The following is a 70,693-nucleotide window of genomic DNA, read 5'->3' as shown; positions in this document are numbered from 1 at the left end:
AGATTAGCAGGCACAGCCCCGGAGAGTGAGAATCTCTGATTCCAATAAAGGAGTACAAAGACCAAAAAACTCACGTTGGAACTCAATCCCCAATGAGAGCAAAGCCCTCCACTCATGGATTATCCATTCACAGATTAACGAATAATGGGTCATTGTGGGAGGGGGACTGCTGGCTTTATAAGAAGAGGGAGAGAGACCTGAGCTGGCACGTGAGCACACTCGGCCCCCTGGCCATGTGACGCCCTGCTCTGCCTCGGTCTCTGCAGAGTCCCCACCAGCCAGAAGGCCCTCATCAGTTGCCACCCCTCAACCATGGACTTCTCAACTTCTAGAACTGCAAGAAATAAACTCTTTTTCTTTATAAATTATCCAGTTTAAAATATTCTATTATAGGCAACAGAAAACGAACAAAGACAATGAGCACTCTCTCTGTCCACTCTGCAGCACAAGTAGGTTTCATTGTCCAGTGGTCCCTTGTCTCAAGGAGCTCACTCTACAGACAGGAGCCAGACAGGCAAACCAAGGGGTATCATATAGCTGGAGACATGTCACACATCAACTATCACACAGAACAAAGTTCAGCCTCACTAGGTATATCATTCAAGAATACTTTCAGCTCCAAGTAAGAGATTTACTGTGGCTTAAATAATCTGGGTTACTTACCTCAGCCATTCCCTCATGCTTGTCAGTTTATGATGGCATAAAGGCTGCCTTAGCTCCAGGCATCACATTTACATTGAAAGCAGGAAGGAAAAAGGACATGGATCATCAACTAAAATTTCCCCATCTATTGGGAAAAATAAAAGACTTCCCAGAAGTCCCAATGCATTCTGGTTACAGCTTGTGTTAGTACATTTTGCGTTGCTATAAAGCAAAAACCTGAGGCTAGGTAATTTATAAAGAAAAGAGGTCTATTTGGCTCACTGTTCTGAAGGCTGTACAAGAAGCATCATGCCAGCATCTACTTCTAGTGAGGGCTTTAAGGAGCTTCCAATTAAGGAGGAAGGTGAAGGGGGGGGGGAGGCGTATCTCATGGTGAAAGCAGAAACAAGAGCAAGAGAGGGAGGAGGTGGTGCCAGGCTCTTCTAAACAGTCAGCTCTCCTGTGAGCTAACAGAGGGAATTTACTGATTACTGCGGGGAGGGCACCAAGCCAGTCGTGAGGGATTCGCCCCTGTGACTCAAATGTCTCCCACCAGGCCCCACATCCAACATTGGGGATCAAATCTCAGCCTGAGATTTGGAGGGGCCAAATGTCCAAACCATATGACAGCTCATTGGTCAGAACTATGTCCCATGGCACAGCCAAAGTGGCGGAGGTTGTGAGCGTGGGTATCTCACCTGAGGCTGAGCCTACCAACAAAATCAGAACTCCATTAGCAAAAAGGGGGTTAGATATTCAGTAAATGAAAATGAGAGGTGTTTCTTGCTTATCAGACTGGCCCAGATTTAAAAAGTGGATAATATCTAGTGTTGGGAAGACGGAGGAAAGTGAATGTTTTCATAATTTGTTGGTAGAAGTGTACAACCCTCACTTGGCAATATAATACAAATCAAGACTTTTTTTAATGTTAATACACTTTAACTCAGCAATTCCACTTCTAGAAAGTTACTCTAAGGATATAAGTGCACAAAGATAAAATGTTGTTAAATTAGGAAACTATCCAAATATTTCACAATAGGGAATCAGTAAAATAAAAGAAGATAGCTCCACAGAATGCAATACAATATAACCTTTTTTTTTTGGTTAGGAATTATATACAAATACAAGATTAGATTAAAAGTGTGTATCAATGTTAAATGTACTGAAGGCAACAACTTTATCATGGTTATATAAGAGAATGTCCCAATTCTCAAAAACTATATCCTGCTGTTGGTAGGAACGTAAATTAGTACAGCCAGTATGGAAAACAATATGGAGGTTCCTCAAGAAATTAAAAATAGAGCTACCATATGGTTCAGCAATCCCACTTCTGGGTAGACATCCAAAGGAAAAGAAATTGGTATTTTGAAGCGGCACCTGCATTCCCACGCTCACTGCAGCACTATTCACAACAGCCCAGATATGGAATCAGCCTAAGTGTCCATTGACAGCTGAATGGATAAAGAAATTGTGTGTACACACACACACACACACACACACACACACACACACACACACATAATGGAATACTAGCCAGTCTTTAAAATGAAGGAAATCCTGTCACTGTGACAGCACGGATGAACCTGGAAGACATTACGCTAAGTTAAGAAGCCAGGCACAAAAAGACAAATACCGCATCATCTCTCTGATATGTGGAAGTCACAGAAGCAGAGAGTGGAATAATGGTTACCAGGGGCGGGGTGGGGTGTGGGGAAGTGGGGAAATGCCGGTCAAAGGTACCGTTTCAGTGAGACAGGAGGAATAAGTTCTGGAGATGTATTGTACAGCATGGCAACTATACTTAATAATGCACTGTATACTTAAAAATTGCTAAGATACTAGATTGTGAATGTTCTCACCACAAAAAAATAAGTATGTGAGGTTATGGATATGTTAATTACCTTGATTTAATCATTTCACATATCTCAAAACTTTGCATTGTACACCATAAATATACACAATTTTTGTCTATTAAACCTATAAAGCTAAAAAGTAACAAAAAAGACAATAATCTCTATAAAACAAAAATTTGCAAGTCCTGAGGGGCTACATATTTCATGCATCATTTTTTTCTTTTTTTCCCCTCAAAATTCACATCATTTTAATACAATAAAATCTGAATACAATTTTTTAAATAACTGTATCCTGAAGGATTTAAGGGTAAAGGGTCATGATATATATATAATTTACTCTCAAAAAGTCCAAGGAAAAATGCGAATATATAAACATGGATCCTGAAAGAGAACATTTGCAGATGATAAAACAAATGGAGGGAAATGTTAACTATAGGTGAATCCAGGTAAAGATATACAGTCATACTTTTCACTATCTTTATTTTTGTTACTTTTCTGTAAGATTGAAATAATTTCCAAATAAAAAGTTTTTTAAAGTATTAGGGTCTGGGCTGGGCACGGTGGCTCACATCTGTAATCCTAGCACGCTGGGAGGCCGAGGCGGCCAGAATGTTTGAGCTCAGGAGTTTGAAACCAGCCTGAGCAAGAGAGAGACCCTGTCTCTACTAAAAATAGAAATAAACTATATAGACAACTAAAAATATATATAGAAAGAATTAGCCAGGCATGGTGGTGCACGCCTGTAGTCCCAGCTACTTGGGAGGCTGAGGCAGGAGGATCGCTTGAGCCCAGGAGTCTGAGGTTGCTGTGAGCTAGGCTGATGCCACGGCACTCTAGCCTGGGCAACAGAGTGAGACTCTGTCTCAAATAAATAAATAAATAAATAAAAAGTAAACCTAACCAAAAAAAGAAAAAAATAATGAAGTATTAGGGTCTGGGATTTCCATTGAAATACATCAAAAAATAAGATAGATTAATGGATAAATTCAGGAATGATAAATGGATGGATATGATAAAATGTTATACTTGTTTGAAATTTTTCATAATAAAATGTTGTAGGGCAGAGGGTAGAACTAGATAAATTTATGTGGCCTGTCAAGGCAAAATGTTACCAAGTCAGAAAACTGCTGGCCAGGCTTTACGCCCACCTTCCTGGGCCTGCAGTCTCCTCGTATTTCCTCCAAAAGCATGAGTTCAGCTGAACTCGAGATTCTCTCCACTGCCCCTTAGTCCTGCAAGGTGCCAGGCAGACAAAGGAGAGGTCACGTAGCTGACATGATGACAACTCTTTCTATTAGGGTTACAGTATACAAATTCTCAGGTTAACTTTTTGAAAATGAGCTATCTATAATATTTTTGAATGAATATAAGATTATTTTCATAAAATAACTACCATATTTTGACGCCATCTCAGCAACAGCACCTTCATCCCATTTAGTTATAACCACCACAAAAAGCTCTGATGTTCTAAACTCAAAATAGAGGTCTTCAATACTTCAGGATATTTTCCTCAAGTCCCTGCAGTTACAAGGCCATTTAGAGAAGCAAAACTCTTTGTAATGATAAAATATTCCCTAATGAATGAACCATTTAAAATTGGTCCCTACTCAAAGTTTACTCCCTGCTGAACCCCAAAGCATCATTTCCCACATACGGTTCCAGTGGCCAGTCTCTCTCTCTCTCTCTCTCTTTTTTTAGCTCAGCTTTTCTTCCAAGAGCCAGTCTCTCAATGCCAATTATTTGGACAGTGAAATTGTGAGTCTTGCACATGATGCAGGATTTCACAAAAAAAAAAAAAAAGTGATGTTCATGCCCCATTCAATTCCCACCCAAAGCCACTGGCACACGAGGTTACAGAGTTATGAACCAGTCCACAGTGGAAGAAAAAAAATATCAGTGCTGATGACTCAATAGGCACTTCAAAATAGAATGGTTTGAAAACAGCAATAAATTTAAAACTTGAGGCCGGACATGGTGGCTCACACCTGTAATCCTAGCACTCTGGGAAGCTGAGGCAGGAGGATTGCTTGAGCTTAGGAGTTCAAGACAAGGCTGAGCAAGAGCGAGACCCCGTCTCTACTAAAGATAGAAAAATGAGCTAGGCGTGGTGTGCACACCTGAGAGTTTGAGGTTGCTGTGAGGGAGGCTGACGCCACAGCACTCTAGCCTGGGCAACAGAGTGAGGCTCTGTCTCAAAAAAAAAAAAAAAGCCAACTTGTATTAATATTAAAAGTGAAGAGTGCACTTCAGCCCAAAATGTAGAGTAACAAAATCATAAAAATGGCTTACTTTTTTCTGTGAGATGCCCCACAAAAATATCCAGAATGAGGAATAAATGATGAATGGGATAATTACTTTACCTCTTTTGGCCAATTAGCTTGAGGACAGCTACATCCAAAAAGATACACATAAAAATGAAAATATAGACACCAAAAAAAGAGTATGATTTGACTATCAATGGATTAAATAGGCCTTTGACTAGAAAGGATGCACCCTAAATATTTTTAGACCCTCTTTCTGACTCAACTGTGACTCAGATGTAAAATGAATGATGCTATATCTCAAATCATATAATTTTCCAGAAAAATTATGCAAAAAAGTCAACACTCATTCATTCCTGAGTCATTCTAAAAACTAGCACATGGTTGCAAACACGTTCTAAATTTTGTTAAAAGTAAGATAAAATAAACTTATTTTCATAATGTTTGTTTTTATCACCCAAAATAAAGTCTCAATCAAGCCTCTTGTAAGGACTTTTCACTGTTTATGAAACACTGGTTCCTGTTTCATGTGGATTCATTTCTTTATACATCTTTTTACTTTCTACTATGAAAATTCAGACATTCAGAGGCATTCAAAGAAATAGAGAGAATATGCAAGACTCTCTTATACTCATTATTACCTAAATTTAATAATGTCAACCACTTGCCATATTTGCACCATCTGTTTTGCTTTCTGGAAGTATTTAAGGGTAATCCCAGACATCATGACATGTTGCCACTTAATACTCTAATGCAGCTCTAAAAAATAAGGGCATTTTCCTATATAACCACAATCCATTATCACATTTAATAAAATTATAATTATTCGATAATATCATCTAATATCCAGTCCATATTAAAATTTCCTCGATTAAAAAAAAAAAGCTCTTTCCCAGCAGTAGTCTGGAGCTGATCAGACTCATCTCAGACCTCTCGGGCTCACTCGGTGCTGCTTCTCCTTACGTTTCTTGTCTGTTGCAGGTGAGATCTCAAGGTGTGCTGTCCAATAAAGTAGACGCTAGCCACATACAAATTTAAACTAATTTAACTAAAGGGAAAATTCAGTTCCTCAGTCATGTGAACCAGATGTTGAGTACTCAGTAGGCACTTGTGGCTACTGGCCACTGAGTCAGACAGCACGGACCGAGAGCGCTGCCACCGTCTCAGAAGGTTCTGTTGGACAGCGCCGCTTCAAACACTTGTTTTTAGGTAAACAGTTTTGGCGAGACTTCATAACCAATGACATGTACTTTCTATCACATAGTTCAGAAAAGTGATCTCACTTTAATCGTCTGTTCCTGGCACTAGTGTGTGAACTATGTCCACATGGTGAGACTCTCCTAGATTTTTATAACCAAAGTGTAAAATTGGTACATGTGAGATAAAATTAGTAAAGCCCACGCTACTCTCAGCCCAAGTGGCCAACTAACTCACATTGCCAAGGAAGCTGTGAGGCTCCATCTCTTTGGATACCGCTTTGCGCTCAGGCAAGTCACCCAAACTGGTGCCGCATAACTAAATTTTTAGTCCACACCAAGTAGAAAATGAGCAATTGGCAACTGCAGCCCCTGGACAAGCCACAGCCGACTGCGATGGGGACAGCAATGGGAGGTAAGCAGGAAGGTGACAGGAGCAGCACCGAGTCTCAGAAAGGCCTCAGACTGGTGTGCAGAGCAGAATGCACAACAGAGGAAGGAAAGCCCCAAGATGCAAGGGGACATCCCGATAGTGACAGCAAAGACCAGGTGAGAAGCACTGGAGGGGCAGCACTGAGAATAAAAAAAAGGCAGGACACGGCCTAAGAAATTTGATGAAATCCTCCAAAAGATTAAAAGGAAAGTGAGAGTAATGGGCAATGGGCAGAGGGCAGAATCACACGGTGGCGAGGCAGCAGACAAGTGAAGCCCAAGGCCTGAAGGACTGGGGAGGAAGCACACCGGGGCGTTCATAACAGAGCGAGGGGAGGCGGAGGACACATAGTTCCAGGGAGGGATGTTTTAATTATTACAGAACATTTTGAAATATGGAAAATTGTAGATAATAACATGACATATTTGGGGGCCTTTTAAACTTTACTCTTTGCACCTAAAATAATCGCACACATCCTACTCACCAAAACCCCTCTTACCAAGTATTCTCCAAAGATAGTCTCCTATAAATAAAAATTAAAAGAACTTAGAATTGCTGTGTTTGTTGCTCAGAGAATTAAGGTGATTATGTGCAGACTCAATTACCTACCCTGTCAGGCCTATCACTCCCTTTTGATAATATGCATTTTATAATGCCGGGTTTACTGTCTTGAAATGAAATGCATAAATAATAAACCTGCCAGCACTCAAAATTTCAAAATAATTAATATTACATAATGTCCATAGCTGAGCGCAGTGGTTCACACCTACAGTCCCAGCTACTCCTGCTACTCTGGAGGCTGAGGTGGGAGGATCACTTGAACCCAGGAGTTGAAGACTGGAGTGTGCTATCATCACACCTGTGAATAGCCACTGTACTCCAACCTGGGCATGTGGTGAGACCCTGTCTCTAAAAAAATAAGAATAAAAGAAAGAAATATGTATATAAGATGGCCTAGCTGTGATATAAGAAAAGAAATAAATATATAATATGTACAGGCACACACCAGAGATATTGTGGGTTTGATTCCATACCACTGCAATAAAGCAAGTCACACACATTTTTTGGTTTCCCAGAGCACATAAAAGTTAAATTTACACTATACTATAGTTTATTAAGTGTGCAATAGCATTATGTCTAAAAAAATGTGTATACCTTAAATTAAAAACACGTTATTGATAAAAAATGCTAATGTTCACCTGAACCTTTAGTGAGTTCTAGTCGTTTGCTGGTGGAGAGTCTTGCCTCAGTGTTGAAGCCTTGCTCCAGATTAAGCTTTGGCTTAAGGGAATGTTGTGGCGAGGTGGATCTTCTATTCAAACCACTAAATCTTTCTCCATCTCAGCAATAAGGTTGTTTCACTTTCTTATCATTCTTATGTTCACTGGAGTAGCATTTTTAATTTCCTTGAAAAACTCTTCCTTTGCATTCACAACTTGGCTAGCACTTAGCGTAAGAGGCCTAGCTTTCTTTGACTTTCAACAAACCTTCCTCTCTAAGCGTAATCATTTCCAGCTTTTGATTTAAAGTGAGAGATGTGCAAGTCTTCCTTTTACTTGAACACTTAGTGGATATCGTAGGGTTATTAATTGGCCTAATTTCAATATTGCTGTTTCTCAGAGAGTAGAGCCCCAAGGAGAGGGAGAGAGATTGTTAGGTCTGATGGAGGGTACACAGGTGGCAAAAAAAGTGGCTAAAAGCAGAGAGCAGGAACTGAACTATGGCTAGGAACTGTTCCCTAGTGGGAACATACATAGCAAAAAGTTCCTAGTAACCTTTAACTGACCTAGAGCTCATTACCATCTAATTAGCATAACATGGGTGGCCCCAATTCTTCCCATGGGGGAAGAATTCTGGGGAATATGCATGCACAGAAAGGGAAACTGTTACATAACCAACCTGTTATAGTAATACGGTACTAACCTGTCAATCACTCCCAAAGGCAGAAAACAGCAACCAATCCTGCCAGGAGAAAGGAGCTCATAAAAGGCAGCGTGTGCTCAGACTTGTGGAGACGGACCCATTCCACTCTCTCTGGAACCTATTTTCATTTTGTGTAGCTTCCTTCTGTGCTTTCATTCTTTCTTTTATGCAGTAAACTGTATGAAATTGCTCTGTGTCTGTGATCAGTCTGTCATTGGCTCAACTCAGTACGGTACTCATTCTTGACACTGGGAATCGGGGGACCAGGAAACATCCACACAGATGAACCTACCCAAATGGTTAGGAATGGCTGGTTGATGGAGCAGTCAGAACACACACATTTATTAAGTTCACCACCTTATATGGGTGCAGTTTGTGGCTCCCCAAAACAATTATACTAGTAACATCAAAGATCACTGATCACAGATCAGCATGACAGACATAATAATAATGAAAAAGTCTGAAATATTATGAGAATCACCAAAACGTGGACACATAGATACAAAGTAAGCATGTGCTATTGGAAAAAATAGCACTAATAGACTTGCTGGATGCAGGTTTGCCACAAACCTTCAATTTGTAAAAGACACAATAAATTGAAGCACAATAAAAGAGGGTATGCCTGTCTTCCAATATGTAAATGAGGCACAACTTACCACTGAAAGAAATGATGTAGCCAGATATTTGCACCTGTATGTAAAATCCCCATGACTGCCGTAGCACAAATATTGACTGATTTAGGTATCGCTCTGACAACTCAATTACCAAAAGCAGCATTGTTGTGGGGAATCTAATTTTCTGAAATGGCTAATAATGCCCAGAGTCTGGACAAATCAATTTAGCTCCATTCTGGGAAAATCCAGGGTACATTTATGGTAGTTGTTGTATTATTCACCAATATTCCCAGTTCTCCTTTTCCCAGACTCTAATAGGACTGAACTCCCCAGATCCCTAGAAGTTAGACATGGCCATGTGACTTGTTTTCACCAATGAAATGTGTATAAGTGAAGTTTGTCACCATAGGGCTGGAGCATTTAATGTTGATGAAAAACTCTGCTTCAAGTAATGGAGCCTCCAACAGCCTGGGTCAAGAGAGACCATGATGAGTTGAGCAGAGTACTCCCTCTGTCTTCATTGACATGTAGCATGATGAGAAACAAACTTTTATGTTAAGCCACTGAGATTTGGGGGTTATTTGTTACTGAAGCGTAACCTTGCCGGATATACTATTAAGTGTTCCCAAAATAGAGTTTATGTTTTTATGCAAAATGGAATTAAGTCCCAGGCTCTGATCATTATAAACAAACTTTTTGCCTGCATAAATGTCCAGGACCACTGGAAAGTCATGAAGGATGTGGGGCAATTCTTTGTTACTCTAGCCTATCTTCATCCCTGTCTGCCTCAGCCCAGCAAGACTGGTAGCATGCCCTTAACCATTATGGCAACTCAAACATCAACCCCACAAATTTCCAAAACACTCCCTTAGGAAGTAGCACTGCCCCACCGAGAACATCTGGCCTTCAGGGACCAGGTAGATCATGAAACTAGTGAAGTAAGCTGGACCAAAACTGAGATCCAGGAAGCAGCTGGGCTTCTAAAGGAGTAGCCATTGCTCCAACAATTCGTTGCCATCAGGGAAAATACTCTGAGTTGCCAAATCTTTCAATGATTCAAGAGCAGGCTAAAATCCAGATTCTTGAGTGAAACTGAGAGGTTAATTTGATCAGGTCTGCCTGCCCTACTTGTCCAGGAATTGAAGGCAGCAGTGAACTAAGATCACACCACTGCACTCTAGCCTAGGTAACAGAAGAAGATCCTGTCTCTAAAAAAAAAAAAAAAAAAAAAAAGTAATAATTGCATTTCCAATTGAGGAAACAGACCAAACGCTGTTCAAGTTGTAAAAGAAAATAAAAATCTCAGGACCACCCCGGGCAAATCTTTACATAAAAGGGAAGGTAAGGGCCTCAGGCACCTGTGAAGAGCTGGCCCCACAAACCATTCATTAAGGAAACTCCTTGCTGGCCTCCCATAAGCAAGGACATTAGGACTGCAGGCTAAGTCTAGCTCCTAAAACTAAAGCCTGTTCAATTCCATGCTAATAATGAATTACAAGTTTATCTTCCCAGGTGCAGAACAGAGACAAGAGAGGATCACACATTCTTCCACCTGCTCATCGACAGCTACATAATTGATGTTTCTGTCACTCCCTTTTTCTCTTCTAACACTGGCCTTGTCTCATGTAAAATGTAAATTTTCCTGGGTCTCACAAGAATGTAACTATTTTCCTCACTACCCACCCACCCCTGCTTTTTTTTTTTTTTTTCCTTTCTGCACGCCCTATCCACCTTTAAATACTGAAACTCCCAAATTCCCCTTTGGAAAAACAACCATGGATTTGTCTGTGGTTTGTGTTTTTCCCGGCACATCCTCAACTTTGGCTTAATAAACCTCCATTGATTGAGACTTTTGCCTCAGTCACTTATTTTGGGTTGTCAAAGTATATAGCGACTTACTCAAGCTACATAGTTGGGTATCAGTAATCACAATTGCTAACATCTGCCATGCAGTCCTTACTGCAAAATCATATTTAATAATGAGGTTAGTTCTATTGTTATTCCACTTAACTACTTAATAGTAGAATCCCAGATCTTCTGATTCCCAGGCCACCAGGCTGCCACTTTGTACTCTTTCCTGCCAAGCTGTCATAAGTCATTCCATTAAAAAAGAAAAAAATCCAGCTGGGCGTGGCGGCTCACGCCTGTAATCCTAGCACTCTTGGGGGCTGAGGCGGAAGGATCGCTGGAGCCCAGGAGTCTGAGGTTGCTGTGAGCTAGGCTGATGCCACGGCACTCTAGCCCCGGCAACGGAGCGAGACTGTCTCAAAAAAAAAAAAAATCCTACTTTCCTGCCTCACCTGTCCCAGAGTTTCCTCCATCGCCCTTTTAGGGCTTGTTATAATGAGTGCCGCAGAAAACTGAGGAAGTGGAAAATATAAAACATGAGATAAAAACTAAAAAGAGGAAACGGTTACAAAGAGGGCGCGCGGTGGGGGGTCGGGGGAGCTGGGGGGACGTTGGGGGCTTGGGGAGGGCCTGTTCAGTGCCCGGCGGGGTGCACAGGGGTCCTGCAAGAACGTTCAAGAGGAACTTTCATGCAAACAAGTCCTCCCAGCTGCTGGGGATGTGTATCTTATGTCATAATTTGTACTTTCCCAAAACTTTTTTAAGTGAAAGAAAGCGAGGCGGGCGATGAAGAGGGAGCGGAGTCTCGGGAAACCCGTGCCCGCCGCGCCCACGTGACCAGCCAAGATGGCCGCCCTGGCAGACGGCTGCGCGGCGGGGCGGGAGTCTGCGCGTGGGCCGGAGCCGGGGCCCGAGGCTGGAGAGGAGTTCGAGATCGTGGATCGGAGCCAGCTGCCGACCCCGGGCGAGCTGCGGAGTGTGGGGAGGCCGCGGGCGGCAGCCGAAGGCTGGTCCACACCCATCCTGACCCTGGCGCGAAAGGCCACGGAGAACCTGTCGGCCAGCTGCGGGAGCGCGCTGCGCGCGGCCGCGGTGCTGGGCGGCGGCGACGGCGGCGGGGACGGCGCGGCGCGCGCAGGTAGGCTCGGCGGGGCCGTCGCCCCACGTGTGGCGGGCCCGGGTCTCGGCGGGAGCCGGCCGGCGAGGGCGCGGGACCTGCGCGCTGGTTAGCCAGGCCGGCCGCCCGCCCCCGCCAGCCGGCCTTCCCAGGTGCGCGCCCGGAACCGCGGCACTCTGCTCACACAGTCACTTTAGATGAAGGAAATGGCGGATTTAGGCATAAGTAATCTGTATTAGTTTTTGAAATACTTAAGATGAAACCAGTACTGTTCTCTTGCCTTTTTTTTTTTTTTTTTGAGACAGAGTCTCGCTCTGTTGCCCGGGCTAGAGTGAGTGCCGTGGCGTCAGCCTAGCTCACAGCAATCTCAGACTCCTGGGCTCAAGTGATCCTCCTGCCTCAGCCTCCCCAGTGGCTGGGACTACGGGCATGGGCCACCATGTCCGGCTAATTTTTTCTATACATATGTTAGTTGGCCAGATAATTTCTTTCTATTTTTAGTAGAGACGGGGTCTGGCTCTTGCTCAGGCTGGTCTCGAACTAATGAGCTCGAGCGATCCTCCCGCCTCAGCCTCCCAGAGTGCTAGGATTACAGGCGTGAGCCACCGCGCCCGGCCTGTTCTCTTGCTTTTAAATCCCATGCCCAGGTCGCATGTTGGGAGGTGGACGGGCCACCAGCCCTCCCATTCACTCTTCCAGCCCGTGAGATCACCCAATGATCTCTTAAAATCCTTTTCGGCCCCTGTAATCTAGAATAGAGTTTCAGCATATCAGTGAAAAGAATGACAACATTAAATGATTATGATAGTAAAATTTTGACTTAGAAAGACCTCTAAAGCCAGACATTCAGAGCTATGCTATCCCATGCAGTAGCCCCTAGCCACGTGTGGTGTTTAAATGTAAAATTAAACTTCAATTAAAAATTGACTTCCAGCAGGGCGCAGTGGCTCACGCCTGTAATCCTAGCACTCTGGGAGGCCGAGGCAGGAGGATCGCTCAAGGTCAGGAGTTCGAGACCAGCCTGAGCAAGAGTGAGACCCTGTCTCTACTAAAAATAGAAAGAAATGATCTGGACAGCTAAAAATATATATAGAAAACAATTAGCCAGGCATGATAGCACATGCCTGTAGTCCCAGCTACTCGGGAGGCTGAGGCAGGAGGATCGCTTAAGCCCAGGAGTTTGAGGTTGCTGTGAGCTAGGCTGACGCCATGGCACTCTAGCCTGGGCAACAGAGTGAGACTCTGTCTCAAAAAAAAAAGAGAGAGGCAGTGAAGTTGTGACTAAGGGCATGGGCTCGAGAAGCAGACTGTCTTGGTTCAAGTCCTGGCTCTACCACTTCTGAGTAACTTGGTGAAGTTACTTAACTTTTTAATCCAGCTTCCCTCTTTATAAAACACGGATAATAATGGTATCTATTACATGGGGCCAGCTAAATAATTTGGGAGGCCCAGTGCAAAATTCAGGGCTTGGAGCAAAATGAAGTCATCCTTCCCTTCCTGCCACCATAATGGATTATAACTTCCCTGCAGGGATGGGGTGGGAGAGAAGGCCCTGCCCACTTGCTTGCCTAATGTGCTGTGGTACCCACCCTACCCTGACATTCTGAGGGCACAACTCCTCAGAATGTCAGCTGACCCCTTCCTGGGCCAGCTGTAGTTGCAAAGAGGGGATCAGGACTGGTAGGGAGAAGCCCCAGGCAGCCTGAGTGGGCCAGGGCAGCTGAAGATCTGTCCCAGGGAGGCAGTGGAAGGTGGGCCCACACATGAGCCCTGGTCCAAGGCCCCCCCCCAGTCCTTTGTCCCAATTGACTTCACTTACAAAACAAATTCAAAGATAAAATTATTAAGAATTTCAGAGCTGGGCATGGCGGCTCACATCCATAATCCCAGCACTTTGGGAAGTCAGTGGAGGATTGCTTGAGGCCAGCAGTTCGAGACCAGCCTGGGCAATATAGCAAGACCCCGTTTCTACAAACAATTTTAAAAATTAGCTGAGCATGGTGGCACACACCTGTAGTAGGGAGGCTGAGGTGGGAGGATTGCTTTCATCCAGGAATTTGAGGCTGCAGTGGGCTATGATCACACTAGTGCATTCCAGCCTGGGCAACAGAGGGAGACCCTATCTCTAAAAAAATAATAATAAAAACTATAAAATGTCAGGATATATAACACATAGATTTTTTTTATTAACCAATTTAATGAAAGTACTGAATAAATAACTGCCACTCAATCTGGCAAAAAATGGTGACCATGGGTTACAAAGGGGAACTGCTGGATGAATTAAATGGCCGGGCTCGAAGCTCACCAGGATTTGAAGCCATCGAGTAGGAAGTGGAGGTGGGGGAAGGAAATGGGCCATAGGCAGCAGCTCTGCAGAGGCTTCAGAAAAGCTGGGTAGGAGAAAAACAGTGGCCACCACTGCAGCCAGGGCCAGGGCCAGGGCCAAGGCCAGCTCAGCCATCTCTTTTCCCACTAATCTGCCTACACAGCAGTAAGGACAGTGACAGTTTTCAGAGGGAGCAGTTTAGGAGCAGAGATGCAATGTGAGCAGCACTCTTGCCGGATAACATTTTTTCCCTGATACAGGTTAAAGGAAAACGCTGTGGAATGTTGAAGAATGCTTTCAATACTTGTTTTAAAATGTTATCCATGTGGGGTCTGGTACCACAGTGATTGTGTTGTCCATAGGTGTCCTGTTGGTTTTGGGGGATTTTTTTTTTTAAAGGTAATAAATGAATATGATTTTTAAAAAATCAAACCATACAAAAGAACATTCAACAACTAATAAGTCCTCCTTCCCAGAAGCTGTCCCTAGTACTATTTATTGTATCTTTCCAAGGATGTGCACATAGGGCTACATGTTGCTTTTTAGAGTGATGCCTACTAAAATTTAAGTAACAAAACCATGCTATAAGAATTAACGTGCCAAGCACAATGTTTTAGACATGGATCCTCATAGAAGGCATCCTTTCATTTTAAAATTATGTAGATATATTTGTCATTAGGTCAGGGGTATGTATTATGCCTTTCTATCCTCTTCCATGGCAGATTTTATTTTCCAAGTGTAACTGGTACAGCTTCTCAATATTTTTTCCCCTTTGCATTGCCAAACTATTTAAGTTAGTCATTGAGATAAGTGAAGATTCTTGAAAATTAGGAAAGTTTAAAATGTTTTTCTTCCTATCAATACAGGTTAACACCATATTATAAGATCTTTCAAGATACCAAAACTAAAAATCAAATTTATAAAGAATCAGTCAGGCTGGGTGCAGTGGCTCACGCCTGTAATCCTAGTACTCTGGGAGGCTCAGGTGGGAGGATCGCTTGAGGTCAGGAGTTCGAGACCAGCCTGAGCAAGAGCAAGACCCTGTCTGTACAAACAACAGAAAAAATTAGCCAGCCATTGTGGTGTGTACCTCTAGTCTCAGCTACTTGGGAGGCTGAGGCAGGAAGATCACTTGAGCCCAGGAGTGTGAGGTTGCATTGAGCTACGATGATGCCACTGCATTCTAGCTGGCGTGACAGTTAGGTTCTGTCTCAAAAAAAAAGAAAAAAATCAGTCACTCTTCTATAATTCAGAACCCAACAGAAACATCTGTAGAGCCCCTTTGAGACTGGGCATGTTCTCCCCAGCCCATCCTCTCTACAGCTTCATTCATGTATGTTACGGGCCCCATCCTGTAAGATAGTCAAGGTTGAGATCCCTGATCAGACTGTTTATTTGGCAATTCAGAAAGTGTAGAACTTTGTGATATTCTGTGTGTTGTGTTGAACAATTATTAATGAAGCTTAGAGATGTGAATAGCTTCACCAATGTCACAAAGGTAGTAAAATTGAGAGATAGAACTGCTCAAAGATCATTCCAGCTTTAATGTTCCATGCCTGAGTACAAATGGGCACAGGTGACAGACAGCAAGGGATTCATGAGATGGCCGCAGAACATTGCCACATTCCCAGAAACAGTCTGAGCCACTGCCACCCAGTGCTGATTGCCTGGTATACTGGTCTTGACATTTTTTGCTCACATAACCCCCTAAAAAAATCTCCATCTTTTAAAGTCGACATATAAAAATCTTCATCGTAACTTTAAAGTTACTAAGAATTCGGTTTAGTGTACATATTGACATTTTAAAATAAAACTTTTACATGGTTCTTTGAAGGGTTTCAAATGGTATGTAAATACCGTAATGAACTGAAAATCACCACCATCCATCTTAAAAATAAATAGCTAGTTATTTAATATTGAAAATTTTACATTTTCTCTTTTAGTCTTTGAACTCTAATTTCCATTCCACTGCTGGTATAGATTCTTATCTTAATGTATAGATTTATATGTTTTTAAAAACATTATAGTTCATCCTGTAATAAATCTCAGCAAAAAATATGTAAATAAGTTAAAATGTATTAAATTTTTCTTGTGACTAAAGCTCTAGATGTATGAAAAAGTTTTCTTCTGGAATGAATTGCCATTAAATTTATTAGTAATGCTACATTGATAACAGGAACACAAACATCATTTTTATAAAGAATTATTATACATAAATAAATACTGCATCTTTTAATGAGGTAAATGGTGTTGGTTTTTATCATTAGCATGTATCTGTAGATAAATATATATTATGATTTATAGCTAAAATGTGATAGAATTCAGCATCAATTTTAGTCCTATTTTTTATTTTTTATGGATATTCCTGAGAAACCTGGTTCACATAAATAATAGAAATGGACAGTTTCATTATAGCAGTGTTGCTCATCTTTGAAATCCTTCCAGGTTATATGCCCCAAATCACATGGATCTAATATCAAAAATCACTTTTTATTCTTTTATTTCTGTTCAGAGCAAATAATTGAACATCATCTGACTTGCAACCTAATCATATTAAAGAAATTTCTCAACTTCTGGGAAGTTACCAAAAAAAGGTTTTACCAAGACTTATCAAATGATAATTATACTTGTGATTCTTTCACTTAGACACCTTGCTTAACACAGAAATCTCAAAATGGTTGGGGACATCTAAATAGTGCTTATTTTATTACACCTTTGCCAATGCAATATTTTTTGACAAAACCTTTATCAGGCTCAAATCCATTTTCATCAAAAACCTGAAGTCGCAGTTTTGGCTCATTTGATTCATGGACAATGTCCATCAAGTTAATGGCACATCCTAGGGATGCAAATTGGAACTGGCTGAAAACAATTACATATATTTATGTTTGTGGGGGATGTTTAACTTTCTACTCAGCAGAGGGCTAGACACCACCTCTCTCCCTCAAGACCAGGTTTAACTAAGTAAAATAAAGGAACAAGAAACTGGAAACTCTTCCTGGTTTTGGTTACTTGATTAATTGCTTTGCCTCCATTTGTGTGGGGCTTTCTGCACCCCTGGTCACTGCATTAAGAATATAAGATATAAGGAGTGACCTGCCCTTCTGTAGAGCAGGAGGAGAAACAGCACCAGTGAAGCTGGAGGATCTGGAAATTGAGTTCCTTAAAATATCTGGGCATGCCTAGCCCTTGTCAAGACTTAAGTGTATAATTTATTCCAATTTGAGAACCACTAGATTATAGAACTGGGCATGGTAACTTCTTTAAGTATAAATCTTTACAAATTGTTTTTCCATGGTTATTGGTCTCTTCAGGGTTTCTCCCCCCTTGATGAGGTTTTACAATTTTTATTTCCTTTGCCAATTATACATTTCATCAAAGTTTTTTTTTTTTTTTTTTTTTTGAGACAGTCTCACTGTGTTGTCCGGGCTAGAGTGCCGTGGCATCAGCCTAGCTCACAGCAACCTCAAACTCCTGGGCTCAAGCAATCCTCCTGCCTCAGCCTCCCGAGTAGCTGGGACTACAGGCATGTGCCACCAGGCTCTGCTACTTTTTTTTCTATATATTTTTAGTTGTCCGGTTAATTTCTTTCTATTTTTTAGTAGAGGTCTCGTTTAGTAGGGGTCTCGTTTTCTTGCTCAGGCTGGTCTGAACTCCTGAGCTCAAACAATCCACCTTCCTTGGCCTCCCAGAGTGCTGGGTTACAGGCGTGAGCCACCGCGACCGGCCTTCATTAAAGTTTTGGTATTTATAAAGGTAATACATAGGATTCTCTTGAAATTTAAAGGTATTTATACCACTCCTATCTAAATGCTTTTCTTAACCCACTTTTCCCTCTCCACAACCAAAATACTGTGAACTAAAATGAAATCTTAAGGCTTCCCCCTAACCACCTGACTGAATGGCCAAGGGGATATCCTAAAACTAAATTGCCTGCCATGAGGAGGGAGGTCAGACATGCCTCATATACCCCCTCGCGGAGATATCCTTTGTAACTCATTAACAGACCTAAGGCTATGCAAGACAAATCTGCAGGTCCTCAATTTACACAACAAATATGTGTCTGGTGGCTTACCTCTGATTAACAGACGTTCTTATCTTAAAATATTCCAATCCTTTAGACAAATCTTCATGTCTTTACCCAATTACAAGTCAAAGAATATTTAAACCTACCTGTAACCTGTAAGCCCCACCCTCCCTTTGAGAAGGCCCACCTTTTGGGCTAAACCAATGTATGCCTTCCATGTATTGATTTATGGCTTTACTTGTAAGCCCTGCCTCCCTGAAATATATAAAACAAAACTATAACCCACTCACAGCAAGTCCACTTGTTCAAGGCTTCTTGGGTGTGGCTGCAGGTCATGGCCGTCAAATTTGGCTCAGAATAAATTTCCTAAATTATTTTACAGAGTTTGGCTTCTTTTCTGTTTACAATACTTAGACTGTTCTTTTCTTTCCCATCAGCTCTCCCCCTACCTTCTTGGATTTTGCTGAGTTTAGAATTTTTAGTCCCAGGGTGTCTCAATATTTACTTAAGACCTTTATTACAAATTTAGTCATAATATTATTCTTTCAGATTTAACTATAGTTTTAAAAAACTATGTATATATGTATACATAAACTCTTTTAACTATTTATCCATATTGATGCCCATGAAATAAAACAAAGGATTAATATGCAGAATATACAGATCATTAAGACAAAGGCAAGCAATTCAACATGCAAGTCAAAAGATGGAGCAGGCATCTTCACAGAAGAAATGAGCTGCAAACTAAAACAGCACGACCTCCCTGCCCCAATCCGACCGACAGATCTCTGAAAGGCGGCACGTAGGCGCGGGAGAAGGGGGCGCACCGCCGGGAAGGCCCGGCCCCGCCCCGGGGTTAATTTTCCCGCCAGGACTCTTAGTTTGGGGTCTGATTTTTTTTTTTTTTTTAATTTCTAGGATGCCAGCTTACTGCGTTTGAGAGAACACTTGCCAAGCACTTATCACAGATATCTAATACTGACTACAGACAGGCTTTTTTTTACTCTCAAAACACAGCAACAAGATTAATGGAGTTGTAGCTGAGTTCACGTGATTCTAAGGGTTTTACCTACAAAAAAAGTGTGTGAAACTAGGAATTGCCCACTAGCCGTGGACGAAAGATCAGCAACAACAAGAATTAGAGTCTGGAACCGAGGGGAGGATGCTTTCCCGCTGGCACTCGGCTGCCAGCGTGGGACAAAAAGAACAGACCAGAGAGAGCGGGGACCGGGGACCGGGGACCGGGGCCCGCCCTGTCGGGCACAGAGAGCGCAAAATGGCGCCCACCAGCTCCGTGGGCGTGACCTGGAGCTGGACTTGTCCAATGGGAATCTCCGGGGGGAGGAACGCTCTCCCTGCGCGCCTTCTAGCTTGGAGCGGGGCTTCCTGACATTTGCGCCCTTCCATTGGTCGAAAGTGGAATAGGGTTGTGGGAGAGACCAATCGTGGTGAGTCTTAGTAGAGCCGTCGCCGTAGCAACGCGCGGAGCCGCCTGGGAGATGCCTCGAGTAGGAAGTGGAGAGGCTCTCTTCTGACCCAAGGCCCAAGCCATCCAGGTGGGACTGTGGCCTCCAGGCATCAAGGACCGGTTGACTGCGAGTCCCAGTTATTCGCCCGCCAGCACGTCCGCGCCCTGAACGGGCCGTTTGGTCCCCTGCCTGGCCCGTCTTCCCTCCACCGCCCGACGGCCGACCTCTCCACCCCGGACCGCACTCAGTCCGCTAACGAAGCTGTCCCTACTTTGCCCCACAGCTTCCAAGTGCCAGATGATGGAGGAGCGTACCAACCTGACGCACATGATGAAACTCAGCATCAAGGTCTTGCTCCAGTCGGCCCTGAGCCTGGGCCGCAGCCTGGATGCAGACCATGCTCCCTTGCAGCAGTTCTTTGTAGTGATGGAGCACTGCCTGAAACATGGGCTGAAAGGTGAGCCTGCGGGGGCGTTTGGGAGAGTGGAAATTTGGGCTAGGTGTTGGCTCAGCATTTATGCATCTGTGCCAAACTTTGTTCTGGGTGCTGGGTTAACAGCAGTGTACAGAACAGACAGGTCCCTGCCCTCAGAAAGCGACATTCTAGAGCAGTGCTGTCCAAGAGAAATGTCACGCAAGATACATAGGCAGTTTTTAATTTTTAGTAGCCACTTTAAAAAAAAAAGGTTAAAAGCACTAATCTACTTTAAAATTTAAAGATTAATTTGAATATATTTTATTGGGCTCAGTATATCCAAAATATAATCATCTGACACGTAATCCATCTTTAAAAGCCTTACTGAGATATTTTACATTCTTTTTCATCTAAGGCTTAAAAATCCACTGTGCTTTTTACACTTACAGCACATCTCAATTCGGTTCCTCAGTTGCACTAGCCACATTTCAAGTGCTCAGTAGCACATGTGGCTAGTGACTGCCTTGGACAGTGCAGTTCTAGAGGACAAAACAGACAGTAAAGGCAGAAACAAACATAATTACAAAATGCTACAAATTCGAGGAAGCAAAATGAGTTAAATGACAAACAAGGAAGGAAACTTTCAGCCAGGGTGGGAGGGGATGATCTTTCTGAGAAGGTGAAATGTGAGCCAAGATCCAAAGGAGAAGAAGCCGGCTATGCAGAGATTTGGGGCAAGAACATTTAGCTTAAAAACAAACAGATGCAAAGGACAGTGGCCCTGAGTGAGACCAGCCTTGGCTTGAGGAAGACCAGGTAACTGAGGTGTGCTGAGAGAGAGAATGGGAAGAGATGAGGTCAGGGGAGTAGATGGGGCTGAGTTATGTAAACCCTTAAAGGTCATGGTGAGGAGTTGGATTTTATGTTAAGTGTATTTGCAGGATTTTAAATAAAAGAGAAATGTAACCTATCTTGCATTTTTAAAAGAACTTCTAGCTATGTGTAGAGCAGATTGCAAGGGTGGGGAGGTGACAATACTAGGAGCAGTGAGACCAGTTAGGTTATTACAGCAGTTCAGGTGACAAATGATGGCGATGATTTGAAAAAAATCAAGCATTGATCTTGCCATCAGGAGGAACAAAAGGGAAGAATTTCACAGATGATCATATGAGGCACCTATTTTATTGCGTGGGCAGTAACTCCTTGGAGAAAGAGCATAGTAGGTATATCAGAGAAACTCTGTTGTCAGAGGGAGAGCTAATTTGTTACTTGGCCTCTCCCAGTCTCCAAGGCTAAATGAAAAGAATTAAGTACTGGAGCTTTGCAACTTTCATTTGACTTTTGGGAAAGAGACTGTGGGTCCCTGAAGAAATTTTGCAACGTGTTATTATAAATAGCACTTCTGTTTTCTCTTTTAGTTAAGAAGAGTTTTATTGGCCAAAATAAATCTTTCTTTGGTCCTTTGGAGCTGGTGGAGAAACTTTGTCCAGAAGCATCAGATATAGCTACTAGTGTCAGAAATCTGCCAGAATTAAAGTGAGTGAGAAGTAGTTACATTTACTTGATTTTTTAAAAAAACTCCCTCTCATTTACCCATTTCTCAGTTCTTTGCTGATCAAACTTTTCCAAATTTGGAACAAACTGTAGCATGAACCACACTCTACTTAGACTTTAGTCTCAGCTCTGCTGCTCATTATGCACATGATCTTGAGCAAGATTTGCCCCTCTAGGCTTCATTTTCCTTTTCTTTAAAATGGGAACAGTGATTCCTGCTTGCCACACAGGTTAAATAGATTGGAAAGGTGTTGTCAACCAAAGAGCACTCACAGAGGGAAAAGGAGTTAATAATTACACTCCTGGAATCAACTGCTTCAGATACATATGGGCAGTTTTCTGAATAATACATTTTGGGCCAGATTTTAGTCTCCATGACAAGGGACATTTGTGAATAGGCTGTGAGTAATTATTTGCCATGTCTGGATTTGCTCTTGGGACCTCTATGCATAGGCTCAAAGTCAGCAGAACACCAATAAGGCAGCATCATGGAATCTGGCATTTAGAAGGCACCCTATGGATCCTTTAGCCAATATAAAAGAACCCTCTTGCAGAGTCTCACACAGGGGCTTGCTCTATGCCAGGCATATGCTGAGGACATTTCTTTTCATCTCATTTAATTCTCCACAACAGCCCTCTAGCATAGGTGTTGGTATCCTTATTTACAAGAGTGGAAACTGAGACTTAGAATGTTTAAGTAATTTGTCCAAGGACCCTTGCCAAGTGAGTGGTGGAGCCCAGAAGAGAACATAGGTCCTTTTGACTCTAAAACCCTCTGAATCCCACAAAACTCCATTGCTGTCAGGCCCTGTGCATTCTTCTCAGGATTGGATCACAGGCATGAGCCACCATGCCCAGACCTGTTGTTCTGTATATGGTACAATTTCCCATACCTTTTCTGAATAAATAATTAGGAAATAAAAGCAAGCCAAAATGTAAATTTTTTTACAAAGAAATTGTCAAACTTATATTATTTCACTACCCAGAAAACAACTACTACTGATATCTGCCAGGCACAATGGTTCTCAGCACTTTGGGGAGGCCAAGGCAGGAGTATCACTTGAGGCCAGGAGTTCAAGAGCAGCCTGGGCAAGATCCTGTCTTTTAAAAAAACAAAAATCGTTGTCAGTATTCTTCCAGATCCTTTCAGTGTGTAGTCAGACAAATAGATAAGATTCTATTTTTATTTTACCCCCCTGACCCCCGACACACACACACACACACACACACACACACACACACACACGTGCACATTCTCATAGAGGACAGCTTAACACTGTCCACCAAAATTGCAAGTGCATTTGCCCTTTGACCCAGCAATGCCACTTACAGGTGTTCTATCCTACAGATGTCACACATGAAGGTGACATGTGCAGAATTATCGATTGCAGCATTATTTGTAACAGCAGAAGGTTAGAACCAGCCTAGATTTAAAAAAGAAAACCAGTTAGATAAATTACAGTGTAGTCCAATAATGAAACACTAAATCTATGAAAAAATGAACTCAGTCCTTAGTGTGCTGATATGGAAAGATTTTTCAAGATGATGTTAAGTGAAATAAGCCAGTTGAGAACAGTATGTAAAACATGTTAATTTTTTTTGTAAAAAGTGGAGAAAAGAATTTATACTTGTACTTGTTTTCAGATTCATAAAAATGGTTTAGAAGTGAACCTAAACCAAGAACATTGTATTAACATGTGGGGAAGGGGGGATGGGGAAGTGGAGGACAGGTCAGAGAGAGCTACAGCTGTATACTTTGTAATAATTTCTGGTTTCTAAACTAAGTGTAGGTATTATTGCTATTCCAAAAAAATTCAGTTTTAAACTGTATATACTGTTTTGTAGTTTTTTTTACATTTAATATTAGAGTTTAAATCTTTCTATATCAAATATTCATCCATAGCATCATATTTTGTTTCAGACGAGGTCTTGCTTTGTTGCTCAGGCTGGTTCTCAAACTCTTGGGCTCAAGCGATCCTCTCACCTCAACCTCCCGATGAGCATCATTTCTTAAATGGCCAAATAGTATTCTGTTGTATAGCTAATTTGTTCATCTCCCCTTTGTGCTTTGTGGTTGCCTTCAGATTCTGATTATCACAAACAGTGCTGTGGTGACCATTCCCAAGTGTACCACGTTGTGTCCATCCTAAGTTATTTCCTGAGGATATATTACTAGATGTAGAATTTTAATAACCTTTTGTCAAATTGCCCAGTAGAAAGTTGTATACTCCCCCTGCCCCCTGGACTACACATGTCAGCCTTTGCTTTTCACACCATGACAACAGTAAATATCTTTTTTATTCTATTTCCTCTCCTTTTTACTCTGCTTTAACATTTTTTATGTGTCTGCATGTGTGTTCCAAAGGCTTTTTTATTGATGAAATTAGATTAACCCTTCTGAGCCTGGCTTCTGAAATTACCGAGGGTGATTCTGACCCTCGTAGCATGGTCTTTGTCTCTGAGAGCTCCTTTTATGCAGGTTATTGATTACAGCCTTACCTTTGCTACTTTCTTGGATGTTACAAATGCAGCTACTCTCTTAGAGCAGAATCTTTTTCTTCCTTAAACAGTTTTTTTTTTTTTTTTTTTTGAGACAGAGTCTCACTTTGTTGCCCAGGCTAGAGTGAGTGCATGGCATCAGCCTAGCTCACAGCAACCTCAAACTCCCGGGCTTCAGCGATCCTACTGCCTCAGCCTCCCGAGTAGCTGGGACTACAGACATGCACCACCATGCCCGGCTAATTTTTTTTCTATATATATATTTTAGTTGGCCAGATAATTTATTTCTATTTTTAGTAGAGACAGGGTCTCCCTCAGGCTGGTCTCGAACTCCTGACCTCGAGCAATCCACCCGCCTTGGCCTCCCAGAGGGCTAGGATTACAGGCGTGAGCCACGGCGCCCGGCATTTTTTTGCCTTAAACAGTTTTAAGTCTATAATTGGGAGGCCTTTTTTTTCCTTTTTCTTTCTTATTTTTTTTTTTTTAGAGATGGGGGGTCTCACTGTGTTGCCCAGGCTGGAGTGCAGTGGCTGTTCACAGGTGCAGTCACACTACAGCCTTGCACACTGGGCTCAAGTGATCCTCCTGCCTTAGCCTCCTGACAGCTGGGACTACAGGCGAGTGTCACTGAACCCGGCTCTTTTCTTTCTCTTAATGTTTAACATAGGCCTTTTCACAATGAGATTGGTTGTACAACAGTGAGAGTGTAATTAACACTACTGAATTATATGCTTAAAAATGGTTACGATCATAAATTTATGTTGTGTGTAATTTACCAGAATTAAAAATAAAACAGAATTGCACCTTTGAGCTAATGCCTTAGAAATCTTATGAGACATAAATACTTTAACAAGCACTATGTTCTGTGTGAGTCTTTTTTTTTTTTTTTTTTTGAGACAGAGTCTGGCTTTGTTGCCCGGGCTAGAATGAGTGCCTTGGCATCAGCTTAACTCACAGCAACCTCAAACTCCTGGGCTTAAGCGATCTTGCTGCCTCAGCCTCCCGAGTAGCTGGGACTACAGGCATGCACCACCATGCCCGGCTAATTTTTTCTCTATATATTTTTAGTTGTTCAGATAATTTCTTTCTATTTTTAGTAGAGATGGGGGTCTTGCTCTTGCTCAGGCTGGTCTCGAACTCCTGACCTTGAGCGATCCACCCACCTCAGCCTCCCAGAGTGCTAGGATTACAGGTGTGAGCCACCGCGCCCAGCCTGTGTTAGTCTTTTAAAAGAATGTTTATCCATTATACAAATCTAACCTGTTATTTCCTGGCTCCCTATGAAATTTTATAAATATATGCAAAGCATTGTCTAATTGTATTTGTTCTAGAAATCAGATTTTTGTGGCTTCAAATTTTTTCCTTTTGTGTTGAAAAAAAATGCATGCCCTGGTACAAAATTCAAATGGTGGCCGGAGGTGTGCAGTGAGCCGTTCTCTGCCTGCGCACGTAGTGTGCGTTTCTGCCCCAACCCCAAAGCAGCTATTCTTAGAGTATTCTCTGTATTCGTAAACATGAATATGTATGAGTATGTGTATCTGTCGGGCTGAACTGAGGGTTTATTCTGTGTTTGTTGTTGTTATACCACAACAATTTGACTCTCTGAATTCTAGGACAGCTGTGGGAAGAGGCAGAGCTTGGCTTTATCTTGCACTCATGCAAAAGAAACTGGCAGATTATCTGAAAGTGCTTATAGACAATAAACATCTCTTAAGGTATTATGTCACCTCTCTTATCTTTTGCTTTGTAAATAATTAGAACATAGCTCTATAGATAATTTTTGATTAAAATGAGAGTATAATGTTCACAAAAATTTATGACTGGTTCGTTTTTTATATTTATAACTATATGAGTAAACAGTCATTATAAAAGAACTTTTCTGTTGACTCTGATAATTTATTAATACAAGGGAAGGATCTCTCTAGAGTTAAATCTCTTGTCTAATTGAGATAAAGTAACTTTTATAGCATGGCCTAAAACCCAAGTTTTTTAGTGTTTTCAAGTCATGGCTTTTTATTAAACATGTCTTTACATGATAAATACTGATTTTGAATATTGTATATACTTTATACTCTGAGTATAGTTACACTGAGTAACTCTGAGTTACTGATTTTGTTCTAATGAACCAATTCTTTTTTTTTTCAATTAATTTTTTATTTATAATTGACACATAATTCTACATATTTATGGGGTACAGTGTGGTGTTTCAGTGCATGCATACGTTGTATATCAAATCAGGGTAATTGCCATATCTATCACTTTGCTAATGAACTGATTCTTAAGACAGTAAGTTCTCATGAACACACACACACACACACACACACACACGCAGTGGCCTGGGTGCCACTGGATTTGGTAACCTAGTAAATCATTGGTGACCAAAGCAGTAATAGGGGATGGAGCCCCACAGCAAACGGTCGAGATGACTGGCAGGTAAGGACATAAAGGCAGCAAGCGTTGCTCTGTAGGACACAAGGAAAAGGGAAGAGTTTTATTCTTGGATGTGAGGAATCTTTGGAATCCCGTTATTGTTTACATGAGTGTGATTGTAGAAGTGGTCCGTATCACCATGGAAGAGCCACTTGAGACATAGGAGGGGCAGAGTGACATCAGGAATGCGGTGACTGAGAGGAGATGGGAAGGGCCGGTGTCCTGGGCCTAAACAGAGGAGTTAACCTTAGTTAGACAGGAGGAGGGAAGAGCCCGTTCTAAGCCATAGGAAGAGGGGAGAGGAAACAGCATTCGAAGTGACAAGGTGACGGAGGGAAATAGAAAGGAGGGAAGGAAATTCACACCAGGTAGCTTCCGGCTGGGGGGGCGGGGTGAAGGGGGAGTAAAGGTGTTTCTCTGCCTTGTCCTTGTCTTATCTGTCTCTTGCAGTGAGTTCTATGAGCCTGAGGCATTAATGATGGAGGAAGAAGGGATGGTGATTGTCGGCCTGCTGGTGGGACTCAATGTTCTTGATGCCAATCTCTGCTTAAAAGGAGAGGACTTGGATTCTCAGGTAAAATGGAATTTCGGCTCTAGATAGAATATCTTCAGTAGGCCAGGGATGTTACATAGCATGTACAGCCATGCGCTACACCAAAAAAGGGGCAGCTGGCAGACAGCCCTCTGGTAGGGGACTGGGTGAGGTACTATGTTGAGGAGGAGGGGAGCGGCTAGGGAAGGTCTCAGGGAAGGCTGAAGAAGTGGCATGGCAGAGGCACACACAGAAAGCTCGGCTTGTTTGGGAACCGGCAGGCAGTTCTCTGTGGCTGGAACTTAGGATGCTCAGTGGGCGCAGTGAAGGTGGAGGCTGGGCCCAGTTCTTAGGCCATCAGTGCCATGCTAAAGGGGTTAGCTTGTATCCCTTGAGCTTTGGGAAGTTGCTGGAAGTTTTTAAGCTGTACACTGAAATGATCAGGCCTGGGTTTGAGAAAGATCAATCTAGCAGCCATTCAGGTCATGAATTAGAGGTAGCCAAGAATAGAGACAGCAAAAACATTGAGAAGACTAGTCTAGAAGTTCCAAAAGGTTGGATGGAAAGTGGTAAAGATAGAGTCAGGAGAGATCCGTGAAGTCAAGTTAATAAAATGGGGCACAAAGGAGAGTAAGTTGTAAGGTGTGGAACTCCTGTGGGGAGGCACAGCCCCCTCAGGATGGGCTTTCTTCCTGCATGGGAGTTGGGGACCAGGGCTGAGGCCTGAGCTCCCAGTGGCAGGGACTGCAAATGTCTGCCTGACCCATCCTCCACCTGCACCCTCTTGTACCTGTGGCTGGGCTACTGCCCAGCTTTCTTCCTGCCACTCGTTTGGACCTGAAAAAGCTAAAGCTTCCCTCATCCCTCCACACCCAGGTAACTTTTTTTGTAGCCTCTCTTTCCTTTTTTTAAAAAACAGTTTTATTTTTTTTTGCATGTTGAAACTTTTTCAAAAAAATTACAAGAAGTATGTTTGAAAAGAAACTGAACATCGGCCAGGTGTGGTGGCTCACACCTGTAATTCTATCACTCTGGGAGGCTGAGGCGGGAGGATTGCTTGAGCTCAAGAGTTCAAGACCAGCCTGAGTAAGAGCGAAACACTGTCTCTACTAAAAATAGAAAAATTAGCTGGGCATCGTGGCTTGCACCTGTAGTCCCCAGCTACTCAGCAGGCTGATGCAGGAGGATCGCTTGAGCCCAGGAGTTTGAAGTCACAGTGAGCTACGATGACGCCACTGCTACTGCACTCTACCCAGGGTGACAGTAAGACTGTCTCAAAAAAAAAATAGAAAAGAAACAAGAAACTAAATATCACACAGAACTCCCATTACATGGAGACAGTTAATTCAGTGTTACATTGTTACATTTTGGTATATATCCTTCCAGCACATGAACAAAGGTGTGTGTGTGTGTATTTGTGTATTTTAGAGTGACATGTTTTGGCATTTTCTTTGTTTACTAAGCCAAACTATGATTATTCTAAGTACTCCATTTTGTAATTTTTAAAACTTTAACAAAACGTTCCACACAGCTCTCAATGACAATAGACATGTAAAACCATTGTAAATGGTATTCTTTTTTTTTTTGAAACAGAATCTTGCTACATCACCTGGGCTAGAGTGCAGTGATGTCTTCATAGCTCACTGCAACTTCAAACACCTGGGCTCAAGCTATCTTCCTGCCTCAGCCTCCCAAGTAGCTGGGACTACAGGCATGCACCACCATGCCCAACTAATTTTTCTATTTTTAGTAGAGATGGGGTCTCACTCTTGCTCAGGCTGGTCTCGAACTCCTGACCTCAATCAAGTGTTACTCCTGCCTGGGCCTCTCAGAGTGCTAGGGTTACAGGCCACCACAGCTGGCCTATATTCTTTTTTTTTTTTTTTTTTTTTGAGACAAGAGTTTCCCAGGCTGGAGTGCAATGGTGCTATCATAGCTCACTGCAGCCTCGAACTCCTGGGCTTAAGTGATTCTCCTGCCTCATCCTCCTGAGTAGCTTAGACTACAGGTATTCACCACCATGCTCAACTAATTTTTTACTTTTTTGTAGAGATAGGGGTCTCACTATGTTGCCCAGGCTGGTCTCAAATTCCAAGCCTCAAGTGATCCTCCTTCCTTGGCCTCCCATAGTGCTGGGATTACAGGTGTGAGCCACCGAGTCTGACCAGTATTCCATTTTTTAATTACTATAATTTAACTAATACCTTACTAATTTTGGTTGTTTCCATATTGTAACAGCAATATTATTAACATCCTTAAAGCTCTTTCATTCTTGTCCATTTGTTTCCTTAAGATAAATTTTAGATTACTATGTCAAAGTACACACATTCTACATTTTGTTCTTTTTTTTTTTTTTTTTTTTTTTTTTTGAGACAGAGTCTTGCTTTGTTACCCAGGCTAGAGTGAGTGCCGTGGCGTCAGCCTAGCTCACAGCAACCTCAAACTCCTGGGCTTAAGCGATCCTACTGCCTCAGCCTCCCCAGTAGCTGGGACTACAGGCATGTGCCACCAAGCCCGGCTAATTTTTTCTATATATATTTTAGTTGGCCAGATAATTTCTTTCTATTTTTAGTAGAGACAGGGTCTCGCTCTTGCTCAGGCTGATCTCGAGCTCCTGAGCTCAAACGATCCTCCCGCCTCGGCCTCCCAGAGTGCTAGGATTACAGGCGTGAGCCACCGTGCCCGGCCCACACATTCTACATTTTGATAGATCCTGTAAAATTGACCTCCAGAAAAGTCTTCCATTATACACTCCATTGGCAACATGTGAGAGAACCCATTTCCTCTTGCTGACGCGGGATATGATGAGCACTCTTGGTTTTTTTCAATCTGATAAAACAACTCATTTCAAATTTATAAGTATTTTTTCATGTTTTATTTGCCATTGGTGGTTCAGCATTTGTAACTATCTTTTCACAACCTTTGCCCATTTTTCTTAGTTTTCTATCTTTTTCCACTTCTTTGTTACAGACTAAGGATATTGACCCTTTATCAGAATTTTTTGTGATAATTTTTTTTTTCTGATTTCTTAGGGGTGGTTTGCCCTATAGAATTTTTTATTCTTTTGCAGTCAAATTTACCAGATGTTTAGTTTGTACCCTCTAAGGTACTGTCCTTTGAAGGTCCTTTTCCACCTAAAAGTTAACCTAATTTTAAAAATCAGATATCTATTTTTTACATTTCAATAATTTATCATTTGTTTTGACAATGGTGTGAAATGGGAATCTAGATTTTATTTATAAATAGTATGCCAGTTTTCTCAATATCACTTATTAAATATATTTTTTCTGATAATTTGAAATTCTAGCTTTATCATATATGAAATATCCATATTATGTTTAGTTTATTTTTGAACTCTTCTGTTTGGTCCCTGACTCTCTTCATCCCTGTGCCAGTAGCACTTTCTTTTAAGTACTAGCGCCACATAGTGTGTTCTGCACTCTGGTAGTTAACCTGCTATCTACTGTGTTACACTTCTGTTTTAAATAGTTCTAGGCTGTCCATTCTACCAGATGAACTTCAACATCTTTTTTGTAAATTGCAAAATGAAAACTCCTTTGAGACTTTTATTAAATAATAGATAATGTTAGTGAGCATTCTGATCTAGTCCTGTCTTGAATGGCAGTGCCTCTAGCATGTCACCATGAAGTGTGAATGTTTGCTCTTGACGTCCGATTTCTCGTGTTACTGTTCTGCACCAGTTTATTTTGAATATATTAGCCTCATAAAATAAACTGGAAAATGTTGTTTTTCTTGTTTTCCAACACAGTTTATCAGAGGAGGAATTACTTTTCCTTTGAAGGTTTACTAGAATTAATTGGTATGACCGCTTCACTCTTATGCCTTTTTTGGTCTTAGTTTTTGTTGTTTTTTTTTTTTTTTAACACAGAGTGTCGCTTTGTTGCCCAGGCTAGAATGAGTGCCGTGGCGTCAGCCTAGCTCACAGCAACCTCAAACTCCTGGGCTTAAGCGATCCTCCTGCCTCAGCCTCCCGAGTAGCTGGGACTACAGGCATGCGCCACTATGCCCGGCTAATTTTTTCTATATAGATTTTTAGTTGGCCAGATAATGTCTTTCTATTTTTAGTAGAGACGGGGTCTCACTCTTGCTCAGGCTGGTCTCAAACTCCTGACCTCGAGCAATCCACCCGCCTCGGCCTCCCAGAGTGCTAGGATTACAGGCGTGAGCCACCGCGCCCGGCCTGGTCTTAGTTTTTTGACTACTTTAATTTTGGCATAGTTTTTGATCAGTTTATTGGTTTCCTGAGTTTTAGGACAATTTTTTAGTCATTTATAGTTTTCTAGAAATCATTTCCTTCAGATCTATTAAGCCAGAGTTATATGAAAGTATTCTCTTACAGCTTTTTAAAATCTCATTGTTCTCGTTTGTAATACTTCGCATTTGCTAAATATTGATCATATTTATATATCACATCAATGGTAGAGATTTATCTACTTTGTTAGAGCTTGAAAAACCAACTCTCATTTATCATTTCTGCTTTGGGTATTCATTCTTTCTGTTGGTTTTTTCCAGTTGAATATGTTTTTTATGGCTTAATTTTTTATTACAAAAGAAATGCATGCTTGTTGGGGAAAATTGGGCGTTACAGAAGTCTATAATGTTCAAAGAGAAATTCAACCTCCCTTTCTCCCTTCCCCCCTGAGTTCCTCTCTGTTCCCCACAGGTAATGGTAACAATTTTGGGGAAAATCTTTCTAGAAGCTTTTCTCTTTTTCTATGCATTTATGTATACATAGGTTTTGTTTTAAATTAAATCTCTTCTGGTTTTCTATTATTGTGTAACAAGTCAACAACAGTCAAGCGACAACAATCACGGTATCTCTCACAGTTGGGGTTGACTGGGTTTGGCGAGGTGGTTCTTGCTCAAGAACTCATGTGATCACAGTCAGATGGTGGCTGGGGTCGGAATCGCCTGAAGGCCTGCTCTCTCCCGAGTCTGTCTTCTGGTCTGAGAAGACCGAAAGAGCTGGGGGCTGGAACAGCAGGGCCTCTAGGGCATCTCTTTTTGCATGTGGCCTTCATATGGTCCCCACCAGTGTGGCTTCAGGGAGCCAAGACTTCTTACATGGAAGCTCAGAACTTTAAAGGTATGTGCCTCAAGAGAAGGAGCCAGGTGGAAGCTGTATTGCCTCTTTACACCTAGCTGCCGAAGTCACACAGCATTTGTACTGCATTTTACTCATCAAGACAGGCACTAAGGCCTCCCAGGTTCAAGGATTGGGAATATAGGTTCCCCGTGGTGGGAGCCATGTCAGAGAAGTTGGAGATATGTCTTAAAACCATCACACATAGCTTTGGGCTTTTTTTTTTCTTTTTTCTTTTTTTAATTATCAGGCCTAAAGTGTCATTAAGCTTCAAGTGCAATTACTATAATGAAGTTAATGCTGTACATATTATTCTTTGACTTAAAATTGTATCCTGGAGCTTTTTTATATTAGTTAGCAATCTAGTTATTAGTTAGCAATTAGTTATATTAGCAATCTATCAGTTGCATTCTTTGTTATGGTCATGGAGATTCTATGACAGTGGTATCTAACCTTTTTGGCACCAAGAACTGGTTTCAGGGAAGACAGTTTTTCCACGGACGGGTAGAGGGTGGTTTTGGGATGATTCAAGCACATTATATTGTTTTATTTGTTTATATTTATTATATTTATTTATCTCTGCTAATTAATGATAATCTGTATTTGCAGCCGCTCCCCAGCACTAGCATCACTGCCTGAGCTCCACCTCAGCTCATCAGGCCTTAGATTCTGATAAGGAGCCGCAACCTAGATCCCTCGCATGCGCAGTAGGGTTTACGCTCCTGAGAATCTGGTGCCGCCGCTGATCTGACAGGAGGCGGAGCTTATGCGGTGATGCGAGTGATGGAGAGCAGCTGTAAATACAGTTGACGCTTCAGCTTGCCTACAGCTGACCTCCTTCTGTGTGGCCCAGGCCACAGATGGGTCCCTGGGGGTTGAGGACTGCAGTTCCATGACATGGCTGTAACACAACTGATGTACACTTTGCTCTATTGATGGACATTTAGGTTACACCCAGTTTTCTTGTATTTCAAATAGGAATGGCTTCACTTACTCACTCTCAAGTGCTTTATTCCTTAGCCAAGCCCTTGATGTTTAGATGTGTAAGGGGTCTTGGTCCTCCCCAGTTCCCAGGAGGGGTAGAGAATTTTCCTGAAATACTGACTAGACCTACCAAAATTTGAGGGAAGAAAGACTCAGTGTCAGTTAAGGTCACCACTTTAGTCTAGAGATCCAGAGAGTAAGAGTGTGCCCGCATGCTCTCTCTCTCTCTCCCAATCTCTCTCCCCCCACTCCCATCCCATCCTCCTCCCCCCCCCTCCTTTTTTAAACTACTTTGTACCCAAAGAACTTTGTTGATCTTTATAAACAATGTGATTGGCCGGGCGCAGTGGCTCACGCCTGTAATCCTAGCACTCTGGGAGGCTGAGGCAGGTGGATTGTTTGAGCTCAGGAGTTTGAGACCAGCCTGCACAAGAATCAGACCCCCGTCTCTACTAAAAATAGAAAGAAATTATCTGGACAACTAAAAATATATATAGAAAAAATCAGCCGGGCATGGTGGCGCATGCCTGTAGTCCCAGCTACTTAGGAGGCTGAGGTAGGAGGATCACTTGAGCCCAGGAGTCTGAGGTTGCTGTGAGCTAGGCTGACACCATGGCACTCTAGCCTGGGCAACAGAGTGAGACTCTGTCTCAAAAAAAAAAAAACAATGTGATTATTGACTAAACACACAAAACTAATCTTAACTAGGTGGTGAAAATTCAGAATATTCTCTTAAATCTAACATCTTGTAAGTTTTTATTTTAGAAGGGTTAGGGCTATTTTTCTTTTGGTTTGTTTGATTGATTGCAACTTTATAGAACTGGTTAGCCTTAACTGTCCATAGGAAAGAGATGAGAATGTAAATACCCTGAATTTCAAAGGTTGTAAGGTTTGTGAAAAATAAGAAATGTCATTTTTAATTTAAACTTGTGCATTTTATTTTGATCAGGTTGGAGTGATTGATTTTTCACTCTACCTTAAGGATGTGCAGGATATTGATGGTGGCAAGGAGTAAGTACTGCGTTGTATGTTGTTCTTCACATTTTTAACCAAATCCTGGCAAAGAACACTTCTCTTGTTTTTGCTTTGAGATTTTAGTTTTTGTTTAGTTATTTTTAATTATAGAGTCAATAAATTACCGTTCTCATTGTTTAAGGAAATAAGCTGTGCAGAAGAACAGGGAGGACCCGTGGAATTTCCCTGCTCACACCACCCCTCACCTCAGTCAGTCCCACTCCTCCCCGCAAGAGGAAGCTACTCTTGGGTCTCCTTCCAAGCCTTTGTGTAATGCTTTGCATGTGTATGTTTGTTTGTAGTGTATTTTGCTTTACAGTATAGTTTGCTTGAATATAAATGGGACGGTACTATATAAGTTCCCTTGGACTTGTTCTTTGATCATAGTGTGTTTTGGATGTCTTTTCATGCCCCTCCCTCACCACCTCACCCTTGTTCACAAGGGCATTCTTCCCTTTTTTTGAGAGAGAGAGACAGACTCTCACCCAGGCTGGAGTGCAGTGGCACGATCACAGCTCACTGCCATCTCAAAATCCTGGGCTCGGCTGGGCGCGGTGGCTCACACCTGTCATCCTAGCACTCTGGGAGGCCAAGGCGGGTGTATCGTTTGAGCCCAGGAGTTCAAGACCAGCCTGAGGACGAGCGAGACCCTGTCTCTACTAAAAATAGAAAGAAATTAGCTGGACAACTAAAAATATATGTAGAAAAAATTAGCTGGACGTGGTGGCACATGCCTGTAGTCCCAGCTACTCGGGAGGCTGAGGCAGCAGGATTGCTTGAGCCCAGGAGTTTGAGGTTGCTGTGAGCTAGGCTGATGCCATGGCACTGTAGCCAGGGCAAAAGAGCGAGACTCTGTCTCAAAAAAAAAAAAAAGAAGTTAGGGGAGCCTGTCACCACTCCAGCCCGGCCTGTACAGAGGCTTCTGTCCACGGTGCCCTGGAGCTGCCAGGCTGCCCAGTGCTTCCGCCTTTGCTGCTGTGCGCCAGGCTATACGCCTAGTGCCTGGCACAGGCCCCTTGAAGCACCCACGTGGGCAAGGGTGGCAACCGACCCGCAAAGGCAGAGCTGCTTGAGGAGGAGCGGCGGCCATGGGGAGGGCATGGGGGCTAACCAGTTAGTGGTGCTCAACGCACACAACAGGTACTGGATGGACGAATACACCTGACCCATTGGAACTGGAGTTTTTCATTCAGGAATTGAAGTATATGGCAGAGAATTTACTCATGTTGGCCATCCTTACCCCTTTTGAGGAATATTTGACATTTCCCAGGAGATGCTTCTGAACTAGGAGTAACATTTAAATTTAAAGAAGCTACTGCTTTAGGGAGCACTGACTTCCTAAAAGATGATATGGGCAAAGAATGCAAAGGCAGTGCCTATCATTTGATGCCTAAAAACTGCAATCAGTTTTCTTCGGCTTTATCAGAGATTCTGCGTGGGAAAGAGACTCCTCGCTGGACGAACTGACTCGCCTGCCTCTGCTCCTGCAAACCCTTTCTACTGAGCTGCCTTCCAAAGCAGGGCTCACTCCTGCAGCCTGCAGGCTGCTGTCAGCCGGGAGCTCCAGGATGAGCTGCAGGAAGCAGGATGTGCCTCGTCCACTTCCACGGCGAGCACTGCAGCCGGCTCCAGACTGGCCACGCTGAACTGTAAACGTCTTCCTAGTCACAACTTTCAGAACTGTCTCTGGCAGTTGAGTATCACTAGAGAAAAGTAAACAGAGTAAGCATACTTTGGATATTCTGTATGTAAAGATGGCTCTCCCCTAAATCTCAAGTTTTTTAGCTCAGGATTATGTTTGTAATAAAAAAAAATCACTTGGCACTGGAGGAAGAACTTTGTATGAAGCTGCCCTCTGTTTTTTTTACCCACTTGTAAATTTGGATTTACTTCTTCTGTTTTGTACAAGCTCGAAGTTACAGCATTTTGTATCGCTGTTTACAAATCTTGCATGGACTCCTGCCACTGTGAAAGAAGAAAACTTCATGTCTTCAAAAATTAGGGAGATAACCTTTGTACACTGGCCAGAGCTATGCACCCAAAAAAGTCTTACAGGTTATACTCATCATTACCTGCTTAAGAATTGTCTTGTAAATTTGTGTTTGTTTTGTTAATGTTGTTGGCACTGGAGAGGTGAAGGAGGACACACAGGCTGGGGACCTTGCATCCAGTTCCTCTTTGTGCTCCCTCCCACTCTGAGTAGCATGTGTCCCAAGGAGCCCAGGGAACAGTTAATTTTACCCCAAATATCCATCCTCCTAGGCAGGGTGGTATATTATATCTTTCTGGCTTTGCTGTCTCTCGTTCTACAATTAAGATGTTTTTTGTTAAAGAAATTCTTGTTAGTAACTGCCAAGTGTTTTTGCACATGTTTTGGGGAAGGGGCTTCATTTTTATTTTATTAATAATACACATTGATTCCTCCCCGCACAGCACTTTGGTGGTGGTGTAGGAATATCCTAAGTGGTAGCCTTCTGAGTAGCAGTATGAGTTGACATTCACCTATTTTTAACTGTTCAGGCTACCTGTTTATACTAGACCTTGAAAACCAAAGTCTAAAGTAACACACCCCCAAAAGGTAATTCTTTGATATTTCATACTTTTTATGTACCACATCAGAAGGAGTATGTGTGAGTTTGTTAGTTTGTTATGGGTGTCGTTTCCCCTCATAATAGAATGCCTAGTCTTAGTGACATCTTGTTGAAAAGCTGTATTTGTCTTAAAATTCATCCTTTTTTGTTCTCTCAAATGTATGTCTCTTACATGACATACTCTAAGAATGAAGTTGTCCCCACAGATCAATCCTCGTTGGCAAGGAATCTGTCTACTCTAGTCTACTCTCAGCTTGACCCTCAGATGTGAGAACCAAGTCATCACACGTCATTCAGTTTTTCTGCGTTAAGAGTGAATGTCCCATGTAAAGTAGTGGAAGGCAGTGGCTCCAGTTAAAGTTACTTATGTTTATTTAAACTTTTAGTTTGGATTGTTTGCTGTTGCTCTGTGAGAAGATAAATATCTTTCAATAAACTACATCTTTAACTTTTCCATTAAAAAAAAGGAAATTAAGGGGAGAGCCTAACTTTAAAATATCAAAGACATTTTTTAAACGCAAATTTCCCTAGCCTTTAGACTGATCAGCTTTGTGTTTTACAAAGTCTCAGAGTCATTTCCTTCAGTACAATAGGAGCCGGGTGGTATTTCCACACTGCATGCCTGTGGCTTTCTCTCCTCACCCCAGAGACCCCGTCTGCAGAAGGGGGAGGGCGTCTGCAGGGAGCCTCCTCCCCTGGGGCCTGTTCCCAGGCCAGACATGCTCTCTGTTTACTCTGGGACCATGTAGACGTTACTAAGCTCTGTCTCTCGATTTCCTAAAGACATTGGTATTTCTATAACCTTGATGGGAAGGTTGGAGACAGTTACAAAGTATTAACCATGAATTAAAAAATTTCTCCCTTTTTCTGCTCTTTTTAAAAGGCACGAAAGAATTACTGATGTCCTTGATCAAAAAAATTATGTGGAAGAACTTAACCGGCACTTGAGGTAGGACTCACTCCTTTTTTTCAGTGTTACAGTTAAACACTTGGCATCCTGTCATTGTTTCATGGAACTTTTCTGAGTTGCCATATATTTATAACTAACTTTTCCAAACAAAGAAAAAAGGTCATCATTCAGGTAACATTCATGTGTACAGACTGGAGAAGTAAGATTTTTTCTTGGGAAGTCTCTGGTTCTTTGTCTCATGTAGTATGCAGTGCAGAGAGGTCAGTACATAAACAGACACTCTCCACTCTTTGGCCCAGGGCCACTAGGTTGGAAATCCCTGCCATGCAGGTTGCTGCTGGGAGTTAGCACACAGCTCTGGGGTGCACTGGGGCAGGAAAAAAGGATTGAAAACCACTGGGCTAGGCTTCCAGAGCAATGTGATCATGACTGCAGGCATCTTTATCTTGACTTTCTATTTTAGCTGGAAAACTGCTGATGTGTTTCCTGAAACACTAGTCCTTGGAGGTAGTGGTGGTGAGTCCAGGGACGACTCTCAGCCTACCGTGTTTGGAAGACACGTTTACACGTTATTCTCTCTCTGAGCTCCCTCTAGAGAGTACAGTGCACGTTTGCCATGCTCCACAGGGGTAGCCACTCTGGCCCCAAAAGCTAGGCAAGGAAGCTGGCGTGCTCCTCCAGACGTGCTGGGGAGACGCTGCTCTGAGGCTCTCCTTAATTGATGTTGGCTATTTTTGAGAGTGATCCTTGATTGATTCCTAGTTTATTGAGACTTTTTATAAGGAATGGATGTTGAATTTTATCAGATGCCTTTAGTATTCATTAAAGCAATCATGGTTTTTATCCGTTAATCTCCTGATGTGATGCATTCTGTTAATGGACTTCTTTATGTCAAACCATTCCTGTATTACAGAGACAGACTCTCCTTGTGATAGTTTTAATAATTTAGCCACCCTTTTAACATGTAAGCTAACTTAATTGTTTTATAGTTTTCTTTCTCTGGTGTCACATCAGGGTTATGCAGCCTCACAAAATGAATTAGTAAGCTTTACCTTATTGCTGTGCCTGGGAACAGCTTCTAGGTCATGGGTATTATTTGCTCCTTGAAAATGGGAAGCTCAAAGCCTTTATGAGGCAATATTTTGCCAGCTTTTCAGTTTTTCCTCAGTAGTTAGTTCATGTAGGTAAGGATATGTCTTTTTTTGGTAATTTATATTTTCTAAGAAAAATGTAAATTTTATGGGTATTTTTTAGTTATAAATTTGGTATAGAATTAAATATTGTATACTATGAAAACTTTTCATTGGCTCCATGTCTTTTTTTTTTTTTTCTTACTTTTTCATTTTATATCTTTGTATTTTTATTTTTCTCCTGCCCAATTCCTGAACCTTGATTCCATGGGCCTTACCAGGTTTGTTTGTTTGTCCCTCTCACTGGCAAAAGGGACCCATTTTGGCACTGTGGCCTGTTGCCTAAAAGTACAGGCTCTGGAGCCAGATCCCTCGGGTTCAGATGCTGGCTCCCCTTTTTTAGATGTATGAACTTGAGTTCCTTAATATAAATTTTAGGGCCTCATCTGTAAAGTAGGTTAATAATAGGATCTACCTCCTCGAACTGTGGGGAGGATTAAATGAGTTGATGCATTTAAAGTGCTTAGAATAAACAAGGCCTGGCACATATTCTAAAAAATAAGCTACCATTATTGTGGTATTGATTATTGTTTATCAAGTCTACTCTTTTCCTATTTGCTGATTCATTGCATTAGCTTTTTACATATTTTTTAGTATAAAAATAGTATATATTACTTAAAGAATATTTTGAAAATGGGGGGAAATATAAAAAAGATTTGAAAATCACCTTTGATCCTACTATCCAAAAGTACTAATACCTTGATATGAATATTACTTTTTTTTTTTTTTTTTTTTTTTGAGACGAGTTCTTACTCTGTCACCCAGGCTGGAGTTCAGTGGCATGATCATAGCTCACTGCAGCCTCAAACTCCTGAGCTCAAGCAATTTCTCCTGCCTCAGCCTCCCAAGTAACTAGGACTATAGGCATGCACCACCACGCCTGGTTAATTTTAATTTTATTTTTTATGGAGACAGGGTCTCACTATGTCGCCCAGGCTGGTCTGGAATTCCTGGCCTCAAGCAATCCTCCTCGCTTGGCCTCCCAGAGTGCAGGGATTATAGGCATGAGCCACCATGCCTGGCCATGAATATTACTTTAGGTACATGACTGCCAACACATTTTCATTCCCATCATCTATTGTGTTGGGGGCAAAAAATATTTCCTTTTCAATTAACTAAAAAATGAATAGCATACTTAAGAGATAAAACTTAGTGAAAAATGAGTGTATGTGTGTCTATACATGGACGTATACACTCACACATGCACACTTAGAATTCTCATTTCTGAGTTAATTTGAGACCCTTTGCCTTTCCATTTAGTACAGGAAATCTAGGAATCTTTCTTATTGTTTAGAGGTTGGGAGAACAGTCAGCTTATGTAAGTTCATGTTTGCCTAATACTTTTATTTTCTATAGCTGCACAGTTGGGGATCTTCAAACCAAGATAGATGCCTTGGAAAAGACTAATTCAAAGCTTCAAGAAGAGGTTTGTAACTTACTGAAACTCTTAAACAAAACAGAATGACCCAAGGTTAAGAGAAATGGTTTAGTTGGTCTGTCTAACCAGAGCTTCTTGCTGGTAGGAAGGGGAATTGCTAAGCTCGAGTTGCACTGTGCATGGGACAGGAGAATGTGTTCTGCCCTGTCTGGGGCTCCCAGTGAGATACCGCAGCTGATCATAATCCAGTTCTAAGTGACTTAGGTCTTATCACCTCAAAGTAGTCCAATAGAAAAGAATTCCTCATTGGAAAAGCCCAACTTTTGTTGTCAAAGTGCAATTTCTTCTTCTTTTTCTGCTTTTGCTGTGATGTCATATGCCTCCCTGCTGCCCCAGAAAGCACAGACTCTGTTACGAGGTATAAGTACCCTAGCCCACCCCTTCTGCTTCCGCCTCACAAGAGCATGGAACCAGTCTCCCCACAGTGTGGTCTTTCTCTGCTTTCTCACTAGGAAGAGAGAGAATGAAAGGACAGGAAGAAGGAGGGCTGAGGCCAAGGAAGAGAGCTTGCTGCCAGCTGCCCGGCAGTCTCCCTGGTGGACACACCTTGTCTCCTGTTAGCAGGAGAGGGTTGCACAGCCTGTCTGAGGCTTTCCACAGGTAGCGGTCCCTGGCTGCTCAAACCTCCCCACCTAGTCTCATAGGGAAGGAAGAGGGCTTTGAGAGGGGGCTTGATAGTAAACACCTCCATGGCGTAGAGGCGGGTTCCAGCCAAAGGAGAGTCTCAGAACATCTCCTGTAACGAAGGACCCCCATTTAAGACTCCCTTTAAACTGACTGCTCTCTCCTGAGGGGCCAGCCCTGAAAGACTATCAGGAGAGGAGCTCAAATTTGTGTGAGTAGAGGGAAACTCAAAGGTAGTGTTCATAGATCATCATGGGAGAAACTTCACTGAACTTAGCATTGGAGGATTTGCATTCACCTTGGTACGTAGGCCTTTGAGCCTCATTTGGGTAGGTAGGCCTTTGAGCCTCACTTTTTCATCTCCAAATTAGGTAATAATACATAAGTTACAATATTGTTGTAAAGGTTAAGTAAGATTAATATCATAGATACGCCTGATATAACACTTGGCGTGGGGAGGCACTCAGGAGTTGTTTGATTTTAGAACAAGCAGATTTACTCTTTCTTGGTTCTCTCGGCAAGGTGGCATGCTTTGAATGAAGGTCTAATTTAGCTTTTGAGACCAGAAAACGGGGTTCTATTTTCTTTAAAGGCAAATGACTGTAATAGAAAAATGTGCTCTGGAGAAAAGTTCACCTCTTTTCAGGGTGTGCTCTCTGTATCTTCCAAGCATGGGGTGGCAATGAGCTCACAGAGTTTTTGCCTGCTCCGTCCCCTTAGCAACTCAGCCCTCCTTCAGAGCCTCAAAGTCTCCGATTTGGGCACAGCAGTTAGGTCTAGGAACCCCAGGCCTGGAGTCTGAGTCTGAGTCGAGAGTAATTCTAAGGGACTGTTGACGCTGTTGACAAAGAAGAGGTGAGGAGTTCCGGGCTTTAGGGTCCCTCTGTGAGTGAATGGTGCTGAGAGCACAGCCACATACCAAGGACAAAGGCCTTGCTGCTTTCTCCTCCTCCAGCCTCATCCCCGCTCTGCCCGCTGCCTGCTGTGCTGGCTGGGCCCTGAGACTGGCGTGTGGAGGGGGTGGTTGGTGTATTTGCGCATCTGCCTTGCCTCTCAGGACAGCCTCTCCTTAGGCAGGGCCGTGAAAGCATCCTACTTCGATAAGCTTTTCCCTAAACCTCCCCATGCTAACTCTTCCAAGAGAGGAAGATTTCCTCTAGGCCATGTTCCTTAAGGATTTGTTTTTGATCCTTCCCCCCAAAATCTTTATTTCTCTCTCTAGTGATAAAATATACTTCTGCTTATCTGATAGAAAAACTTAAAAGAATGAAGAATTAGAAAAAACCTATGAGCTGGGCGTGGTGTTACGCACCTGCAGTCTCAGCTACTCAGGAGGCTGAGGCAGGAGAATCACTTGAGGTCCAGAGTTTGAAACCAGCCTGGGCAACATAGCAAGACCTTGTCTGTACAAAAAAACTTAAAATTAGGTGGATGTGGTGGCGCACACCTATAGTTCCAGCTATTCAGGAGGCTAAGGTGAAAGATCGCTTGAGCCCAGGAATTCGAGGCTGCAGTGAGCTATGATCGTGCCGCTGCACTCCAGCCTGGGTCACAGAGCAAGACCCTGTCTCTTAGAAATAAAAAATTTCTTTAATTATAAAAAATATTAAAAGTCTGTAATCCCTTTGCTAAGTGACAGCTGTTTTTATCATTTAGTATCTATTGTCCTGATCTTAAGCATTTTTAACCTAGTTCTTTTTTTTTTTTAGTTACAAGTGAGAGCATACCATATAAAGCCTTCTTTTTTTTTTCCTATTAGTATTATATCTTAAATATGTTCTCAAGTCATTAAAAACTTTTGTAAGGCCAGGTGTGGTGGCTCATGCCTGTAATCCCAGCACTCTGGGAGGCTGAGGCAGAAGGATCGCTCAAGGTCAGGAGTTCGAGACCAGCCTGAGCAAGAGCGAGACCCCATCTCTACTGAAAAAATAGAAAGAAATTCTCTGGATAACTAAAAATATATAGAAAAAATTAGCTGGGCATGGTGGCGCATGCCTGTATTCCCAGCTACTCGGGAGGCTGAGGCAGGAGGATTGCTTGAGCCCAGGAGTTTGAGGTTGCTATGAGCTAGGCTGACGCCACGGCACTCACTCTAGCCTGGGCAACAGAGTGAGACTCTGTCTCAAAAAAAAAAAAAAAACTTTTGTAAGCATTTTAATAACTACATATTTTATTCGATGCTTCCACTATAATTTATTTAACCATTTCTCTAATAGTGGACATTCAGGCTATTTTTAATTTTTTGTGTCTGTAAATCTTTGTCCACATTAAGTAGTATACTACCTTTTCTGTAAAGGGAGGGCGGAGATGGCTGGGGGCAAGGTGGGAGAGAAATTTACTACATACATTTTTATGTCGTTGAAATTTAGAACCATGTATTACCTATTCAAAACAAGGAAATAAAATATCAAGCATGTGAAAATACATTGTAAATTATGAAGATGCCAGATAAGTTCTAGCTTTTGATTTGAACAGTAAGATTAATTATGATGTTAAGAAATGTCAAAATCTTTCTTAATCAGCTTTCAGCTGCAACAGACCGGATTTGTTCACTTCAAGAAGAACAGCAACAATTAAGAGAACAGAATGATTTAATTCGAGAAAGAAGTGAAAAGAGTGTAGAGGTGAGAAATTGACCTTACAGTTGGGCGGCATGTTTCCCACTCGAGCGGACCCGTCGTCAGTCTCAAGCTCATAGGCGAACGACCCAGTCCTCAGATTGTGCCTCTTGCCGCTGTCACTGCCCACATCACTCTCAGGGCACTGGGCCGCTTGGACTCCCTCACCTCTGCGCCTTTGCATACCACACTCCCTCTTCTTTCTTGAGCTTCCACTCACGTGCTAAGTCCTCTGTAATGCCATCCCTGGGGCCCATGGGTGGGCCTAGGCCCTCCTCCCATATTTCCATAGCTTTTTGTGCATCCATCCATTATAGAATCCATTTGTTATTTTGTAGAATTGCTGGCTTGTAGCTGTGTCTCACCCAATGACTTAAGGATAGAGACTGATTCACCACTAAATCTACTGAGTGCTAAAAACATGCTCATAAATACTGACTGGATTGAATGAGGGCCTTTCCTGCAAAGCACTATTGTCTGTTTTAAAGAAAATTAAATATAAGTTGCTTTATGAACCTAACTTTTCAAAAATCTGTTAGCTTGCTCTAGTCCTTTATCTTCAAGTTCTGATACCTTTAAAACTTTAACCTTTTTCTATCATGCTTACAAAGTAAAAACTGGGGAACACTTCATTCTATGGCAAAAAGAAAAAAGACCCAGGCGTGGTGGCTCACGCCTGTAATCCTAGCACTCTGGGAGGCCGAGGTGGGAAAATCGCTTGAGCCGAGGAGTTTGAGGTTGCTTTGAGTGAGGCTGACGCCACGGCACTCTAGCCCAGGCAACAGAACAAGACTCTGTCTCAAAAAAAAAAGAGAAAAATATTATCCTACATTTAAAAAAATTATGGTATATTTTAAAATACTTTGTAAATTAGCTTGCTTTCCATAAGCAAACCATTCCCCTGGTGTTCTTGTTTGATATAGATAACAAAACAGGATACCAAAGTTGAGTTGGAGACTTACAAGCAAACCCGGCAAGGTCTGGATGAAATGTATAGTGATGTGTGGAAGCAGCTAAAAGAGGAGAAGAAAGTCCGATTGGTGAGTGTGAGAGACTGAATGTCTTCGGGAAGAGCTCCCTGCTGGCCCTCTAAGTTAAATCTGTCAGTGCTTTTCACACACATGTTCATGGAAAGTCAGAAGTTGTTTTGTCCATTTGTTTACAAGTCAGTTCCACATTGTCACTTATATTTTTTCCCATTTGCTAAACCTTTTTCAGGAATTGCTTTGAGACTGGACTCACGGTTTCTCTAAACATATAGTTCTCAGTGATGGCCTCTGGCCTGTTTATTTCTACTCAGTCTGCGTATCAGTGACCAAAGTTCTCTATTAAACACTTTTCTTGCACCTGCTTTATTTCTTTGCTTCTTTGCATGGATGCAGGGAAACATGTGACGGACTAACCTAGGACAGAACTGTTTAAAAAGGGTTTCACCTTTGTTGTCATAAACTAGCAAACCATTCCAGAAATTCTAACATTGCCCCATCAGATCCCTCCAGCGCTCATATACAAGACAGAGGCTCGTTCAGACTGTGCCTTCTGATCTGTGGGTTTGAGGAACGTGGTTGCTGGAAATCTAAGCCCATCTTGCCACTGACCAGCTTTCTGTTGGCTTGGCATAGAGCCAGCTTTAATTGCACAGTGAGAAAAAACGTCCTCTGGTTCTGCTCCCGACTTGTCTCAATCTCCCTAACCTATTTGGACCTTTAGGATTTTGCATTTTAGGCATTGCCCAAGATACAACCTTCGTTAAATACATTTCTGTGATTACTTTAATAACATTTTCCTTGTTCGTATCCTTTTAAGGAACTAGAAAAAGAACTGGAGTTACAAATTGGAATGAAAACTGAAATGGAAATTGCAATGAAGCTACTGGAAAAGGACACCCACGAGAAGCAGGACACGCTCGTTGCCCTCCGCCAGCAGCTGGAAGAAGTCAAAGCGATTAATTTACAGATGTTTCACAAAGTTCAGGTGGGAGTCGCCTTTGTGTCCGTGTCACAGCCTGGTTTCCTGCTGCCTGCCAGCCCTACGCTGTTGTCCCACAGAGTGAACACACACGCCTGCGAGCCCATGTGTGTGTCAGACCTGGTCCTAGCCCTGCTACTTGTTATTGTCTTTATTTTATTTATTTATTTATATATATTTTTTGAGACAGAGTCTCACTCTGTTGCCCAGGCTAGAGTGCCGTGGCGTCAGCCTAGCTCACAGCAACCTCAAACTCCTGGGCTCAGGCGATCCTCCTGCCTCAGCCTCCCGAGTAGCTGGGACTACAGGCTTGTGCCACCATGCCCAGCTAATTTTTTCTATATAGACTTTTAGTTGTGCAGCTAATTTCTTTCTATTTTTTTAGTAGAGATGGGGTCTCACTGTTGCTCAGGCTGGTCTCGAACTCCTGAGCTCAGACGATCTGCCCGCCTGCATTTATTTAATTTGATCCTCACAGCAGTCGATCCCTGAGAAATAGGGAGAAAGGTAAGTGACAAGGCAGAACCAAGTGGCAAAATCACATGCCCCTGGTGGCACAGCTAATAAGTAGAGCTAAAAACTGAGCATGTCTTTTTAATCCAAACCCAACCTTTGTCCATCCCACCTTCACTGTCTCCTTGCTCTGTATTTCCTTCTATTTAAGTAACTATTTCCACCAACAAACAGAGAAGTGAATTAAGGATATCATTTAGTATTATTTTTTAAACTTTGCCATTAACTTAATCTTGCCAGGTGCAGTGGCTCACACCTGTAATCCCAGTACTTTGGGAGGCCAAGGCAGGAGGATCTCTTGAGGGCCAGTGTTTGAGACCAGCTTGGGCTACCTAGCGAGATCCCCACCTTTACAAAAAATTTAAAAATTAGCCTGGCATGGTAGTTTACGCCTGTAGTCCCAGCTACTTGGGAGGCTGAGGTGGGAGGACTGCTTGAGCCCAGGAGGTTGAAGTTGCAGTGAGCTATGATTGGGCCATTGTACTCTATCCTGGGTGACAGAGTGAGACTGTCTCTAAAAAAAAAGGTAGTCTTGCTGAGTCTTCTGGGCCACATAGCTATAGCTGCTTGCCTCTCCTGTGTCATTTCAGAGTGGTGCAGGGGAACTAGCCCAGAAAGAATCAATCATGCCAGAGTTTGAAAAATAACATCTAAAAGTTGGGAAGCTTTTTTGCCCAGAAGCTACCCAGAAAAGAAAACTTTTCTTTTTTTTACTTTCTGTTTCCTATTTTATTGCCAAAATAGTCACACCTCATTTTCCGTGGATATGGTTTCACTCTCACTTTCGCTAATATCTGTCAAAGATAATGTGAGAGTAGAGATTACTATTAACTGTTATTTTTTCCTGTCTGTTTTTAAATTAGTACATAATCAATATTATAACAATAACAATGAAAATTGAAGTAAAACAAAAGAGGAAAGGAGGAAAATAGTTTCACCCCCCTGACAAATTGTCTATTTTAAATATTTTTACATTTTCTTCTGGTTTTGGTCAGTATCATATAGATCTAATGTGCGTTAGTTTTGGGAACGGAAGTGCCATAATAATTTAGAGGCTCTAAAATAGAAGAGCTGAGAAATCTGGGCACTTGCATTTCTGTTACGTAATTGTTCCAAGGTGAGCGTTTCAGACGCACAGCTTTGCTGCCCGCAGCTGTCCGGGGCCTGGCTGATACGCTGCAGCTGTCCAAGCCGCGCTGCTTGTCACCATTCCTGCCGCTGAAGGGGGAGAACATCATCCAGAGTCAGGGACTTCCTCTGAGGCAGCGAGACAGAAGTCACACTCGTTGCCTCAGTTTTATGGCCATGCTTGGCGTCAGGGGGCCTGGGAATATCATTTTTCCTGGCTACAAGCAACATGAGCGGAGAAGAGACGGGTAGATGGGCAATTGTCTCTGCCACAGTCTACCCCATGGTAGCTGCCAGGACGTCCTTCCCCAAAGTTGGCATCCTGGCTGACGTGCAGCCCCTGCAGCCCACGTGACCTTCGAACTGGGACACCAGCCACCTCCCGAGTTAGCCCATCACACTAGCATCAGATGGCAGAGCAGAAACAAGACACGGTGGCAGTGACCCTTTGGAAAAGGGAAACACACAGCAGTCACCGGCCCCCAGAGTCCCCTCAGTGCAGGAGCCACGAAGCCTGCTGCCCGGCCAGTGGGCTCCATGTCTCCCACAGCGGGCCCCCTGCTCCTGCCTTTTGAGGGAACTGGATCAGCTGACCTCCACGGGCCTTGGGAGGGTCACCCACCATGGCCACATTTGAGGGAGGCTGCACGGCTTTGATGACCAGTTTCTTGCTGGTGTCACTGTGCCAGCCTGGCAGCTGTCAGAGGGAGAAGACGCTCACAGGCGTCTGCAGGCCAGACTCGCGGCTGCTTTGGCGGCAGTGCCCCAGGCCTAGCTGTGTGCAGCCCGCTGGCTGCCGCGTGCCTGTGACGGGCTTCCCCACTGCACGCATTCTCGAGCCTGCCTCAGTGCTTCGCTCCTTTTCTCCTGTGTGTGTGTCTGCGTGTCTGTCCGTGTCCGTCTCTCTGCTGTTTGCATGGCTGCTCACCTGGAACAGCAGACTGACGTGTGAGGGAAGCTCCCTTGACCTGCCCTTCGCTGCGGGGACGTTTGATAGGGCCTTCATCAGTCAGTCCTGAGTCTTAGCTCCACTGTTTTAGGGTCCAGAAGTAGTTGGCTTTTCTAGTCCTGTGAGGTCCCTGCGTTTGGACTCTCCCTATTCCTGCTCATGTCTGTGCAGACCAGCCAGCTTTGCTGTGCCCGTCCCCCCGAGCGCCGGCCCGGCTGGCACGTGCGCTTCTCCCGGCTCGGCGCGCCGGCTGCACGGTCGCCCTGCCGCGCTGACAGGACCCGCAGCCCCCGCCGGTCGAGTCTCGCACAGCGCCGGCCCCACGCGGCTGCGTCTCCCTGCGGCAGTGCCGCCTCCGGGTGACCCTCTGGTACCGCTAGGATTGGCTGCATCGTCTGGTTTCTTCTCCAAACCCTTTTCCCCTTTGGGCTTCAGATGCTAGTGGTTGGGTCAGTCTTATTCCTCGTCTTGAGGCACACTGTCCTAAAGACACTTCTCGTGGTTTCGTATTTTCTTTTCTCCTCCTTCCCTCCTCCTGTCCTCTTTCCCGTGGGCCAGCATTCTAAGGCGTTTTGTTTTTATTCATGTTTATCCTTCTAAGACATGTGGTGTCGTTCCGAGCACGTGGGTGTTCATTTGCTGAGTGGTCCCGTGCGGTGGATCTCACCCTTTCCCTCGCCCCTCGAGCGCGGCGCCCCAGCGCCTGACCCAGCGACGGCGGGTTCCCCCAGGGCCCCCAGCACACGCGGCCCGCAGGCGCTGTTGACACATACCCTTTGGGAACCGGGGGTGTTTCCCCAGGGTGCGTGACCTGGACCGCGACTGCCGGCCGACACCCCCGTGTGCCCTCTGCGTGGGCGAGCGCAGCCACGTTGCTTTCCGGAAGGGCTGTGCCCACGTGGGGACACTCGCTGGCGCTGGCGGCGCCTGTGTGGGAGCGTACGCTTGTTTCAGTATTTACCTCTCGGTCCAGCGGGTCTGAACATCCTTCATACGTGTGTTAGCCATCCGTGTTTCCCTTGTGGCTTGCCTGCTCCTATTTTCTTGTCTTCTTTTGCTTTTCCTGCCTTTCCTTGCTGATTAGCAGTAATTCCGTGGACTGTGTAGTCTTAGTCCCTTATTGGTTTTCATATTGTAAGTATCTCCTCCTAGTCTGTTACCTAGCAACCTTAAGTCTTTTTTTTTCCCACACATCTTCAAGGAATGGAAGGTCTTTATTTTTGGTGTAGTCAAATGTACCTTGTGGTTTGCAGTTTGGGGGGGTTGTCTAAGAAGCCCTTTCTCATGCTTGGGTGTCAAAGGTATCCTACCCTAGTTTTACCTTTCACATTTCAGCTTTGAATGTATCTAGCATTTGTCTTTGTATATTGCCATCTCCATTGTATCTTATGGTCCTATATAAAAATGAAACTGTCTCTGAGGTGTCTATTCTATTCATTAGTCTAATGTTTTAATTACTGTAGCTTTACAGTATGTTTTAATGGATAGCAGGTTGTATTAGTTTGCTAGGGCTGTTGTAACAAAGTACCACAAACTAGGTGGCTTAATAGAAATGTACTGTCTGTCTCATGGCTCTGGAGGCCAGAAGTCTGAGATTAAGGTGCCAGCAGAGTTGGTTTCTTCTGAAAGCTGTGAGAAAGAATGTCTCCTATTCCTCTCTCCTAGCCTTTGATGGTTCTGGCAATCTTTGGCATTCCTTGGCTTGGAGAAACATCACCCCCATCTCTGCTATCATCTTCACATAGCATTCAGCTTATGTGCATGTCTATGTCCAAATTTCCCCTCCTATTGCATTAAGGGCCTACCCTATTCCAGTGTGACCTCACCTTAACTCACTACATTATAACAACCCTGTTTCTAAAAGGTCATGTTGTGAGGTGCTGGGGGTCAGAACTTAAGCACATGAATTTGAGGGGTCACAGCTCAACCCATAACAGAGGTCAAGCTTGCCCTCTTTGCTCTTCATTTTTTCCCCCTCTTCTTGACTTATCTATTTGTAGACCTTTTTTTTTTTGTTAGACAGAGTCTCGCTCTGTTGCCCAGGCTAGAGTGCGGGTTGAGTCAGCCTAGTTCACAGCAACCTCAGACTCTGGGCTCAAGCAATCCTCCTGCCTCAGCCTCCCGAGTAGCTGGGACTACAGGCATGTGCCACCATGCCTGGCTAATTTTTTCTATAGATTTTTAGTTGTCCATATAATTTCTTTCTATTTTTAGTAGAGACGGGGTCTCGCTCTTGCTCCTACTGGTCTCAAACTCCTGACCTTGAGCGATCCTCCCACCTTGGCCTCCCAGAGTGCTAGGATTACAGGCATTAACTGAATTTCTTAAATGAGGTTACATTGAATTTATAGATTAATTTGGGGAAAAAATTGTCATCTCTATTCTACAAAGTCATTCCATACAAGTGCATGGGTTAGCTATCTGTTTATTCTGATACTCTTTTTTTTTTGGTCCTTTTTACCCCGTAACGGTCTTGCATGTTCTCTAGGTGAATTCCTAGATTCTCTGTAGTTCTCATTGTTAGTGTGGCTGGTGCTTTATTTTTGCTTCCTTCTCTGGGTCTTGCTGGTGCAAAGCCGCGCTGCCGTCCTTGCAGATTCGCCTTGTATTTGGCAGCCTTGCTCAGCACCTTGTTCTGCAGCTTGTCTGCTGGTCCTGTGGGTTTTGAGTGTGATCAATCATATCATTGACAAATAAAGTTTAATCTCTTCATTCTAAGTTTCTGTACTTAATTTCTTTTTCACTTCTCATAGCATAGACAAGGGACTCAAGGACTACATTAAACACTAGTAGAAATAATGAGCAAATTTATAGTTCTGATCTTAAAAGGAATGCGTCTAAAAAGTTCCTCCATTGAAGTATAATGCTTACCAGATGTCTGCTGGATAATTTTACTACGTTAAAGAAGTTCCCTTCAATTTCTGGTCTGCTCAGGTTTTTTCATTTTAGCCTCTCCGAAATGGACATGTACCCTGCAGTCGGGCGTGGCACGTTTCTGGCAGCAGCATTTCCTCTCGGTAGAGCATGGAATTGTGGTGCATCTGACTCTCACGGCGTTTTCTATACAGTGAAATATCACTTAGCATTTGCGTTGTCTTTTTGCTCTAAGTATTTCATAATTTCCCTTCCGGTTTGTTTTTTTAGCTCAGTAGTTCGTGGTAATGTGCTATTTGGTTTTCAGACATGAGCTGTTTTTGGCTATTCTTTTGTTGTTAATATGTAATTTTGTTACATGAAGATCAGAGAATGCAGTCTGTCATTTCTTAGGCATTTATTAGGACTTCTTTCATCAGCCTTTCTATATCCTTTTAGTTTAAGGGGGTCTGTTGTAAACACACAGGAGCACACAGTGCCCCTCCGTGACTGTCAAGGTTAAAAGCCTGCACACCTGCAGTCACACAGATGTGGGTGTGAGCCCAGCCCCAGGCCTCACTTGCTCTCTGACCTTCAGCTGGCCGCTTGCTCTTTCTGAGCCTCCCTCTCTTAATGGGAGAAGTGGGGCTGACATCTCCCTTGTGCCGACCCTTCAGGTCGGGTGAACTAGCAGATGTGCCTGGCAAATGGGGCCTACTCAGGAGCGCCTGAGTCTGACCTGACTCTGGAATTCCTCATCAGAAAGGGGTGGACACCCCAGTACCTCCCTCTTTGCCTTTCTTTCTGTGGACAAAGCTGGGAGCCTTGACCCAGTGTGTCTTCCAGGGCTCTAGTGAAGAGCAGCAATTAATGAAATACTCTTGAAAAAGAGTAAGAAAAGTACGAAGGTAAGAGTTAAACCCCATTTGTATCCAGCAGGCCGGGGAGTGAGGGACAGGTGGAGTGTGAACCTTCTCCCTTGCTTTTGCAGAGTGCAGAGAGCAGCTTACAGCAGAAGGATGAAGCCATCACATCTTTTGAAGGAAAAACCAACCAAGTTATGTCCAGCATGAAACAAATGGAAGAAAGGTAATCACTTCCCCTGCAGATATTCCCTAGATGGTGCTGAGCATTCTTTGTGCCTGGAGGCTTCCTCTCAGAGGTGAAGATGCGTTGGGGTGACAGTCCTTCAGGTCCACAGTTTTGCCCAGTGAGAAGAGGGGTCAGCAGCCTTGCCTAAGCTTGCACTCCGCCTTTGGACTACTGCCTCAGGTTGTCCTCTCTAGGGGTTGGAACTACATGGGGAACTCCTTGTCACTGTCACATTTAAATATCAGGTCAGCAGTAGATCAGAATAGAGCCCAAAAATAGACCCACTTAAATATGACCAACTGCTTTTTACAAAGATGCCAAGGCAGTTCAATGGAGAAAGGATGGTCTTTTCAATAAATGATATTACAACAATTAGATATCCATATTCAAAAAAAAGAACCTCAATTTACACCTCACACCTTATACAAAAATTAACTCAAAATGGATCATAGGCCAGGCACTGTGGCTTATGCCTGCAATCCCAGCACTTTGGGAGGCCAAGGCAGGGAAATTACATGAGGTCAGGAGTTTGAGACCAGCCTGGACAACATAGCAAGACCCTGTCTCGCCAAAATATTTAAAAATTAGCTGGACATGGTGGTGCATTGCTGTAGTCCCAGCTACTCAGGAGGCTGAGTCAGTCAGGAGAATCCCTTGAGCCCAGGAGTTTTAGGTTACAGTGAGCTGTGATAATGCCACTGCACCCCAGCCTGGATGACACAGCCAGACCCTCTTTCTAAAAAAAAATAAATAAATCATAAATTTAAATATAAAATTTAAATCTATAAAACTTTTAGAAGAAAACATAGGAAAAAAATCTTCATGACTTTGGATTAGGAAAAGAAATCTTAGATTTCGTATAAAAACATGATCCATAACAGAAAAACTTTATAAATTGGGCTTTATCAACATTTTAAACTTTTGTTCTATGAAAGACATAGTTAAGAGCATAAAAAGGCAAGTTATAAATACATAGAAAGTTTGCAAATCATATGTCTGACAAAAAACTTGTATCCTGAATATATAAGGTTTGCAAAAGTCCTACCTTAAATTGTGAGGAAGGACCCTTTCCTCACCGAGCCTTGGCTCACCGGCATGTGCTGGTGTCGCTGTGCAGGTTGCAGCACTCGGAGCGTGCCAGGAAGGGGGCGGAGGAGAGGAGCCACAAGTTGCAGCAGGAGCTGGGCAGGAAGGTCGCCACCCTGCAGCTGCAGCTTGCCCAGCTGCACGAGCAATGGTATGGCTACCACCAGAGCTTTGGCGGGGGACATGGCCTGGGAGGGGCTAGGAAGGAGTTTTCCTCTTATCTCCAGAAAGAACTGGGGGCAGATTGTTTACCCTGCAAGGCTAGTATGTCATCCCCCAGTGAGCTTCCTCCTGCACAGCTCCTCAGTCCAGCGAGCCTACAGGCTCTTGCCACTCTCGGGCCATGAAGGAGGTCCCAGGTCATGACCTTCCTCATCCTTGACCAGCCCTTTCCAGAAAAATAGCTTTTTTTCCAGTGTTTTTGGTTTTTTGAGGCAGACTCTTACTCTGTCACCCGGGCTACAGTGCCGTGGCGTCAGCCTAGCTCACACAACCTCAAACTCCTGGGCTCAAGTGATCCTCCTGCCTCAGCCTCCCGAGTAGCTGGGAGCCTTTTCGGTGTTGAACAAAAAAGCTACCTTTAGCTGGGTGCAGTGGCTGGCACCTGTCCCAGCTACTCAGGAGGCTGAGGCAGGAGGATTGCTCAAGTCCCAGAGCCCAAGGCTGCAGTGAGCTACAGTGACGCCACTGCAGCCCAGGCGACAGAGAGACCCTGTCTAACTCACCGTCTGGCTGTGAGAGAACCAGTTCTGGCATGGCATCCCCGGGCTCCGCAGCTGGTTCTGGCCGAGCTCCCCACCGATCTTCCTCCAGTAGCCTCCGTTGTCAGCTGGCTGAGGGCTGTGAAAGGCAGAATGAGTTTTGAACTTTCTTTCCCCCCAAGTCTGCACCTCAGAGGATTGTCCTTGAGTGGTCCCCTGGCCGCCTCGGCGTGGGCACCACACCCTCCCGCCTGCGCCCGCTGTTGCCGAGCCGCTGGCCTGGGGGGCGCCGGGAGATGGTGACGAGGGAGAGCATCCCCGTGTCCTGCACAGTGAACTGGGTTGTGGATTGTGGATCTTTTTTGAAAATCATCCTTTGAGACTAACAAGTTCATTTTGGGAAAACAGCTCAAGTCTAGAGAAAGAGTTGAAATCAGAAAAAGAGCAAAGACAAGCTTTTCAGAGAGAATTACAGCATGAGAAGGACACTTCCTCTCTACTCCGAACAGAGCTGCAACAAGTAGAAGGATTAAAAAAGGTAAGGTGGCCTGTCCTTGGGAGAAAAAGAGCATCTAGCAGTTTCCAGAAAGCCCTGCCAATGCACCCAGGCAGGCCCTCTCCCTACACCCCTCGAGCACCAAGCCCAGTGCGGGGCCCGGGATGCTGGTCCCGCTCCCAGGGAGCTTCTGCTCTGGGGTGAGAAGGCGAAGACGTACCATAAACCACAAGCCAAAAGATACACTCAGGGTGAGTGCTAACGAGAGACTAAGACAGGAACATGCCCTCACAGTGCGGGCAGGGGCCTGGGGAGACAGCAGCGGAACCAGGGACAGCCGTGCAGCGGCTCTGGCCACAGCGCCTCTCGGGCGGACGCTGGGCAGGAATGTGATGGGCAGAGGAAGGAGGCCTGGGGCAGGGAGCCTCCGGGGCCCTGTAAGCTGGGGAAGGGATGTGGATTTATTCTGAGCACCACAGGGAGCTGTCGGGGGACAGGATCCTTTCGCTTTCAGGTGGTCCCTGGCACTGTGTGGAGCTGAGTGGTAGGCCTGCAAGAGAGGAAATTCGGGGTAACCAGTAAACATTTTTGACCAAATGTCAGACCCCCTTCACCCTGGAGGTGGGTCGTACTCTGCCCAAGGTCAGGCCATCCCTGGGAAGCAGACTGAAGCGTCTCCCCAGTCCTCTGAAGGCCCCATCTCTCTTGAAGGCGCGGCCTGAATGCCGTGGGCTTGGGCGGCGAGAGAGTGGGTGCGAGCCTGGCACTGTGTGATTGTGCAGCTGGGCCTCCCAGGAAGCTCGCGCAGCCTGAAACTTCTCCTCTGCTGTAGTCTCGGCTGCCTTCCCAGAAGGCAGGAGGGTTCTGAGAATGCCACAGGACCTGCCTGCAGCCTGGTCTGCTGTTAGGGGTGTCCTTGACCTCCTTGGCTCCTCCCTGGGGGCGACGCACCCTCTGCCCAGGCGCCCAGCACTGACTCCAGCTGACTAGCCCACAAGAGGCCTCCCTCAGGCTTTTTTTTTTTCTTAAGAGACAGGGTCTTGCTCTGTGGCCCAGGCTGGAGTGCAGTGGTGCAGTCATAGCTCACTGCAGCCTTGAACCCCTGGGCTCCAGGGACCCTCCTGAAGAAAGGCTCTTGATTTCTGTGGAAAGCGCCTGGAGGTCCTGGGGAAGGGCGGGAACAGGGCGGAGGACTGTCAGTTCTGCCACGTCACGGAACATACCCCCTTTATTCTGCCTCACAATACGTCGGTCTAAGATTTGAAACACACACGCACACCCCGCCCCATGACAAAAGAAACAAAACAGTGTGTAACATCATCAGTAAGGCGTGCGCTGCCTCCTTGTGCCTGGTGTTGGCAGGGCTGGTCAGAAGGTGCACTGGGGCGGCCGGGGGAGCTGCCCACCACTCGGGCCTAACCCCACTGTTGCTCCCTGTCAGCCGGCACTGTGGTCAGCACTCTTGTGCACGGCCCCGCACTTGGGCTAGCAAGCCCACACAGGCTCTTGCTGCTCTCAGGCCATGAATGAGGTCCCAAGTCTTGGCCTTCCTCACCCTTGACCAGCCCTTTCCAAAAACATAGGTTTTTCATTGTTGCACAGAAAAGCCACCTTTCAAACTAGCCTTTGCTGATGCAAACTTTCTAAATTTTCTGTAAGGTTCATCTACAGATTTTTGAGATAGCTATCTGTTTTTTTTTTTAATCCACCTTTTATTAGAAGCTCAAATAGGCAGAGCCTCATTTGCCCTGTGAGGGTAACTGTTTTTTAATGTGGCTGATGAACGCAGCTGTCCCATCCCACGTTACTGTCCCCAGATGCAGAACCACTCCTGTAGTGCTTGCCTTCTGGCGGCCCGCTCTTGAGAAACAAACGAAGGACAAGTAATCCATGCAAGGACCCTGCCTTGAATGCCTTCTGCTCTTGAGAAACATTCAGATCTGCTCATTGCTCTGGTTACTAAACCTTAAAGAAAAACAAAAGGACTTGTGGTTCTGTGTCAAGCGTCTGGCTTATTCATTTTAGGAACTGCGGGAGCTCCAGGATGAGAAGGCAGAGTTACGGAAGGTTTGTGACGAGCAGGAACAAGCCCTCCAGGAAATGGGACTGCACCTCAGCCAGTAAGGACCCCCTGCCCTCATCTGCCCCTGCATGCAGCTCTGGCTGCCCCCCCACGGAGCAGGTCACGCTGGTCTGCACACCTCATCGCTCAAGCCCAAAACCTGTCTCCTGTGGGGAGAAGGAGAGCAGGCCATTCGAGAGGCCCCCACTGGTCAAGGCAGCCTCCCAGGAAGCCGGGCCACCACTGACTTCTCCGACCAAATGCGGATGTCAGTCAGCTACTAGTTAATTCACTGAGCATATTTGTTTCTAGTGACCAGAACACTCATGCTCACTGACTGGCCAGGCCCTAAGGGGACAGGTGGCAAGTGGGTTGCTTGGTCAGGCTGCAGCGGGGCGGGGGGTTGGGGTGGTTTGGGACTTGGCCTGCCACAGAGGAACCACTCTCCTGGCCCCCCTGCAGCACAGCCGCTTCCCTTCTTGGGTGGCACACCTGTGTCCCCCAGAGGTTGCCTCTGCAGCCCGTGTGGCTGGAGTGCAGAGCCGGTAGTTCTATTCCCCTTTGATGCGACAGCTCCCATCCCCAGGGTCCCAGTGCAGACAGGTTGCTTGGCATACCTGGCCCTAGAAGTAGGTCGTGCTGCACACTGTGGAACTCATCCACCTGTGTGACTACCGCATTTTCAAACACGGGTGGGCAGCTTTTCTCCTCGTGAGTCAGGGCTCCTGAGTTGCATGTGATAGAAATCCAGTTCAGGCCAGGCGCAGTGGCTCACGCCTGTGATCCTAGCACTCTGGGAGGCCAAGGCAGGAGGATCGCTTGAGCTCAGGAGTTCGAGACCAGCCTGAGCAAGAGCGAGACCCCATCTCTACTAAAAATAGAAATTATATGGACAACTAAAAATACATAGAAAAAATTAGCCGGGCGTGGTGGCGCATGCCTGTAGTCCCAGCTACCCGGGAGGCTGAAGCAGGAGGATTGCTTGAGCCCAGGAGTTTGAGGTTGCTGTGAGCTAGGCTGACGCCACAGCACTCACTCTACCCCGGGTAACAGAGTAAGGCTCTGCCTCAAAAAAAAAAAAGAAAGAAAGAAATCCAGTTCAGACTGGCTTAAGCAAAAGCAGCCATAGTGTCTACCTGCCAGCTGGGTCTGGCCCCACAGGAACAAGACAGTGCCCAGGGTCTTCCCATTGCCCGTTGCAGGTGCTGCCCACTCGCCATCCTCTCCCACTGCCCGGATCTTTCTAGACCAGCTCGGTCTCGCTGCTCAGGCCCCTCCCGCCCTGGGCCACTCTCTGGCCCTGCCACCATTCTGGGTGGAGCTCCTTGAGCAGGGCAAGGCCAGGTGTCTGTCCCCACGCTCAGAGCACAGGGAGACATGGAGCCACAGGCTGGCGTGGGCTGGCTTCTTGGGTTTGCAGCGGTGGTGTTCAGCACCATTTCTCTCTTGCCTGTCTTCTTCACACTGGACAGACAGTCAGGCAGAGTCCTACTGGATGACAGACCCTCCTACTGGATAATAGACCTCAAAAATGTGGATAGTCTCTGATGTTTAAAATGCACCACATTGCACTTCGTGGCCTCCCAGTGCTGCTGCCTGGTCTGGCTTCAGAATCCCAACCTGAGCTGCTGGCCACCGACTGGGCCCCTCCCAGTCGAGTGTGGGTGTTGTAGTGTCCGCCACACGCTCCCAGACAGGACCACCTGTGGAGTTGTGCTGTCTCCCCTGTCCCCTCCTCTTACGAGCCCTCGCTGTGATGACGGCGACGGCAAATGCCTATTCTCAGACCCTGCCACTATCTACAGAAACAGTTTTCCAGTTTCTTTATCCTGAGAACATCTGAATGCTTCCCAAGCTGTGTTTCCCACACCTTGACTTGCTTGCCCAGGGCCTGTCCCCTGGCAGCCTCTGATCCTAGCAGCCTGCTAGCCTGGTTCTGCAGCCGGCAGGGACGGAGGGAGCTGCCTGCAATCTTTAGTAAGGACCGCAGGGTTTTGCCTACACACCCTGACACTTGGTTTTCTAATCCCTCCCTTAGAAGTCTGTTCTGTGTCTCCCAGAGGCATGCCATTTTGACACTTAGTCTAATCTAATGACAGGTTAGACTAATCTCAGCTTTTAAGAAAGGTTCAGACTGTTCCCCCAAATTACATAGTATTTCATTGTATTTGATTTAGTTTTGCCAGTTTAGACCATGTTCAGTCCTGTCTCACGTGGATAACTGAGGAATTGTTCTTACACTAGCGAAAGGGAGCAAGAACAGATGACCGTGTGTGCAGAATCTGGCCCTCGAGACTGAGCAGGCGGCAGGAACACAGGCCCGAGGATGCTGCGGGTCCAGGTTCCTGCTGGCGAGAGCGGCCCTGCTGCCAGTGCCTGCTGTGCAGGAGCGGAGGCTCAGAGAAGCCAGAGACCTGGGCTTCTATGAGATCATCCTCAATTTTTAAATGAATGCAACCATTTCAAAATCTTTTTTAACCTTTGCAGGCTAAACAGTCTGTTCTCCAGCCAGATGCAGTCCCCAGGCTCAGCCTCAGAGCTCAGCAGACACGTGAGCCAGTGTGATGGTTACTCTGGGATGTAAAAAGATGGAGCATTTTAGAATAACTCACGCATGGCTGTCCTCCCAAATCCTGTTCTCACGAAGGCAGACGGCCACTGGAACTAGCTGTTCGAGTTTTAGAGCCTCTCTCCCTGCTATAAAATGGTCTTGTTTTTTTCTTTTTTCAGGTCCAAGCTGAAGATGGAAGACATAAAAGAAGTGAACAAGGCACTGAAGGTACTGGAGGGTGGTCATGAGCATAAGAATTGCTCTCATCACCATCAGCTTGTGCCGATACGTTGCATGCCCTTAATTCTCGCCCAGCAGCCGGGTGGGAGCGGGCAGTGGACACAGTGTGGTGACGCCACGTTTACAGACAAGCAAAATGCGGGTCAGAAACACGTCCCTCGGCTGGGGTGGCAATGCTGACATGTGGCAGGGCTGGAGCTGGAACCTGCATCTTCCGCCTGCAGTCCCTCCGCCATCGGCTGTGGTGTGGACATGGGCCTAGGTGACAGGCAGCCTGAAGGAGGAAGCAGAGGTGGCAGAGAGAGATCTTTTTAAAACAGTGAAAGTCAGCCCCTCCCATCCAAGTGAGAGGCCAGAGGTCAGCCAGCCCTACTCTAGGGTCCTGTGCCATTTGTAGCACAGCCAAACCCTGTCCTGGGCCAAGTTTCTGGACCATTCAGGGGAGGGCAGAATGATGCATTCCACTCCAAGAGGAAGAGCATTTGGGTGGCCCGTGGGCCGGCCTGCGGAGGCAGGGAGGGTGGGCCAGGAGGTGGATGGTCAGGGCCACTGCCCCCAGGGGTGTCTGCTGGTGGGAGCTTCCCCACTGTGGCGTGGCGGTGCCGCGGCGGCAGCACGGGAGCAGCCATCCCCACAGCGCCTCCGTGTGCTCCAGAGCAGACGCCTGGCGTCTCTGGGTGTCTTCCCCAGTGCACAGTGGGTAGAAGCAGCAAATTGTCACAGCAGCTGACAACAGCCTGGACTTACAGGCAACATCGACTTAATCCTCCCTTGTAGACCAAAAGCTCCTTGGATGTAACTGCTGTGAGCTGCCCATCACATGTGCCTGGCTCTGCACGGAAGCGTTTGCACAGAACCATAGCCAACAGCACCAGAGGGAGGATAGGAATCATGAAACAGGACTTCGGAGCCACTGGAGCTCTGCGGTGTGAGGATGAGCACCCTGGCCACGTGCTATATCCCAGCGCCTGCCACTGCCGCTCATTCGTGAGGGTCTGTCAGCGAGGGAATCATGTCCAGCAGATGCTAAGGGGCCAGACAAGCACATCATGCCTCTGACCTCTCTGGACACCTCAGTCCCTAAGGCTGAATCAATCCCATGTCTTAGTGTCCCCTAAGAGAGACCTCCCAAAAGTCACCTTTCAAAGCCTCGGTTGCCTCTTCCATGAATGCAGGTCATCTGCCTCCCAGGGCTGTGTGAGGCTCAGGGTTTGGCCCACGTGAAGGGCTTCCTCGGGCCCTGCTGCACACAGACTGTCACTCTGCAGGGATCTCTTGTCACCAACTGTTGTAGTTTTGCTCAGATTTGGGCCTTCTCCATGCTGTCAGGGCAGCTAGTAGTCTCTTTGGATAGTCTCTCGGCCAGGGCTTGAAGTGGCAGGTACCAGAACCTGACTCCAGTTACCTCAACCGTAGGGAATTTATTGAAAGAGTAGGTGTGAGTCTCAGGCTAACAGAATGCTGGAGAACCTGCCTCGGCCCAGTGGGTACGTGCGAGGCCAGGAAGTCAAGAGGGTGGAGCCAGAACACATGGATTCCAGCTCTGGTCAAACCAGGAGGAAGGGCCCCTTCATTACTGTCCCTCAAGGCCACAGCTAGTGAGAAGGAAGTCAGAAGGAAACCAGGAGCCATGGGGACAATGGCTGCAGCCAGAACACCTGCTAATTTCTCATCAGGGCCTGAGAAATAAAATGGATTTCTAGAGCGTTCTTTCCTTTTCAGGGCCATACTTGGCTGAAAGATGACGAAGCCACACACTGCAAGCAGTGTGAAAAGGAGTTCTCCATTTCCCGGAGGAAGGTACGTAGGCCGCCCTCCCCCCCTGCCCAGCGCCTGGGCTGCTGCCTGCGGGCAGCCCCCGCCGACCCCTTTCAGGACTGCTCTCGGTGAGTGTATCACTGGAAGGCCTCTACACAATGGGACCAAAAACTGGCCGACTGAGGCAAAAAGAATTGATGGGGAACCTATGTATAAGACAGCAGGTCACCATAAACTCCCTGGTGATCTGGGCAGGGCACCTGCCCCTGGGGAACTTGCCTCTGGCTGTGTGGCCTGCCTTTCAGGTCCTGTGCCCACCCTTGGGCCTCACCAAGACAGCCAGCTGGGCAAGGGAGGAGTTGGGCATAGCTCAGAAGCAAAACCAGGAGCTACAGGAATTACTGAAGGGAAGGGGGATGCTTGTCACACTGCCATGCCACCCCACCTGCTACCCTGTGATCCACGGTCTCATCTGCTCCCAGGAGCAGCCTCTCTGTGGGAAAGAGGAAGCCAAAATTGTAGTCAGTGAGTGCCCTGCAATAAATAGGTTCAGAGCTAGGAAAAAACCCTCCTTAGGCTGCCTCTGCGAGCACACCTGTCTCCAAGGCTTGGCTGGACCCACACGAACAGCCCGTGGTCGAGCCTGAGGGCGGGCCAGCCGGCAGCGGGCTGCGGCCAGGAGCAGAGGCTGTGCCTGTGCTCATCTTTGGTGTCTGGTCAGGTGCCCAGAAACCCAGTGCACAAGGCCCGAGGCAGCCCTGTTTATAACTTATAAAGTGAAAGAGTTGTCGTCATCCTCGTCCTCCCCGCCCCCCATGAACCAGGCTCTTTATGTAATTCAAATTACCCACTTACTGAGTTAGGAAATGCAATAAATAAAACATGTGTTGTTGCCAGCTCACACCTGTAATCCCAGCACGTTGAGCCCAGGAGTTTGGAGTTTGAGACCAGACTGGGCAATATAGTGAGACCTGGTCCCTAACATAATGTAAAAATTAAAGGGGCATGTTAGCACATGCCTGCTGTCCTAGCTACTTGGGGAGGCTGAGGCAGGAGGGTCACTTGAGCCCAAGAGTTTGAGGTTGCTGTGAGCGATTACACCACTGCACTCTAGCTGGGGCCGACAGAGCCAGACTGTCTCAAAAAAAAAAAAAAAGCGCTTCAGGTAAACGGTGTGCTGTGTTTTGGGGGAGGGTTGTTAAAGCATTTACTGAGCTTGTAAATGTCAGGGGAACAGGGAGGCTGTGCAGATCCCTCTTCCTGGGGTCCTGTGACTGCTGCCTTCTTTCTGTCCTGTAGCATCACTGCCGCAACTGTGGTCACATCTTCTGCAACACCTGCTCCAGCAACGAGCTGGCCCTGCCCTCCTACCCCAAGCCAGTGCGTGTGTGCGACAGCTGCCACACTCTGCTCCTGCAGCGCTGCTCCTCCATGGCCTCCTAAGCCCAGAGGCTGCCTGCAGGGGCGGCAGCCTGTTGACCTCCGTCCTTGGGGCAACAGGCAGCCTGGAATGGTGCCTGACTCTTTGGGTCTCCAGGGACCACCAGGAGCTTGGGAAATTTGATTCCCAAGAAAATCAAAAAAGGAATGTAATCCTCGCCAGAGCTGCTGGCCCTGGAAGACAGCGTTGAGGAACTGGAAGCTGAACGCCTTTCCATTCCTCCTGTGGGATTAACTCCTCTGGATCGAAACTCTTCCACGTCACTGGCTTTGGTTCAGATGCAACTTCATGATTTTGCTACTGATCTTTTCCTTTTCAAAGAATTAACCTATTTTACAGCAATGCTACTTGTTGGTGATGTTTCTCACTCCCACCCCCACCCAACAACTTTGATCTGTGCACAGTGCTCCGTACCATGCAGGGTCTGCCAGTGCCTTCTCTGCTTCGGTCCAGAGATTTGCCATTTCATGCCCTTGTGAATACCTATTGTTGGCCCTGCAATAAAAATCATTTATTTTTTACTCTGCATGCAGAAAATGAGCTTTTGTCAACCTCCCAGGAACCTGCCAGGCTCTCACCCCCAGCCTGCTCTTAGGGGCCTCAGAGCACCCCTCATGGAGGCCCAAGACTGAAGGCCCACAGGGAAGGTTTGCTGTGAAGCTGTTGGCATTGCTGGACTGTACCCCTCCCACGTGCGCCAAGGGTCAGCCTACTATTACTGGACACAGAGGAAGTAACCTCAAGCCTGTCACCGAAGCTTGGAAGTTCACTTGTGTGTGTTGGGAGTTTAGTAGATTATAGACGGAAACACCTGTGGAGAAGCACTTGCCAGGCAGCCATTTCTAATTTCAAAAGCAGTGCTCAGACTGGCTCCAAGTCTTCCTCCTCTGCGGCCCTGCCGCCCATAGGAGTCAGTGGCCTGAGAAGCAAGTAGCATTATATTAATATCCCCACGGGAGTCTCTGGGCCCCATCCTTCCTCGCCCCCCGCCCCAGACTGACACCCTGCTCAGAGCCCCTGCCTGAGGGAATCCTGGCTCTCCTGCCTTCTTCAGGCTCTACCCTGCAGGGGGCCCACCCACAGCTGAGTCAGCACTGCTGCTTCATGCTGCTGTTGTGCCCACAGCTTAAACCACAGATTCCATGTTTCTCCCCTAAGCATGTACGGAAAGCTCGGCAAGGCTAGTTGCCAGAATTTACCGAGTCCTACAGCTTAAAAACTGCAGCCAGACTTCAAAACTAAGTCTGCTCAGCCCCAGAGCCATGTTCTAGCAGGTTTTCAAAGCCTGTTAGGGAAGCACATGGCAGCAAAAGAGGTTCACTTAACCTCAGTTAATCTCAAGCAGGGTCTGCACTCAAATGTTTATAGCAGCACAATTCGCAATTGTAAAGATGTGCAAACAACCCAAGTGCCCATCAATACAGGCATGGATTAATAAAGTGGAGTATATGGCCAGGCATGGTGGCTCACGCTTGTAATCCTAGCACTTGGGAGGCCGAGGCAGGTGGATCGTTTGAGCTCAGGAGTTCAAGACCAGCCTGAGCAAGAGCGAGACCCCATCTCTACTAAGAAAAATAGAAAGAAATTATATGGACAACTAAATATATATAGAAAAAATTAGCCGGGCATGGTGGCGCATGCCTGTAGTCCCAGCTACTCGGGAGGCTGAGGCAGTAGGATCGCTTGAGCCCAGGAGTTTGAGGTTGCTGTGAGCTAGGCTGACGCCACGGCACTCACTCTAGCCTGGGCAACAGAGCAAGACTCTTGTCTCCAAAAAAAATTAATTAATTAATTTAAAAAAATAATAAAATGGGGTGTATGTATACCATGGAGTTCTACTCAGCCACAAAAAACAATGGTGATCTAACACCTCTTTTATTATCTTGGATGGAGCTGGAGCCCATTCTAAATGAAGTATCAAAAGAATGGGAAAATATGCACCACATGTACTCACCATCAAATTGGAATTAATTGATCAACACTTATGTGCACATATAACATTCATTGGGTGTCAGGGAAGGGGGAGGAAGGGAAGGGCATATTCACGCCTAATGGGTACGATGCACACTGTCTGGGGGATAGACATGCTTGTAAGCTCAGACTGCAGGGTGGGGGGGGGCCAAAGGCAATATACATAACCTAAACATTTATACCTGGTAATATTCTGAAATAAAAAACAAACAGAGGCCGGGTGCAGTGGTTCGAGCCTGTAATCCTAGCACTCTGGGAGGCTGAGGCAGGAGGATCGTTTGAGCTCAGGAGTTCGAGACCAGCCTGAGCAAGAGCAAGACCCCCATCTCTACTAAAAGTAGAAATTATATGGACGACTAAAAAGTATATACAGAAAAAATTAGCTGGGCATGGTGGCGCATGCCTGTAGTCCCAGCTACTCGGGAGGCTGAGGCAGGAGGATCACTTGAGCCCAGGAGTCTGAGGTTGCTGTGAGCTAGGCTGATGCCACGGCACTCACTCTAGCCCAGGCAACAGAGCGAGACTCTGTCTCAAAAATAAAATAGCCAAATTTTTTCAGAAAGATGTCTCTACATGCCACTCACTACCCCGAAACTATTCTAGTGTTAGTATCTGTACCTTGTTTCCAATCTGGACTAGCTCACTTCACTTCTGAGCCTTAGCTCTCATCTGCACACACAAAAAAGTAGAATACTACCTCACTGTGCCTGACATTTTTTATCTGTTCAGATAAGTTTCACAGCCATTTTCTTCTCCCAATCTCACACCTCCATGGCCAAGGAACAAATGTTCAAGCAAGCATTATTCACAGCAGATGCTCATACCAAAGCTACCTTAGAGGTCACTAACTTCTAGAGAATCCAAACATACACCTAAACTTTTTTTTTTTTTTTGCCCAGCTATAGTGCCGTGGCGTCAGCCTAACTCACAGCAATCTCAAACTCCTGGGCTCAAGCGATCCTTCTGCCTCAGCCTCCAGAGTTGCTGGGACTTACAAGTATGCACCACCGTGCCCGACTAATTTTTTCTATGTATTTTTAGTTGTCCAGCTAATTTTTTTCTATTTTTTTTTAGTAGAGACAGGGTCTCCTCTTGTTCAGGGATGGTCTCGAACTCCTGAGCTCAAACCATCTGCCCGCCTAGGCCTCCCAGAGTGTTAGGGTTACAGGCGTGAGCCACCGCACCCAGCCACACCTAAACTTTTTGAACCTTCAGGTCTGGTACCATATCACCTTTCCCCAGCCTGACAAAGGATAGAAGGTCTAAACTAAGGACATGCTTCTCAATGTGCGGGTCAACAGGGCTGGGAGTGAGGGGTCAGGGTCTTGGTTAAACTGCAGATTCTGATTTAATAGGGTCTGGAGGTTGACTCATTACTCCCAGCTGATGTTGGTCCACAGAGCACAAGGTTCCAAAGAACCATAATGGTTTTAGACTCCGTTTTTAAAAAGCCAAGTAGTTCTGGGTTAGTTTAACCTTTCTCCAGGGTGCTAGTTCTAATCCTTTCTCTTCTTCTAATAGGCCAAGTTTTTAAAAAAAGATGTTCCTTATATCTCAATTTAAAAGTTGACTAAAGGACCCAGAGGTTATCCCTAGACCTGCTGTGGACTGCACCCAGTCCCCTGGGGAGGGCATGTGGTCTGCAGAGCCCTCCAGGCATGGCCACTATGGGCAGTTAGAAATGGCCAGTTCCAAGCAATTTTCAGTCTGTCTGCAATACTCATAGCCAAGAACAAACCTGGGAAAACCTTCAGCACATCATAGAAGTTAAGAACTTACACACACTTGGCTTTAAAGGACACAAACCTGTTACATCCTGGCTCAAATACTATGTTCTTTCAATACCACTGAGACTAAAAGGGTTAATGAGCACTGGCAGTTTCCAAACTGCAGTGCCCATAAGCATCCACCAGAAGGCATCCTGGGACTACACCTTTAACGACAGCTTTAAAGCAGTTTGGGTAGAGAGACTTTCTTAGCATGTCACTGGAGTTCCAACCTACCAGAACAGGAATACATATTTCAAGAATTGATTTAAACTAATCATGTCTGCTCCCAACTATTACTTGGTATTCTGCCTCAGGTGGTTTACATGGAATGGAAGTTTGATCCCAAGTGGGATTTTTAAGAATGAGGCAAAAACATAAAGCCTGCAAACCATCTATGAGCAAGCTCCTTCTAGAACACGCCCTAGATATACAAAATTCAAAAAGCTTCCAGTCACCCCTTGCCTCTGGCACTTCACAGCCATGCCTGAAGGCCTTGTGGACATGCAGTACATGCATTGGTGCGCCTCTCCCGGTGCTTTGTGCAGTGCTTCACAAGTTACAAGCAGTTCAGACGAGGTTCCGTGCACACAGCCCTTCCACGAGGGCCTCAAAGCCAAGTTTACCTTCAGTTGCACTGGATGGAAGTCTGACGACATCTACACAACAGCCTCAACTGCAGAGCCTTTCTGCCACAGCCAGAGATGTGGACCTATGCCTCAGGCGGGAATAGAGCACCAAGAAACAGTCCACATGACACTGAAGCACAGACAAGACAAAGTGCAGTTTTTAAAAGGAAGATTTATTTGACAAGTTTCACTTAGCGCAATATACCTAAAAGGAAATCACAATACAATGAAAGATTTAAATCAAGGCCTCAGAATTTCGTAACAAACACCAAGACCAAAATCCTAAAGTATTGGTATTGCGTCTCAAATTTCCCCATTAACTTAAAAAAAAAAAAAGCTTAAACTTACGTGCCTTACAGGTTATTAAATGAAACTAGAATTAACAAACATGCCAAAATGTTTCACTTTAATTGTAGACACAGCTCCTATATTGAGTTTTACAAAAAAGCATGTCTTTCAACATGCATCCAAACAAGGTTCAATATCATGTGGTATAATAGCAACATTTAACGTAATTCAACTGCTTTAACCTAAATACACTTACTGCTTAAGTACATCCTACAATATATAACTAACTTGAGAAAAGCTGGAACTTGTTTAACAGTTATACTTTACTCAACTTTGCTGTTACATCCTAGATGAGTGTTCAAAAATACCCAACCTTAAGTCTTTAAAACAATCCTGATTTCCACTTATAGAGTAAGCATAAATCACAAGCTTGTATTGCAAAAAACTGTTAAACTGGTTTTGTTTTTCTTAAAAAAAGTTGACCAAGAGTCAGTGATCAGGATCAATTACATTCCCCATCCACCACTCATACTGGACATGCTAGACATCCCTCCCATTCCGTTCACGCCCATAGATGCACGGCTTCCACTACTGTAGTAGCTGCTGTTCATTGCTCCTTGGCTACCTGCAAAGAGATCAATTTGCCAAGTTAGGAGTAGCATCAGATTATCAGTCAAATAAAATATAGCATTCCAAGAAAAAGTTTAAAAAATATACGAGTACAAATGGCTGCTGTCCAAGTGGCGAGAAGCATGTTTGGGAAAGGGGAATCCCGACTCCAAACAAGTCTCAATTAACCCCTTTTCTCTGCAGTACCAACTTGCCAGATTCTTGTGCTACCATTTAAATGGATTCTTCAGGATCAACACGAAAAATTAAGTTTAAAGGAAAACTAGTGTTTTTCAAAAATTGCAAAATTACTTCACGTGTTTTAAGCTAAACAAGGGATTTTTAAAAATGTAATGTAAACATTCACAATGTGTCCCTCAAATGGCATAGAGGAATAGGGAGCACAGGGAAGTCTTGCTTTTCCTATGCATGGTGGGCAGGAAGTGAGACAAAGTTGGACTAAAGGCAACTCACTGTGCCCAAAATGGCAGCCTCCATGGAGTTAAGTCAGAGCCATTGACTGCTATAGAAAGTGTTATTACAACATATCAGTATTTGCTATTGGGAATTTAAATTATATTTTTTGAGAAAATATTTACCTATGCAATGTTTGATTGAAAATCACTGGAGTTTTCCTGTAAAACTTGGTCTGCAAAAGGATTTTGTAGGGTAAGACTATAACACCAAAATCACCATTCTTTAGACCAATTGAAAGTTAATAAATAAAACCAATCCTAGGTTAACTGACTAGTAAATACGGTCCTGAACCCAACCACCATTCCACTATTTAAAGTTCTCCCTCCATCTAAAATTGATTTAATACTAACCAAAAGACAAAAAAGTGAACTGCTTCATTTAACATTTTAATAAATGGAGGCAGATGTTTTCTGGCTCAACAGTATTCCAAAGCTGCAATGACTAGTTTTTAATTCATAGAACACTTCCCCCTCCCAATGATTGTTTCTGAAAATTAAGCTATTAAGAACAGCTGTATTTGGATTGAAAGCATATATTTAATAACCCAATTTCACCAAAAGAGCCTGCATATTCCCAACTAAAGAAACCTGCCTAAAACTTATTTTAAGTATATAAAAAAAATACTTACCATATCCACTCATGCTGCTCTGGCCACCATAGCCGCCTCCATAACCACCACTCAGCTGCTGGCTGGCTGGGCCACCATAACTGGACTGGTTTGCTGTTAAGTTAAGAGAACATTAGAACCTTGCTCCACATGTAATGTGGTACCTGGTGGTACCGGGCTTGCAATTCTAGATCTATGATTTTCCAGACTTGATTTTATATTACTCTAACCCCTCTGTCTCCTTCTGCCTGTTATCTAGAAACAGACTCCCCTTCTATCCATCATTTGAGCTAGTAAACATGTATAAACCAAATGGCTAACAGTATGCACATCAGGACTAAATCCACGATGCCATAAATAGAGGCATTTTGAAGATCTTATAAAACTGCTTGGACTGGATTTAGTGGGGTTTTCCCCTTAAATATATCAATGTATGTCAATATACAGGCATCACTGAACACCTAATTATGCCAAACTAATTATGCCCAAATTTAAATTTTAATCCTATGTTTTTGCTAAGTAATTTTAAACTTATATTCAGAAAATTTAACTAGTTTCATTCTGTAGTCCCCTCCCCCCCAAAGCACTTAAATATAACAAATCATCTTAACTTGTATATAACTCACACAATGGTTTACATAGAAAGCCAGACACAAAATTCATTCAAATCAAGAAACTCCTTTCTTTGCCTAATTTAAATTATCATATCCTAAACTCACTAAATAGATTAACTTAACTTACAATTGACTTATACAGATATAAATGTTTTGGTTTTTAAAAAAACTAACGATATTTACACAAGCCCATGCCTCCCATCATTTGGCTACCATAAGCACCACCGCTTGCTCCTGCTGTAGAATTCAAGAAGAGTTCTACATATCTGTGTTCTGAAATGAGAGAAAAGGTATACAAGGTTAGCTTAAAAAAAGACACTAAAGTGATATTTACACAAACCCATGCCTCCTAGCATTTGGCTACCGTAAGCACCACCGCTTGCTCCTGCTGTAGAATTCAAGAAGAGTTCTACATATCTGTGTTCTGAAATGAGAAAAAAAAAGTTTGAAAATGTTTGTTGGTGAAAGAAAAGGTAAGCATTTACTTATACAAGTAGATTTGTGAACTTCAAATACTTAGGTAAAAAAATTCTAGCAGCTTCTCTAAGGTTATTTACTTGAACTGATTTTAGACTAGCCTTTAAACATTCATCAACTGTCAATTAAGAATACGCTTCCCAAGTTTATGTATATATCACAAATCCCTTTCAGGCATACTAATTTAAAAAACCCAAACTTTTTAACATACCTAACACCTAATCTATTTACAGAGGGGAAATTTCTCATACATCCTTTGATACTCTACTCAATCATAAATGTCATACAAATACCCATTAAAAGCCCTCAAATGCTTAAATCACACTTACGCATATTTGCTTTGTCTTTTGACATAGCTGCCACGGCATCTTCGTGAGTTGCAAACTCAACATCTGCTTCACCAGTTACTCTGCCATCAGGACCAATTTCAATGTGTACTCGCACAGGGTTGAGTGGTGAAAAGAACTAAAACAAAGCATTTTAAAGAATCAAGTCAACTTTCTACCATTAGGAAAAATGGAAATTTATAACATGGTGTCCATGTTAAACAGAACAAGGCTCAAGATTTTACAGCCACACTGAAATGATTTATGAATGCACCTTACACTTACATTATAAATGTCATTCTCAGTAGCTCTGTAAGGTAATCCACGCATGTGCACACAGTGCCCCGTTGTGCTCTGGAAAGTAGAGCCACCATCCCCATATCTGTGATCAGACATTCCTGAAAAACAATAATTAAGGTCTAGATGGACAAGAGTGTTAAGTATCCTGCAGCTGAGAAATTCAATTCTTACCTTACCTC

At 44.5% G+C, this 70,693-nt stretch overlaps 2 protein-coding genes, 1 long non-coding RNA gene and 1 pseudogene across 14 annotated transcripts in view; 2 read left to right on the top strand and 2 right to left on the bottom strand.

The window, feature by feature from the left end:
* Window positions 1-11,601: 11,601 nt before the first annotated feature.
* RUFY1 (RUN and FYVE domain containing 1) lies at window positions 11,602-62,971 on the top strand. Of its 2 annotated transcripts, none has more exons than XM_045527742.1 (18): window positions 11,602-11,908; window positions 19,993-20,166; window positions 21,543-21,660; window positions 25,791-25,892; window positions 27,058-27,181; window positions 34,177-34,238; window positions 37,716-37,781; window positions 40,289-40,358; window positions 43,517-43,618; window positions 44,536-44,652; window positions 45,419-45,586; window positions 52,015-52,112; window positions 53,233-53,352; window positions 54,311-54,440; window positions 56,424-56,518; window positions 59,191-59,239; window positions 60,974-61,051; window positions 62,309-62,971. In XM_045527742.1, exons 1-18 carry the CDS (start codon window positions 11,617-11,619, stop codon window positions 62,450-62,452), a joined length of 2,109 nt encoding a protein of 702 aa, XP_045383698.1. In that variant the 5' UTR covers window positions 11,602-11,616; the 3' UTR covers window positions 62,453-62,971. The 2 variants fall into 2 exon arrangements, with proteins under 2 accessions (XP_045383698.1, XP_045383699.1); XM_045527743.1 differs by lacking the exon at window positions 11,602-11,908 and adding an exon at window positions 19,539-19,796.
* On the top strand, window positions 35,057-35,958 carry LOC123621793 (annotated as a pseudogene).
* On the bottom strand, window positions 51,206-57,265 carry LOC123621814. Its single transcript, XR_006729266.1, has 3 exons — window positions 57,078-57,265; window positions 53,927-54,041; window positions 51,206-51,230 (listed from the first exon to the last, which is right to left on the bottom strand). It is a non-coding gene; the product is annotated as an uncharacterized LOC123621814 (long non-coding RNA).
* A 3,997-nt stretch (window positions 62,972-66,968) lies between the features above and the next one.
* Window positions 66,969-70,693, bottom strand: part of HNRNPH1 (heterogeneous nuclear ribonucleoprotein H1) — a 9,139-nt gene continuing 5,414 nt past the window's right edge. For 2 of the 11 annotated variants that reach the window (XM_045527744.1, XM_045527755.1), the window contains 7 exons: window positions 70,691-70,693; window positions 70,500-70,633; window positions 70,218-70,353; window positions 69,776-69,835; window positions 69,595-69,684; window positions 68,819-68,911; window positions 66,969-67,729 (listed from right to left, as the gene is read on the bottom strand). The exon at window positions 70,691-70,693 is cut by the window's right edge and continues 69 nt beyond it. In XM_045527744.1, the coding sequence (XP_045383700.1) occupies window positions 67,611-67,729; window positions 68,819-68,911; window positions 69,595-69,684; window positions 69,776-69,835; window positions 70,218-70,353; window positions 70,500-70,633; window positions 70,691-70,693 (635 nt within the window). In that variant the 3' untranslated portion in view covers window positions 66,969-67,610. Of the gene's footprint in view, window positions 67,730-68,309; window positions 68,363-68,818; window positions 68,912-69,594; window positions 69,685-69,745; window positions 69,836-70,217; window positions 70,354-70,499; window positions 70,634-70,690 lie in introns of those variants that run through there. The other 9 variants (XM_045527746.1, XM_045527745.1, XM_045527748.1 and 6 more) reach the window with 9 other exon arrangements.

This window comes from Lemur catta, chromosome 16 (assembly GCF_020740605.2).
Source record: "Lemur catta isolate mLemCat1 chromosome 16, mLemCat1.pri, whole genome shotgun sequence".
In the NCBI taxonomy this organism is placed as follows: domain Eukaryota; kingdom Metazoa; phylum Chordata; class Mammalia; order Primates; family Lemuridae; genus Lemur; species Lemur catta.
This window is presented reverse-complemented; position numbering and strand designations above follow the sequence as displayed.

Excerpts from the sequence above, each read along its gene's own strand:
- RUFY1 (XM_045527742.1), top strand. The coding sequence starts at position 11,617 with ATGGCCGCCCTGGCAGACGGCTGCGCGGCGGGGCGGGAGTCTGCGCGT. Across the intron at positions 44,653-45,418 it reads AGGAGAAGAAAGTCCGATTG|GAACTAGAAAAAGAACTGGA; the intron begins GTGAGTGTGAGA and ends TATCCTTTTAAG. Across the intron at positions 52,113-53,232 it reads ATGAAACAAATGGAAGAAAG|GTTGCAGCACTCGGAGCGTG; the intron begins GTAATCACTTCC and ends GTCGCTGTGCAG.